This window comes from Cryptomeria japonica, chromosome 10 (genome assembly GCF_030272615.1).
Source record: "Cryptomeria japonica chromosome 10, Sugi_1.0, whole genome shotgun sequence".
Taxonomy (NCBI): domain Eukaryota; kingdom Viridiplantae; phylum Streptophyta; class Pinopsida; order Cupressales; family Cupressaceae; genus Cryptomeria; species Cryptomeria japonica.
This window is the reverse complement of record NC_081414.1, coordinates 910,315,779-910,387,867: the sequence shown is the minus strand read 5'-3', so window position 1 is coordinate 910,387,867 and position 72,089 is coordinate 910,315,779. Positions and strand designations below refer to the sequence as shown.

Sequence of the window (72,089 nt, the reverse complement as noted above, 5' to 3'; positions counted from 1 at the left end):
GAAGTTTAGTGGAAGAGTTTCATCTTAGTACTAGTAACAGTCCTACTTTATTATATGATCTAACCAAATCTTTTTTAATCTTACCAAATATTCTTATTTCTAGAAAACAAAACAAAAATATCATGGGGAATTTACTCAAGAAAATAATTTCTATAATCATAAAATTTCTCTATAGTTATGTTCACTAGATTATCAAGTGGAAGATATGCTATGATCAAGAAGAACTAGGCTAGAGTCCTATAAAATTACATGTAAAACCTCTATATAGTACTTATATTATTCAAATCTATATCAATTATTGGTCTTAAGGAGTTTCCATTGAGAGGGAGTGTGTGTCAATAAAACATTCCAATGGTTAAACTTTGGATGTAAGACCCAATAGGCATACATAAGACCTTTAAGAATTATATGTAGACCTATGATAATGGTGCAATGCTTTGAGATCTATAATTCTTCCACTTGTGAAAGTAGTTTTTTATATAAGACCCATTAGAATTATGTAATGAACCAAGTGGGGCTGGTTTGAGGAGTTTGGGCTCTAATAATTTTTTTATGAGATTTCACGAAAATATTATTTTTTATAAACATAGAGAATATAAATTATGATCATATAACTTTTATGTAGTCTAGAATACATGACATTGTTTTTTATGATATATTTGTGACCCTATTTATCTTTGTCAAACAAGAACTATGATATTGGAGCACCTTTTTTTATTTATAGAAATTGATAGGTTATTATCTCTATTAATATATAAGGGGGATTGTTAAAACATAATGTTATTAGGGGTTTATAACATTTATATACTATTCTAATATAAGGTTATAAAACCTTATGCATGTTATATTCTTTATAAATTATATACCTAAAGTAATTTATAATCATATAAACTATTAGATTATTAATTAAATTTATAAATGGTAGTTTTAAAAAGGTGTGACTAACCCTCTTGAAGTATTTTGCCACCCCTTCACCTATATTTTAAGATCTTCTCTCCCATTGAGAAAAATAATAATTTGGAGATTAACAGTGAATTGTATCATCATGCACACAAGGTATTATTGGCTATGTGGAAGTGAGAAGTGTTATACCCTAATTTTATCTATATTTTCATAGAAAATTATGTAAGTGTTTTGTAATGGAATGATGCTTTATAGGTTTTTTAACTCAAAAATACTTTCCCATGTATATAAGGTGTAATGTGTTATCTCTGCATAACCTATAATTCTCATTTTACTTATTTTATATTTTATTTGTTATAACTAGTGACCTATTACCCTAATTCTAATGGTTTTCATAGCCGAATCCTTACAAAACTCTATAATATATTGTTATATAAGATTCCTTTATCAATCACATTCTTTTATTATGTTAAATATTGGCTTGTTCCTACTAGTCGTCATCTTTTAAGTTGTCTTTGTTTTTTCTTGATCTTATTGATGATCAACTCCATTGCTACATTCCTTTACATTATAACCTCACCTGACTGGCATTTCTTTCACTCCATGTATTATGATATGTCATTATATATAATTTTGAATATATGGTGAATCCTCATTGCATTGCTCACCTCACATTGTGAAGTCTTACCCTCAAAGCATTACTCACTTTGCAGTTAATGATGTTGAGTCATTTGTCTTATGTCTTAGATGTAGCCCTACCTTTCAACTATTGATGCCAAAGGTCTCATGTATATATTGGGTTATGGTTATGTAATATCTTAAGTTTAAACTTTAATATCCTTATATTTTCCCCAATGTAAAGTCAAGAGGAAATATCATTATTCATATAAGTTTGATTGACAACCTCCTTCCCTGTTATAACTCTTATCCCAAGTATACACAACAATAAATAAATGGATAAGATCTTAATGTATCCTTATTAATAAGTCTTAATTGAAGGGAGACTTTAGCTTGAAGTTAATAATGAAAAACACAAATGTGATTAGTAAGTAAACCAACCTCTTGAAAGTGATGGTTGACTTTAAAGATGTCATTGTTATGTAGAAGGGTGATTGATGACTTAATCAATCTCTAGAAATTGATGGTTGGCTTTAAAGATGGCAATTTTATTTAGAGGGGTGATTGGTGACCTAATCAATATCTAGAAAGTGATGATTGACTTCAATTATGTTTTAACATAGAGGAGGGTGGTTAAAAATTATCATATTGACCCCTAGATGAAAAAATATTGATTGACATTCACTATGAGATTAAATGGAATCAAAGATAGATATGTGAAAAGAGAGTGATATTACTCACTCAAGATGATAGGGGATTAGGTTCTCAACCCCCTATCAAGTGCTCAACCAAGCGAATTTCACTATATTGAACTCAGTGATGAGTGGATTCTTTTGGATGTAAAATGTCAAGGACAACCATGTTTGCAATGGTGGATATATGGGTGAAATATTTAGCGGTGAGAATATTCATAGTGAAATTTGTTGAAAGTTTATTTGAGTAATGACCTTATGATTTATTTTTGACATGTTGATAGAATCCATGAGTCATATTTAAAACACTTTAAAATAATACCAAAAGCTCACTCTATGAAATTTAACATGACGTCTATGAATAGAAAGCTTCATTCGTATATAATCTACTTTTTAATAGTAATATTTGAGTTTTCTTATTACATGAGAATACTAATAAAAAATGGTGAAAGTGTATACTTTCAACCTTTTTTGTAGGTAATAAATCACACCTACACTTATCTAACCAAATAAATCAACATAATCCAAACCTTAGTTGAATTAGAAGTTGAGAATGAACTAATCAAGATGGATTAGTTGAGATAAATACAAGAATTTTTTTTTTTGATATCATGAGATAACCTAGTGACCCATCCAAACCTTGCTTCAATATTACATTTCTTTTTGTCAAGTTTTGTGGTATGGATGGTGATGTAGGAGCATCCCCGGTCGATGAGAAATCCTGCATCAACAAAAAATATATTTGCTTTTCAGTTGTTTTTGTTTTGTGTTGTAGTGTTTGTGCTACTTCCAGAATTCTCTAGATGTTGTTCCTTTTTCATTGCAGATCAGATTCTTGGCTTCCAGATGTGCTCTTATTCATTATTCTAGATTCTCAGTTCTTTTGGATATTTTCTCGCAAGTTGTCGCTTCCGGATTACCCATTTCTTGGTTTTTGGAGCAGTTTTAAGCTTAACGACTAGTTGGAGATTTCTTCTCTTGTGGAGTGATTTCGTGGCTTGTGGATCTAATTGGCACCTTTCTCGATGTTCTTAGGCCCTTGGTCAACTTCCCTTGGTGGTCCACACTTCATTATTGTCTTTGGCGGATAAGATCTTCACGTTTTTTGGGTCCGGCCTATTTTACACATTTCATTTTCCTGTCTTGGGGAATGTAATATTTTGTGGGCGACCCGAATGTGTTCCAGATGCTATATATATATATATATATATATATATATATATATAGTTGTATTTGATCCTTTGGTAGATAAGGGGAGATAGATGATGATTTGTAATTTGAACTCCTCTGGAGGTTCGGATGGATCATTTTCTAGAATGTAAGTTGTAATAAGGCCAGTAAGCCTGTATGTTTGCCTGCATGTTGTTGGCTTGATTATAATGAATCTATGATATTGTGGATGTCTAATTGTGCACTTTCTACCTTTTCTGTTGTTCTTTCGTTGTGTTACTCTTGTTGCATGATCCAGATTGTTCTCTTTGAGGGCCCTCTGGAACATGACTACATCAGAGGGGGCAAGTTGAGGTCATAATACCTCGATGGATGATTGAGCAAGCTCAAACAACCCAACCAGTGAGAGTTGAACTTTAGACCTACATGGGAAGAACCCAAAGCCTTGGCACAACTTACAAACCCTTTGAGTTAGAATTGAGAGAGAGATTAGGGCTTACCTTGAAATCATGAGAAGTCGATTGATTGTTATGATCTTATGAGAAAGTGATAGAAACTAGATAAGTTATTAAAAACTTGTGACACGTGAGACTTACAAGTTCAAGGATCTAGGATAGGACTATACTTGTGATTCAATCTAATTCACACAATTATGTCTTAATAAAATGATAGATAGTATTGATCTTATAATTCGATCTAATTGACATAAACATATATTAATGAAACAATTTTATCTTACATAAAGATATTTTCAATGCTTATAGAAAATACTCACCTAAATAGTATAAATAAATAGAAAATTATATTTAATTCTAAAAAAAACTAATAGAAAGCTACCTAGCATTTGACTAAAACTAAAAAATTAAATTATTATTAAAACTAATCATATATAAATTCTTCTTATCTTAATAATGAATGTAATTTGAAAAAATATACTTAATATTTCAAATAAAGGAAGATAGTCTTCAAGCCAGATGGGCACAATTCTACTCAAGTTATCAAGTTCATAGTTCTTTGTTGAAGTATTGTTCTCTTATAATTTGACTTTAATTGGATCTCACTTTCATCTGAGCATTCATAATCAACATTGTAAGCTTTTCACATGCTTGTTAAATCAAAGTTAAAGGCTAGCCATTTCTTTTGACTACAAAGCATTGAATTGAACATTGTTTTTTTGTGGACTTTAATTTGCAGTCTAAAAGAAATCATTTATCATGGCAATATCATTTATCATGGCAATAGATTCCTTGGTGTTTTGTCTTTATACATGCCCTCACACAAGGTGCAACCTCTCTAGGCGGTGGACTAAATTGATGTTGACAATATAAAATAATAATTAAAAAAAAAAGAGAAGTTTCAGGATTAAAGAATGCTTTAATCGTATAATTTAGTTATATGTAAGAAGCTTCCAATAATTAATATCGTGTCACACTTTTTTGTGCAGTAAAAGACGGCAGCTGTGATTTTTTAATTTGAAAAGCATCTCGATTTTGTAGCTTAGTGCCGCCCACTTTAATGACCGGTATATTGCCTTTGGAGGCAACCAACCATAAAATAGTATCATTAACTTCATGTCGGTGTGAGGGCACTTTGGCCAAAAGATTGCTGTTAAACCTTTTTTTTTCCTTTTTTCTTTTTTCTTTTTTCTTTTCGCTATTTGATATTGAGCATAATTCCGATTTCATTTATTTTTGATGTCGGAGCTTTCCATCCAGGAAAACTTAATCTCTAGTGGACTCATTAAGAACCTTTCAACTTCACCAGCAGACGAAAGACCCACTAACACGGTCCATTGACAACAACTGATAAACTTTCACTCCTAATATTAATTACAATGTCTTTTCATGGTCTATTGTCAATTTATTTTTGTTTTATAGTCAATAATAAAACTAGAAAAGCTCAAGGAAGTCAAATAATGAGAAAATTGGAATTCTATGAGATGCTTTTGATTGGATCATGAAACTTCTTGTCATTAGAGAACGATTATGGAATTTTATTGGCAAAGCTATTATTTTGCTTCTATAATAATTTGCTACTTTTTTGTGCAAAACTACCTTGATGGTTGAGAAACTACTGCCATCTAAAATTGATACTTTTTCATAGAAGACAAATACATAGTTGTTCCTCAAATTTGTTATTAGCTGAAGCTTGCATTGAGATGTTCCATATTGCATTGAACATACTCCAACATCTAAGTATTTGAATGTATCTCTTCTTCCTTCATCAAAGGTGTTTTCTTGGGTTATAGCTTGTTGCCATAAAGTTTAATTGATCTATTTATAGATCACACCTCCCAAATACGAAAGCTTATACACTCCAAAATTTATGAAGACTTAGAGTAAAAGGGATGCTCCTAAGTGGAGCCATGATTGTAATTTCACCTTGTACCTTGCACCTTGCACCTTGCCAACCAATAATTAGAAAAGTTCTATCTTCAATTATCTTAAAGATTTATTAATTTCGAAGAGATTGAACTTGAAGGAGCTTTATCAATAGTCTTTCTCTCCACCCCAAAGAGACATCATGATGCTTCTACTCAACATCCTCCCCATATGGTGGATCAAGACCTTTAGTTACTCGTTTCCTTTGTAAGTAAAAAGCATGAGGCTTCATTTGTTTCTATTTGAACAATACTATTCCCTTGGGTAGTAAACAACTTTCATGTCATACATGTGGAGGCTTCCAAACACAACACACACACACACACACACATTTAATGTCACAACATTTGCAACCACTTTATCAATAAACTTGGGGCTAATAGAAAAAAATGATCTACTTTGCCCACTTACAAATAAATTAACAACTTCCTTAATCTAACCAAAACCATAAGGCCTAGGACATAATAAGTGTATAGACCAAGTTTTTCAACCAAAACTTGAGATCTAAGGTTAGCTTGCGAATATAATAACATAAATTGCATACCTCCTCTACACACTTAATATTTCCATAGTACACCCTTGTCCCAATCAACTAAATAATTACATCATCTAGTCAAATCCCCTTCACCTAACATACTCTATTTAATTAAATAATTTTACTATTAAATTAGTTCCTTTCCATCTCACATAATCAAATCATTTTATAATTCAGTTACACCTATTTTCCACCTCACATGACAAATATAAATATTATTATTATTTCATTATGGCTATATTCTCTCCATCAAATTCTAAGAATAAAAGGGGTTTAAAATTAATTTTTCTTCCACATTCTTCATTGGTAATGTCAAAATAGGCACCTTTTTTTAAGACAAGAGCATCCATACTCCAACCATCATTGGAGAAAATCAAATTTACAATTTGGTTTATTGGTAATGTTGTTACTTTGTGTTAAATTCTTTTATATGATCTATTTGAGGTTTTTCTTTAATTTGAAATAAGAGCTTTCATTTCCATTTGTTTTCCTTTTGGATATTCAAAGTGATGCTTGCATCTTTAGTGACTCTATTAGGAAATGGTTCTTGTTGATAGTGGTTTTAGCACAACCAAATCTAAGTAAATGATATATCATTTACTCTTCTTGAAAAGAAGGAAATTCTTCTCCAAGGTTCTTTTCTAGTCAAGTCTTGAGTGTGTTGGATAGAAAATTGGCCTATGTGATCCGTTTAATGAGGGGAAATTATTAGTAAATCAAATTTTAGACACAAATAATCTATTAGGGTTTAGGTAGACTGGAGAAATAAATAATATTAATTATAATGCATAATAAAAGCAAAAAAATGCATAATAATACAAAAATTTAATGTGGTTCACTCAATGTGGATTATGTCCACAGAGAAACAACTATCCACTTTCTTTTATTATCCCGTGAAGAGCAAATCACAATCTGATGATTTTCACATTCCACAAACACTTATTTATCAAGCCTTTTTGGTGGTTTACAAAAGTCAGTTTACATACCAAAATAACAATTAACTCTTTTATTAAATAATGAGGGTAAACATGACTGAAGAAGTCCCCAAAATTTAACTCGGACAACATGATCATTTGCCACATACCAACATAATCAATCAAGATTTTCAGATCTATTAATACATAATTTATTTCAAGGCTTAAAAAATGTAGAAATGAAATATTTTCAAACTTTTGCTAAAGCATTATTACAAATATGAAAATACCTTTTTGATGTAGCTTTCGAATCTAGATCTATTTTGGTTTGTTTATAAAAAAAATCAAAAGATAATAAGGTTTAGAAGAGAAAAAATTTAAATGAAAGACAATCAATGTTAAATTTTACTTCATTTATTAGATCTAAATGGTAAGGTAGATCCATAAACCAACATTATAATGATTAGTATTTCACACAACCATACACAACATTAATGCAAGCATCTAAGGAATATAATATAATATTTTTTCAAGTTGCATACAAATCATACCACCATATTTCATGGGCAGATATAAGACACAAACTTTATGAATAGCATAGTGAAATATAGATCTCACCAACTTACTCAATTTAGATAAATAACACAAAGCATATTGTCACCAATCAATTGCAAACAATAGACATGATCCATTGATTGATTTCCAAAAAAAAAGAATTATAAAAGCCATTAGGGTTCAAACACTAAAAAATGTATATGTTTGTTGCAATATAGGATATATGTGCCTAAAAGAGTAGATCAAAAAGATATATAAATAACCACCTTAACACCCCTCTTTTTCCCTCTGAGAAGTTAGGTGGTCTAACTGATTACAGTGATAGCATGCTTGAATTTGCTAACTTCGTTAGAAAAAATGAGTTATTTGATCTAGACCTTCAAGGGAATCCTTTCACCTGGTCTAACAATAGAAAAGACTCTAATATGATTCAGGTCAGGTTGGATAGGTTTCTGATCTCTGCTAAGTGGGACCTTGGCAACAATTCCTCGCTCTTGTGTCTCCCTCGCACTATCTCTGACCATTCCTCGATCCTCCTTTCCTGGGTTGATAGGCTAGTCTCGGGCCCCATACCCTTTAGGTATGAGATTATGTGGCACTCTCACCCGGACTTCAAACAGTGTATACAAAATTGGTGGAACTCCCTTGTTCAAGGTTCTGCTATGTTTAAAATCTCTAAAAAGTTGGAGATAATCAAAAGGGAGGTCAGAGCCTCGAATAAATCTTCCTTTGGTGATATCTTTAAGAGAAAGAAGGAGGTTGAAACCAATTTGGACCGCCTCTAGAGAACCGTTGCAGAGGGGATCACCTCAATAGATATACACAAAGAGGAGGAATGTTGGAGACAAAAATGGAAAGAAATCATGAGCCTTGAAGAGATCTATTGGAAGCAAAGATCCAGAATCCAGTGGTTAACTGAGGGGGATAGGAATGCCTCCTTCTTTCACAAGTCTGCTTCAAAGCACAAAAGGAGAAACACTATCCATTCCATTTTCAATGACAAAAATGAAGAATTGGTGGGGAATAATGAGATTGGACAATGGGATTCTCTTTTCTTTACTAATGCTTACACTAATGATAGGGTGAGCGAACCTACTGAGGTTAGTGATAAGCTTCTCAATCTTATCCCTCAAGTCTTGAATGATGCTGACAATGAGTTGTTGATGTGCGAAGTGTATGAAGATGAAGTTAAAGAGGCAGTTTTTGCGATGGATGCCTTTAAGGCCCCTGGACCTGACGGCTTCCCTTCGGCTTTATTTCAGGTGTTCTGGGAAACTGTGAAGTATGACTTAATCAATGCTACCAGGGACTTCATTCGCATTGGGAACCTTCTGAAGAAATTGAATAACACTTTCATTGCTTTGGTTCCCAAAGTTCTTGACCCTAAGTTTATAACTATTTATCGCCCTATCAGCCTGTGCAATTCGGTGTACAAGATCTTCTCTAAAGTTGTTGTCAACAGAATTAACCCCTTCTTGATAGATGTATTAGCCCCTCTCGGAGGGGTTTTGTTTCAGGCAAGCAAATCCTTGATGTGTTCATAACTACCCATGAGGTCACCCACTCCATGGAGAAGAGTCGCAACCCAGGTATGGATATTAAACTTAACATCTCAAAGGCTTATGATAAAGTTAACTAGAATTTCTTGTTTGTTGTTCTATCCAAGATGGGATTTCGGGGAAGATTCCTCAATGTTATCAAGGTGGCGGTGGAAAGTGTTCATTACTCGGTGATTGTCAACGACACCCCTTGGAGATTCTTCAAGGCTGGGAAGGGCCTAAGGTAGGGGGACCCTCTCTCACCTTATTTGTTTATTATGGTGGCAGAAGTTTTGAGCAGGAACTTCTCCCACTTAATCACGAATCGAAGAATCTCGAAGGTGAAAGCGGCTTCCACCCTTCCTCCGATGGTTATGCAGCAATTTGTTGATGACACCTTCCTATTTGGCCAGTCGTCTGTTATAGAATCTAAAGAATGGAAACACTTGTTAGAGGATTACGCCTTGGCCTCAGGACAACTTATCAATTATAATAAGAGCAAATTTTATTTTTTCAACACGGATAGGAATCTCCAAGGTAAAAGTATGCAAATTATTGGATGTTGTGTTGCTAATCTTCTTGATTCCTACTTGGGTCTTCCCCTCACAATTAAGGAGGTCACCCCCCAATTCTGGAATCTATCTTAGAAAGAATGCAGAAGAAACTTGTTGGCTGGACTGGAAAATCCCTGAGTAGTGCTAGTAAACTCTAGCTTCTGTCGGCCTCTCTTCAAGGTGTCCCAGTCTATTTTCTATCACTACTTAAGATCTCTATTGCTATGGCTGAGAAACTTGAGAAAATCCAAGAAGTTTTATGTGGACGGTGATGGAGGAAAATTATAGACTCAGCCTAGTCAATTGGGAGGCAATGTGCAAATCTAAGTACATGGGAGGCCTAGGGATCAGAAAAATATCGGACCTGAACAAGGCTTTGTTGACTAAAATTGGATGGAATCTTGTGAAGGACAAAGCTAGCTGGTCCAAGATTATGCGGGCTAATTATTTCAATCAAACCCTCTTCTCTTCCCTTCTATCTTCTCATGAGCTCCCTCCTGGATCAAAGATATGGAACAACATTGTCAAAAATCGGAAGCTGCTTAAGGGAGGTCTAAAATGGCAAGTGGGCAATGGTGAGAAAATTAGATTCTGGGAGGACAATTGGATTAGCGATAGACCCCTAGCCTCTTCCCGCTTCAGTTGCCTCATGGGAACCCTCAAGGACTTGCTTGGTCCTCTTGTGATGAATTACATATCCCCCTCTCGTTGTTGGTCGAGGCTTGCTGATGCTCTAGGAGATAATACTTAGTGGGGCCATTTGGTGGGGGAGTTACAAGCTCTTCTTGAGGAGGTTACGATTCCCCGATTCCCTCATGTTGATAAGCTTGTTTGGGCTATGAATCCCTTCAGGTCTTTCAGTGTTAAGTCGGCCTATAATCTCATGTTCACTCCTGTGAACGACTGCTACAACTGGAGAGAAGTTTGGAATTCTCAGCTTATCCCTAAAATAAACTTTTTCTGGTGGATGGCTCTGCATGGGAAGATCCTAACTATTGATAACCTTAAACAGAGAGGCTTCCTATTAGCCAATCGGTGTGTTCAGTGTAATTGTGTTGAGGAAAGCATAAATCATCTATTTATCCATTTCCCCTTCACTTCTATGGTCTGGCACAAAGTCTTACATAAATTCAACATTGTGTGGACCTTCTTGGAAGACTTGCAGTAGTTTATCAGCAACTGGAAGTGCCCCTCTGCTCACCCTCTGATTAGACAGTTTTGGAAACTCATCCCTCGTCATATTTGTTGGCAGATCTGGAAGGAAAGGAACAACCGGATCTTCCAAGAACTAATAACTTTGTTCACATAGTGGTTGGCATAATAGAAAAGATCCTCAGGGAGAACTCTTTGGTCTACAAATGGAAAAAACCATAATTTGTCCCTCTGGTGATGGATTGCAATTGGATTAGGACATGGAACCTGCCTGACGACTTCCTCTGATATGACAACTCTAAAAGGATGGAGAGGCTCAACACTAGATGGTAGGCCCTGTCCCCCTCATGGCTCAAACTTAACTTTGATGGTCTATGATTGTTTGGCTTGAGGAATTTCAAATTCAACATATTTAGAGAGGGGGAAATTTAGTGGCAGAGTCTCTAGCTATGGCGGGCCTTGAGATGAAAGGTATGAGGTGTTGGAGACACCTAGAATCGCTTTCTGATAGATAGAAATCCCTCATAAGGAGAGATCAAAATTTCATTACTAACCAATTATTTGCTATGTCCTATTTTACAGGTGGACGTTTTGGCCCTTCTACGATGTCAAGATGCGAGAGGGAAATTCAAATTTGAATTGGGTGGGCTATGTCAAGGTGGCTATCGGTGGTCCCCATTTTATCCACCACTCTAATCTAGCAATGACGTGTCCGACCACCTATAATCGTGTTACTGAAGGATTGCAGCTTTGACTTTAATCATTAACTTGATAGACCATAGCAAGTACAACCCTTATTGATATAACTAGAACTTAAGATTTCTCCATAATAAAGATCTTTGCAAGTTGGCGGACGAGTTAAGAGGTGTCCTTTCGCATGCTTATAAGAGCTTGCAGACGCATGCCTTGGGAAATAGCATAAAAGATAATTATTGCATCTTTCACCACACTTTGGCTAAAATTTCGTCCATCATTCTTACCTTTCACTCAGGTTTCTCCCTCTGCAAAACCATTACCAATTTTGCATTGCTTACCAACTTCACTCTGGAGGAAGCTGATATGGGAGGAGATTTAGTCCAAGTTGAGCCGGACATTGTTGATGATTGCTTCCGCAATGACCCATGCGTTTGGATGTATGTTAAGGAAGGGGGAATTATCTTGTTCATGGAAGCCATGACTGGGTTTGACGAAAACCTCTCCATGCAGTTTATTAGCAGTTGGAAAGACAAGAGAGTTATTATGGGGGATATTTCATTTGAAATTAATGAAGACGTCATTGCCCAGGCTACGGGTCTTTCTACTGAGGGAAGGAAGTGGAAGAAAACTAGCAGGGTCATAGATGAGACCAGTATGAACAGATTCTACAAAAAGGGTGAGGAGCCAGTTAAGTTGCATCGGGGTTTCAACAGAGAATGGCTACCTTATCCGTGGGACCAGGTGTGTAAAATTATCATGAAATATTTTACCCTTGAGGGAAGATATGGAGTTTTCTATTATTACCACTTCTTGTTGCTCAATCATTTTCACAACCATGATACTATTTCCTTTCCGTTCTTTTTACTTCATGCTTTGGAATCCACTGTTAAAGAGGTTCGTCATTGCATGAGTCAAGAGAAAAATTTCACCATCCTTCACCAGGGTTTAATGTTTCGGCTCTACAATTTCCATAGGGCCATGTGCCCGCCTAAACCCAACTTTGTCCAACCCGCTCCCTCCTCCCAAGGCCCCCTATTGGTTCTAAAAAAGGAAATAAAAAGACCTCAAAAAATCCTAATAGCCATGTCAATCTTTGGACCACGCCCCTCTCATTTCCCCTAAAATTGGGGAGAAAAACAAATTTAATCCTTCCACTACCAAAGCTACCTCCAAGAAACCCAAGAAAGAACCTAAAATCCTGTTAGTTGAGTCTGATGCAGAGGATGGTGTGACCCCTCGGAGGTCCAATAGATTTGCTGGAAAACTCTGTATGAAACAAATTGTTGTGAGGAAGAACTATGCCAAAGACGGTGAGGAAGATTATGAGAAGGAAGAAAGTAATAAGGTTGAGGATGATATGGAGGCCACGAAGGGCTCAGAGTCTTCTAAGTTGGATACCAATGCCCCTAACTCTGAGACCGTAAAGGAAGATAATAAAAACACCTCCCCTTCTTCTGCCACTTCTGCCCCCCCCCCCCCCCCCCCCGCATAATCAGATCTCTAAGGAGGATGGGAGGAAGTCTGAGAACGGTCAGACTATTGTTGAAGGTGGAGAGAAGGAGGAGGTGGTGCATTGTGAGGGGTGTAAAGCTATCTTCGAGGACCTGAGCGGTGTGAAGAAGAAGCTGGACTATCTGGATTCCCATGTCAACAAAATTGCGAAATTTGCCATTAAAGTCATGCACTCCTCGGCCACTTCAATGTGCCTGTTGCACCAGGAAAAAGTGAACCAGGGTGGGCTGGAAGGTGACACCACAAAGAAATTGTTTGAATTCCTTGTTGAAGATTGGACCAAGCGGTTGCTCTCCCAGCACATGGGAGATGGAAATAATGATTAATGGATGCTTCTTTCCTTTTTTGTTATAGTTTTAGTTTCTGGATTGGTTGGATCCCTGTTAAGTTTAATTTCTTTATTAGCCATATGAGGCTTGTTAAGACTCTTTTTACTTTCTTTAGTTATTATAGTTTGAACAATATGCTTATCTCTAAGGTTAGATGGTTTAAAGTTAGTTTCTTTTTAATTATTTGTTATTTAAGTTGCTATATGGATGAGATTGTTATCAATCTTGGGTTATTCTATAGCTGTAGGTGGTATATGTTTTTGATGATTAAGATAGGGATTGGTTGGATGTCGTTTGGCAGTTGTGTGTGTGCTGGTTGCTCTCTCTAAGCTTGCTGTGTATTTCGGGTCAGCCCCCTTGTTCTGGCTGCTTTATTATCAAAAGCATCCTATAATTGTGGGTTTGAAAATAGTTTAACTAGAGCCAACATTAAATGACCCAATCTAAAATAAGACTAGCTACTAGTTACAAGTTGAGCGGGAGAATTCAAGGCAACTTTCTAAAATATCAACTCTAGAGTTGATTTATTACATCTTTAAAATAATAAATAAATGAAAAATTAAAATGAACACCTATCTACTAAGCTCACTCTAAGTGGAAGGAATTAACAACTTCATTTAGCTCATTTGTATTGACCTTGTAATATTTTAGTTTTATTCTATGAGAAAAGTTCCATTTCTCCATCTTCTCTTGTAATTCTTTAAACTCATCTAACTTTTCTTAAACTTTTGAATGGCAACTTTGATCTTCATCATTCTATCAATTTCTTCTTTAGATGTTGGTTGATGAAGTGAATATGTGAACTCCTTAATTACCTTGATGGCCGGTTGTACAAATGAGGTGGTGTCCCAAAAACTTATTAGAGATATTTTTATTGAATTTCTCTATTTTACTATGTTGTGGTTTCATCCTTATCTTTATAACAAGGATTTCTTCATTGTATATTATACTAGTTTTATTTTTTATTTAACAAAATGCCTAGCTTCATATCATTTCTATTGTCTCACTCTTGTTTGGAAGGATTTTTTGGTTAGAAGTGATCCTTAAGCTATGTGGGGTTGATCAAAAACTCCTACAAGGAATCTTTGTAATTATCATTCCTCTTTTAAGAGATTTTTGGCCAATATCTTTCAAATAATACATCCTAGTGCTAAACAGAAATCACAATTATGCTCAAAAGGCCCAAAAACACATAAAGACATATAAGGCATGATTGGGTTTGATACAAGAAAATTTTGGAGCTCTTTTATTTATTTATTTTGAGGGGGCGGAGATTGGTTTACAAAATTTGAGGAAAAATTATTTAAAATTGCCATATTATATTGGCTAACATTGTTGTATCAAGAAATCCCTTAGAGAATGTTCTTTCCATCCTTTGCTTGTGCCATGCCTACAACATTCCAATTGATTTATTTTCAAAAAAATGTTTTAAAAAATTAAAGAAATTAGTAGTTGTCAATGCAAAGTTGACATCATCAACTACCAAGCCCTACTCATAACCACTTTGTCATATGGGTGACCAATGCCCAAACTATGCAATTGCTTTTTTAAAAGCTTTGAAAAAATAGTTTTACAGAAAAATCCATTATTTGGGCATACAAAATCAAATTTTCATAAATAAATAAATAGGCATCAAAAAGTTGATTTTGAGCACCATGTAACCATTCATTTGTATTTTTCTTGATTTTTCTTTAGGCACATGTGTTTCCAATCTGAAGTCACTATTTTTGTTGACTTGTACTTTAAATATTTTATAAAACATGGAACCATTTTTTTATTTTGAATATTTTAATTTCTTGTGTTTTGATTTATAATTTGTATACAGGGAGTATATCATTGTAAAATCATGGCTTTTTCATTCATCCATTCATAATCAACTTGAGAAAAGGGAATTATAAGTTTTTGCAAGATGGTATCTTGAAACATTTCCTTTAGCTTCATCTCTTGCCACATCTTTATGGACTTGCCTCTTAACCAAAAAAACATAATTAGAAGCAAGCATGATATATTAAGAATAATTATGTCCTTAGATTGATTGTTTGCAAGATTGCTTATGACATTGTGTTCTATAACACACATTGAATGCCCATGTACTCTTTGGACCAAAATTTGGGAGATCTTTGGAGACCCACATCTCTCTCCATTCCTGGGTGACCCTTTTATGGACAATTTTCTACCCCTTGATGATATCTTGAAACATCTCATGTGGATTCATCTCTTGCCACATATTTATGGACTTTACCTTGAATCAAGTGCATACAATTGGAAGCAAGCAAGTGATATCAACAATGATTATGTCCTTGGTTTGGTTACTTGCAAGATTTATTTTGACAATATGTGTTTTATCTCATATATTAAGTGTTCATGTACTCTTTGGACTACAATTTGGGAGATATTTGGAGATCGACATCTCTCTCCATTCCTATGATACTTTTATGGAAAATTTTCTACACCTTGATAATTGTGATAATCTATCATGTGATGATGATATGAAAGAGTAGATTGGTTATTTGGAAGGTCTTGATAATTGTGACAATGTTAAGGCTTTGCCTAATTCTCCTTCTCCTATAAATATAGTAATTGATTATTTGACTTCTATAACTTGTAATTGGATTAAGAGGTTTCATTGTCTTTATGTTTGAGTCAACATCTTAAGATGGATTCTGGCATTCCAACATTGTCATATACATCTTTAAGTGTTCATATTCAAGCATCTTATGTGGATTCATAATCTTGGGATGCCATATATAGTTAGATGGCATACATTAAGATCAAGTCTCCATCTCTTTTTGTTTTGAGTCATTTTTCACAATAGGTACATCGTAGTCATCTAGATTCGATACATTGGGATGAGTACTTTAAAAATAGTGCAAGCTTGTTTTGTGAGTCCCAACTTATAAATTTGACAGAAGCACGCGACGACAACCATCTCCTCTTTGAACCATCATTGTTGTCACACCATCTCCATCTTTGGATCTTTTTCTTCATTCATTTGCACATTATCTTGGTTTGTCACCTCTTTCATTTATTGGGCTCATACTTGATTTGATTGTGACATACTTTCACATAGTCATGACAATATTTGAGCATAGATCAAAGTCATCATCATACATCATGGTATTTATTTCATCATAGAAAGATATTCCACATCTATATGACTTTATTTCTTTCCAAGGGGAGGAATGTTGTTCGATGTTCATTCATCTCCATCATCATCCTTTGTTGAGCATCCACCATCATTGTAGGAGATCACACATTGTGGGTAGGCTACAAAATTTGTATCTCTCCAATATGGTGATATCTATTGTACTTTGGTGATAGAAGTAGTGCTTGAGGGTCATATTGAGTCCTTTCCTTCTTTCACTAGTACATGTTTGTTTAAGACTTTCTCTTTCGAAAATGGGTTTTTTTCTATAATTTTTTTTCACTTTACTAGTTTCACTCTACATTTAATGAATTCTTTACCTTCATAGCATTTTCCTTGCTTCTCTCTTGTATGGACGGTTGTTTTGGTTGCAATTGATCCTTGGGTTAATGTGGGGGTTGATTAACGACTTTCACACAATAGAACCTAGTAGCCACTAATTTGATTGGTGGGAAACCAAAATATCTCACTTTAAGTAAGATTTTCTTGTTCTTGACAGGTCATGACTAAATTAAGGTTCATCCATGCTTTCATGATCTAGTGATGCAACTTATGCCTTATCTAAATAAAGCTAGAAAAGATCATGTAGAGGGTCGTGAGAGTATGTTTCCATCATGTACATGTGTATGCTCAATGAACTTGGAGGGGTATAACAATGTTATTTTTTGTTGAGCGTGCATGGATGTTATCTACTTATAGGAGGTGTTGACAGGAAAATGGACAACAGATAGACATTTGGAGATCTTGTCGCATCTTACCACATCAACCTACAGAGCATTAGAATTGGAACGATGTATGTAGGCTAGAAATACTTTGTAAGGGTCACATCTCATTTTGTAGATATAAGTATATAGAAAGATGCATTCATTGGTAGAAAGAGATAAGTAAGGTGAAATTAAGGAGAATACAAGGTAGATATAGGGAATATATATAGAAAGGCCATAAAAGGAATGTAATGATATGAATGGAGTTATAAGGATATGTATGATGTACTAAATGAATATAAATAATACAAATTCTTTTGAGTCTTAATATATTATATTGTGTATGTTCTTATGCTAGTTATTAGTTAGTCCCTTGCCTGGATCTAATTCACTCTTCTCTTAATAAGATTGAGTTTGGAGTACAAGGACTACAACACTAGAAAATCACTAGGACTCAGAACTCTAGTTTGTGTCCCTCAAATTTCTTGCTAACAAGAGGTCTTGTAGGTCCTCAAAAATTAGAAAACAATTCCCTCATGATGAGTTACTTGAAGTCATGTCTATTGTGTTTCCTCAATATTGGGAACTCGACAATCCGATTGATTTTCGTTAGAGGATAATGACTTTTATAAACCATTTTTGCAAATTTGTAGAAATTAATGGACAAACTATAGAAGAAATTTTAAATGAAATAATTCTTAGAGAGCAATCATCCCGTTTTGCATTAACTATGAGGCATCATTTTGAAGAATCGAAAAAAGCAGAGAACCCTTTGGAAGAGAGATCGGTAACAAAGGTTTGGACAAAAATAGGTTAGAGCATACAATTGGTTGATTCATTATCAGAGTTTCTCAAACTTGTTGATTTATGTCAAAACACGATATTGGGCTCGGTGGAGGATGAGAGAGTTTTCAGTGCTTTGGGGTTCTTAAAAAATAAAATAAGAAACAAACTAGGCAATCATAGAGAATCATAGCACCGTGGATATGGTTGTTAGGTCATTGAATCTATTTGTTTATTTCTCTTTAAATTGTCTTATAGTTAAGACCTTAGGAAACACCCCCCAACCAACCCCTTGGCCTAGAAAATGCTTGAAGAGAAAATAAGCTTACCCACTCACTTGCACTAGCCCATTCATGTCACAATATGACTATAACTCCTATTCATTACACTTTGCTGACATTCCATGACCTTAAATTTTGATGTTATTCATTGAAATTTGTTAGAATACATTTTTGAGAGCCAATAACACCCACACAAAATAACATAAAAACTAAAAATGAAAGAATGAAATATACATTTTTTTCATATTCAATGATATAAATGATTTCTTATCATTTGGAATTAACTATTTGTAATCGAGGAAGAGGATTCCATCATTAGCTAAATAAGTTATTTTTATATATTTCAATATTTGACATAAAAAGAACAAAGATATACTTATATCTACATAATAGTTAAAAAAATCTACAATTAAGAAATATTCAAATATTATTTTATAGGCACAAGAAGTAAATATTCAAATATTATTTTATAGGCACAAGAAGTAAATATTCAAATATTATTAGTCCTTGCTGTTAGGCAATACTATTGTAATGAGTTTTTTTGTTTTTCCAGTTAACTAGTTATTAAAAAAATTAATTTGAACCAATCACAAACAAATTTTAACTTTTGATTTTTTCAATCTTTTATTTACAAAAGTCTAATTGTACAATTTTTAACATTATAAATTACAAAAATTATTTTTATGTACACTTATTGGCTAAATACAATTTAGCTGTTATAAGTGGATCTTTAGGAAATCCAAAATAATTAGTTTTAGTGACAACTATATAGCCAGAAATATATGTAAATTTTGTATCCTTAAGCTTTAAAAATTAAACTTTATTTATTTTTGTGAGGCATTTTATAATAATTACATAAGTAAAACAAATGTTATGTTATAATAAAATAAATTGATTTGTTATTTTTAGTTATGGTTTTCTTTTATTGAATTAATATGTTTAAAAATAATTATACTTTTATACATATTTTATTATATTTAAATTACAATGAATTTAAAAAATTATTACTATTTTTATTTAATTAATTTGACTTAATAAAATTATTATCTATCAAGACTATTGTTATTTATTATTAATTTTAATTTTTCTTAATATTTAATTTTTTTTATATAGTTTTTGTGGAGGGAAGCTGTGTAGCATGTGGCAGCTCGCATCTGTGCTTAATTTCTTTCATGTTTTTCGCCCTGTTCTGGAAATCGGAGTGAAATTTTCAGCGGAGGATTTGGAGGCAGCTCTCATCACCCCAAATGCCATGCTCTCAAACATTCATATTTCACTCTTGAAGGATCAATATTTTGGTAGTTCATGATTAGTAGAAGCTACGAATTACAATATCAATGAAATTTTGAGGGTTTCTCTTTCGTCGAGCCTCTGTGATTTCATGTCACACTCAGCAAATTTGAATAGAGACATTCAAAAATAGATACATTTTTGGAAAGAGCGGGGCTTTTGATAAATATATTTGAGCGGAAATTGTAAGCGGTGTTGCTGGAAACATCTAGTGGGAAGCCTGAAATCTGGGAGAGCACATTGACAATGCATCAGCAGCCATTGCAACCGCTCCTCTAACCATCACAAGCGTGCAGAAATCAGAGATGGGGGTTTGATCATTAGGGTTTAGCTACGCCCAACAATAGCAATTTCATTTCCAGGCGTCAAAATTCACTGAGCATTAGACAAGCCACCAGTCACACCTGGGATGCCAGGATTTAGGTCATCTGCAGAAGAGTTCACACGACAGGGCATTTGAATCACTGCATTGAAGCGCTAACAACACATTCAGAAGCCGGATTTTTCATTCTCTCCCTTGATCAGTTGCTACAGACCCACGATCAGCTGCTTAGTCACTATGAACCTATAAGTTGGGTTCAGAACATTAAACCTTCTGCTACCCTAGTAATAATAGAGATAAGATTGCAATTTCTTGCTCGGTATGGGCGAAACTGGGGTTATTGGCGAGTGGGCTGATGTGGGCTGGGATGATCCGCCGCATGTCCCACAGCTGGTCTTCATGAAGGGCAAATGGGTAGATATGGCAGCGCAAAATTGGTTGAGGGCAGACTTAAGAAATTTCAGACCGGTCTCCAAGTATTTTCGGGGTTTTTTCAGAGGTCCAAGCAGTGGAAATTGGCGGAGTATGGATAGATCTGGTGAAAGGCATCAACGATTTTTGGATCGTAGGCATTTTGGTCAAGGCCCACGGCAAAAGTTTATCCCAAATCATTTAAAGGGGCTTCTGAGTAAATGATCTACAGAGTTGGGAGGAAAACCATCCTATGCGAAAGTTGTGAAGTTTTCATCTATAAATGAGGCAATTAGGGTTTCTCGATTGAATGTTGGTGAAAAGATGATGGACAAACAATCTAACAGTAACCCGCTTGAGTTATCTTCGTCACATCAAAGAGGGGATAAGGTAAGGGAATCTTCGACATCAGGAAAAGACGATAAGGTAAGTGAAAATCAAACCGGCTCTGATTTAGGATGTGGGTCTTCACAGGTATGGGCTCCTGTTCCATGCATTGATTTACTTGATTCTGTTGTGGATTTGAAAGCTCGTTGTTTGCATACACATGCTATTTCTGGGGAAATATGGGGGGATGCAACTAGTTTATCTAAATTTCATCATAAATTGTAGAAAAAGTGGTCTGATATGCGTTATTTTCAATTACTCTTTGCAAATGCATTTATTATTGTTTTCAACTCTTCTTCTGTTAGGGATGAAGTTTTAAAATCTTCACATTACTGGTTTGGTAAAAATTTAGTGTTTGTTTCGGCTTGGAAACCATTTTTGTCCCTGCTTGGTCAAGCTTTAAATTAGTTCCTTTCTGGTTTGGCTTGCCCAAATTACCATTTCAATTTATGGACCCAGAGGTTTTGGAACAAATTGGTAATACTTGTGGTTCTTTCTTATCATCAAGATTTGATTTTGTGGAGGGGGAGGTTTTGGTAAAAATCTGTGTCCTGACTAACCCTAATAATGTTTGCCCTCGGACCTGTATCATTAAATCTCATGAGGGTATCTGGAAACAACCAATTAATAAGTTGGAGAAAGACTTTGGTAAAACTTCCTTGCAATTGGATGCTCCTTTTCTTATGGATTTTTTGAAATCCTCTGTTCTAGATAAGGCAGAACATTGCTTGTGTAGTAACGATAATCCATTTCTGGATAAACTATTAGTTAATGGTTCCACTGGGAAACATTCCGCTACTTTTGAGGTTAACCAGGCTATGAGGGATGTTGGGAAGCGAGAGGTCTATGTTGTGTCTCACGATCCAGAGTCTGTAGGGTTATTTACAAGTAAGGATAAGACAATAGCACACAAGAATATTGTGGTTTCAGGGGACAACAATGTGGATGATTTGCTTCCAAATCTCGCTACCTCGAATTCCTTGGATAAGTCACTAAATGATGGTGCTGGGAATCCTGTCTGTCCTGTGAAGTCAAAAGAATACTTAGAAAGTTATCAGGGGATTGGTTAGATTTTTGCGAAGAATGATGGGGTTGTCTCGGAGTCTAATGTTGGGGTTTCTTCTCTAGGGTTTCCTGATGATGCTATCCTTGCTCAACAAGTCAAAGAATTGGTGTCTAATTCTTCACAGCATGTTGATGTGGATGTGGATAATAACGCTGCCTTAAGAAATAATATTCAGTTGGGGGACATTCCTGTTATTGTGCCAGATGAAAATTTGGTTCACCAAGTAAATGATCTTTTTAAAGATCATGAGCATCAGATGGATGAGGACATTACGAATAGGGTTATATGTTCCATTGAGAATGACTTGGGGGGAATTAAATCGACCCTTCCTATTTCTGCATTTGCTAACCCTTTTGAGGTTTTGGCCTCATTAGAAGTGGGCATCATAGATAATTTAGTCATGACTTCTCCTAAGTCAAGTAAGAGTTTACCAATTGTTCAAACTACTCTATTTAGGGCTTCATCTATGGTCTCTCTTGGCAGGGGTAGGCCTCCAAAGAATCGAAAGACTCAATTGGAAATTGATGTTGGGATTCAGCAGACTTTGTCTCTTTCTCCTAGTGTTGGGAAAGGGAAGCATTCGGTTTCTCTTGGTGACGCTATGAAAGGAAGTGGTACTCTTAAGGGTAAGAGGAGTAAGAGGTCTATTATCAGTCCTCCTGTACGTAGGTCGGGGGCTGTGAAGTGTAATCTTCAAAGTAGTTTTGGAGAAGGGAAGTCTTCTCCGTCTAAAGGAAAGAGGGGAGCCTCAGTCTCCCCTCGAGAGAAATGAAAATTATATCTTGGAATGTAAGGGGATTAAATGCCCCTAACAAGAGGTGCTTAATTAAGTCTCAGATGGAATTAGTTAAGTGTGATATTTTTATGTTGCAAGAGACAAAATTGTCAAAGGAGTCTGCTGATTTAGTTTTTTCTTCTTGGAGAAAGTGGGAATTCCTCTCCTCTCTAGCTTGTGGTGCGTTAGGGGGTTTGGCATTGCTTTGGAATAACTATAACATTGAGGTTGAGTTAGTTGCTTCTATTGTAAACTGGATGTTGGCCTTAGTTAAAAGCAAGCTTTCGAAGGTTAAGTTTTGGCTTTTTAATATTTATGCTCCTTCTGGTATTCAAAGGAAGACTAAATTATGGGGAGATCTTAAGAGAATTTCCTCCCCTTTAAGGCATGGTCCCTTTATAATTTTTGGGGGGGATTTTAATGCTATCACTGACCTAGGAGAAAAGAAAGGAGGTATTCTTCCTAATAAAACAATTATGGAAGACTTTGGGATGTTCATTAAGGACATGGGTCTTTTTGATTGTCAATTTCAGAATGGGATTTTCACATGGACAAATATGCGAAGAGATTTTTCTTAGATTGCGGAAAGGTTAGACCGGTTTTTGTTATCAGATGTTTGGATTGATTCAGAGTTCGAATTTTTTTCCTCTATTCTTCCAGTTTCGGGGTCAGATCATTTTCCAATTTCCCTATCAATTTTGGAAGATAAAGCTCCTTTTAAGTCACCCTTTAAATTTGAACCTATGTGGTTTAGAGATTCTTCCTTTTTGCCTTTGCTCAAAAAATGGTGGAGTTCTGCTCCTTATTGCTCTGGATCCTGAATGTTTCAGATTGCTAAGAAGTTGAGATTTTTGAAATTTAATATTAGAGAATGGAATATCTTGCATTTTAAGAACATCTTTCAAGAAAAATAGAGGATTCAAGATATGATTGAATGTCTTAATTCACATGTGATTCAACATGGTATGGTGCCTCTTGTTTTTGATGAACTAAAATTTCTAAAAGTAGAGCTTGAAGAAGTTTTATCCAGAGAAGAAATCTATTGGAGACAGAAATCGAGGGAGTTCTGGCTTTCAGATGGTGATAGAAATACAAAAAAAATTCACTCTTCAACAAAAATTAAGAGAAGTAAAAATAGGATATCTTGTATTGAGTGTCCAAATGGCAGACTTTTAACAGAACCCGAGGATATTGCTTCAGAGGCAGTTAGGTGTTTTAAGTCACTATTGTCTTCGGAGCATGGAGATCTTCATAATAACATTTCTTCTAATATTCCTTCTTTGGTATCTTCGGAAGATAATAAAATGTTGATGTCTCCTTTTTCTTTGGATGAAGTTAAGAATGTTGTTTTTGCAGTGAACCCTGATAAGGCTCTAGGACCGGATGGCTTTACTCCTTTATTTTTTCAGAAATGCTGGGATTTTGTGGGAAATGATGTTTTATTGGCCCTTGAGGAAGCTAGAAGGAATAGGTCTGTTTTGAAAGAGCTTAATAATACAATGATTGCAATTATTCCTAAAAAAGAGGTTACCAAGACATTTGCTGATTTTCGCCCTATTGCTTTATGTAATACTTTGTACAAGATTTTTACCAAGGCTATTTCTTTAAGGTTGGCTAAAATTTTACCTAAGATCATTTCTTTAGAACAAGGTGGTTTTTTTCCAGGAAGGGAGACAACAGAGGGAGCTATAGTGGCACATGAGGTTTTGCATTCTATTTCTACTCAGAGAATCCTGGCCACGATCCTCAAATTAGATATGATGAAAGCATATGATAGAGTAGAATGGAGGGTGTTGTGTGTTGTTCTACTTAAATTGGGCTTTTCCAAGGCATGGGTCAAATGGATTCGTGCTTGTATTTCTTCGGCAAGGTTCTCGGTTCTAATTAATGGCTCCCCTTGTGGTTTTTTCTCCTCTTCTAGGGGTTTGAGGCAAGGGGATCCCATGTCTCCTTTCCTGTTCATTCTTCTAGCTGAAACGTTCAGTTGGGCTATAAGAGCCGCTAAGTTGGGAGGGCTTTGGAAGGGAATTAGGATTCAGAATGTTCCACAAAGCATTTCACATTGCTTGTTTGCAGATGATACCTTGTTATTTGGTCAGGCCTCTTTGGGTGAGGCAAGAGTGATAAAGGGGATAATACAGAATTATGCATCCTTTTCTGGTCAGAGAATCAATGTTGATAAGTCAAAGATTTTTTTCCTTCATGCTTCACAATTGGTTCAGGATAGATTGAAGATTTTTTGGGGATTTGCATCTGGAAATCTTCCTTGTTCTTATCTTGGTATACCTTTCTTCATTAAGCAGGATAGAGTTGAGTGTTGGGATAAGATCATTTCGGTTATCTCTAGAAGGATCCTATCTTGGAATCATAGATGGTTATCTTTGGTTGGTAAAATTGTTCTTATTAAGTTTGTCCTAAATGTTGTTCCTATTTATCTCATGTCTATTTCGCAGTCTCCGAAAGCGGCTCTTGTTAGTTTGCAAGATACTCTTAGGTCCTTCCTTTGGAGTAATAATAAAGATGGTAAGATGAAACTCCCTTTGGTAGCATGGGATAAAGTTTGTTTGCCTAAAAACCTTGGGGGCATAGGCATTAGGAGTCTGGAAAGTCAGAATTTAGCCTTAGGTGCTAAGTTGGTTTGGAAATTGTATGAGAGACCATTCTCCTTTTGGGCACAAATTATGTTTGCTAAATATTTAAATAACGGACCAAGAGAATATGTTTTTCAAGTTTCTAATTTACCGTCTGGTTCAGCTATTTGGAATTTCCTATGTAAATGTAGGTCAGTGATTTTGCCTCATCTCTCATGGATTGTTCATAATGGTAGAAAGGTCAGGTTTTGGGAGGAAGTTTGGAATGGACATCCCCCTCTGGTGAACTCAAGGGATTGGTCTCCTTTAATTTCCACTCTTTCTTCCCTTTGGGGTGTCTTTGTGGCTGATTATTTTAAAATCGAGTATAGTGGGAATCTTAAGGTGACAAAATGGAAATCAATTGAGTTTTTAGATATTGTTCAAAATGTGAAATTGGAATATGAAAAGATGTTGGCGGAGAGAGTAATAATTCTTTCTGATGCTGATGATGAGCTTATCTGGACAAGGAATATCTCTAGTAAGTACACAGTTAAGGATGGCTATAATTCTCTCTTGATTGCTAAAGATTTATCTACTTGGCCATACAAGCTGTTTTGGCATATGGCTTGCCTCCCAAAGGCTGGTGCTTTTGCTTGGTTAGCAGTGCAGGACAGGGTCCTTACAGAAATGAGGTTGGACAGGTTGGGTATTACTACAGTATTTTCTTGTGTCTTTTGTAATAAAAATTTAGAATCCTCTGCATACTTATTTCTTCACTGTGATTTTGCCTATGCTTGCTGGCAGTGGTTGTTTGAAAAGCTTAATCTTTCCTTTGTTATTGGTAAGGATCTCCTTTCCCACTTTAGAGCCTGGCCTCTCCTGTTTGCCTCATCTTTCTATGCATGTCTTTGGATTATTTCTCCATCTATTGTGATTTGGAATATTTGGTTAGAGCGTAATAATAGGATTTTTAAACAAACAAGTTCTTCCTTGGCTGAGGTTTTATTGAGGATTGAATCTTCCATCTTTGAAGTTGCTTTGTCTTTTATCTATAAGAATTTGGAAACCCTTACCTCTTTTTCTCATTGGGATGGTAGGGTAACTCGAGTTTGGAGAATGTTATCAGTCTTACCTTCTCATGGATCTATTTTAAATAAGACTAATGCTATTAGTAAGAGAAATTTTGCTTGTTGGAAACCTCCTCCGCAAGGGCACTTTAAATTGAATTTTGATGGTGCTTCTCATGGGAACCCTGGCTTGGTAGGGGCAGGTATGGTAATTTATGATCATAAGGTAAGATTTATTCAGGCTCGTTGTCATACGATTGGTTTCAAGTCTAACAATTGTGCAGAATTCTTTGCTTTGTCTTTTGGTTTGGATATGGCTATATCTTTGGAAATTAAGGACTTGATAATTGAGGGTGATTCTATTGTTATTATTCAAAGTGTCATGAAAAAGAAATCGAATTGTTGGCAATTACAATATATATTTGATCATATTTTGCAAAAATTAGACTTTTTTTATTCCTTCTTGATTTCCCACTGTTATAGGGAAGTGAATAAGATTGCAGATTTTTTGGCTAATTTAGCCATTGACAGTGATGCTAATATGCGGGAGGTAAGTGTGGATGAGATCTCTTCCTCGGTTTTAGAATTTTTGAAGTAAAGAAGGGCATAGTTGTTGTCTTCATTGACCTCCTTATTTGGTGTGGCTTTTCTTTGGTGTGGGTTCTGCTATGCTTGATCATAATGTTTATTTTGATAGGGTGTCTGATTATGGTTTCATTTCTGCTATGTGGTATCATTCTAACTAGTGGTTGGAGAATTGTGTGTCATAGACGAGGGTGGTTTAGACTGGTGTTTTTGGGCAGCAATGGATATGTATCCTTCAGTGATCATACTTTAATCTTCCTTCTATATGCTTCTATTGGTAGCTTCCTTTATATCTAATGTGGCTTATGTAATTGGGATGGGTTTTTTTGATGTACTATGCCAATGGGCATTTGGTATTGGGTAAAATAGGCTTGTGTTATTTATGCAATACTAAAGGGTTTTCTTATTGGTTCTTTCCCTTTAGTGCTTTTTGAACCAGACACTTTAAAAAAACTTTCAAAATTTAATATAGTTCAATGGTTCTATCCACTTTTATCAAAAAAAAAAAAAAAAAATTTATATAATTTTGTCTACACATTTTTGTTTATTATATTTTAGTTTTTAAAGTAGATTTAAATCTAAAACTATTTCAATTATTTAACTTTATTTTGTGAAATTAAAAATTTATTAGGATTTCTTTAATTTATATTATTTTTTCTAGTAAAATTTTAATTATTATAAAATAATTATGTTTAATTTTTTTATATTAATTATTATAATTTTTAAAATATAATCAGTATTAAAATTAAATCATAATTATTATTAAAACTATACTAAAAACAAGGCAAGTACTAGCCACTATGTGTTACTTGTTTTATAGGCACAACAAGTATGTTGTTTTATGAAATTATATATAATAGTTTTCCTTCCTCCTTCCATTCCTCTTTCTTTATCCTTAGCTTAATGTTCCAGATCTTGACATTAGGAAGGATGTATTACTACAGGGCAATGGAAAAACAAAATTAAAGTTGGTTGGATCAGATAGGATAACAGACATCCCAAGTCATATTTGTGTGTATGTATGTATGTATGTGTATATATATATATATATATATATACTTCTAATGGAAATTATTTTTATATTTAAAAATGTATTTGGGAAAGGGAAAAGTTGTTTTCAGATGGTAGAGTTTTCCATTCTTCAGATACAACATTGAGAAATAAATAGACACTGCAATGGAAGTAGCATACAATTTTGGAAAAACTACGTCCACATTTGAACTTAAATTTACAATATAGTTAAAAGAGAGAATAGATGAACTTTAAAGCTTAAGCAACCAGCACATTATAAGCAACCAGCACATTATAGTCAACATGTCAGTTGTTTATGTTGAGAAACTGACACATAAACAGCTAGTGAGTTGACTATTATGTGCTAGGTGTTTACATGCCACAGGTGGACTTCTGTTGCTGAGGAGAGTTTCACAGATATTGGGTGGTGTGTGGACTCCTATTTGAAATCCCTTAAATAAAATCATTCTATGAATTTCTCCATTGAAGATGAAGCCTGCCAAGATACTGGCATTGTGGATTCTCAAATGGACAGGCTTTCCCAGAAATGGCGGTACACCCCACATGCACTAGGGAATCTCTAGTAAAAGTAGAAATCCACAATTCATTTAAAACACTTAAATCAATTGATAATTTTAGAAAGAAACTCCTGAATCATGACATAACAGAGGACTTAAATTCTTAGTCAGAATCACCTTGTAAAATGCAATTCCGACCAAAGTGTGCATTTGGGGCCTGGTCCTGCCAAAAATGTAAACCTTCGATTGATGACAGATAAATACAATTCCACTCCGGGAGTAGTTGTTTTGAATGGAGATAAACTCTCTTTAAAAAATGCAGCATTAAAAGAGTTATGATTAGACAAAGGATATCTGAATTGGTACGCCAAGATATAGATGTTCTATTTGCATTTAAGATCCAATTCATTTCTCCTGACAAAGCTCAGATGTTTGACATAGCAAACTGTCTGTGGTAATTTTTATCATTTGTTTAATTGGCATCAATATCAATGCGTGAGAAAAAAATACTCTAGTGTGTATAGGTGAAATGATGTAACCATGTCAAAAAACACAGCAAATTATAGGATTGCATTCAAAATTACAAAATTTCGTTTGTGTTGTCTTCCAAATACAACCATTTTGTGTTCTAGTCAAACAACCAATTCCCTTTGTATAATTTGCATTAAACTTCACGAATTGAACACTTTTGTGAAGATTAACTCTTTCGTTTTTCATATCAACCCCCCATTGTTTCACCACCTATTTCTTAGCTTTGCATTGTGCATCAAGCCTCTTGGTCCCCTCACATAATAACAAAATTTTCAAGTGAATGTTATCCCACTTTATTCTTTTCAATACTCCTGGTTTTTCAGACCTTTCAAATAATTTTTATTTATAAATTGCCAATTGGGTTTGGAAAAGGGTGAAGGGGCACATATGTCGAAAATAAAACTATTATTTTCTGTTAATTGACAATCTGCATCCAGAATCCTATGCTTATAATAAAAATATGCTGCCAACTTACCTGATGAAAAAGAAAACATACAAATGCCAAAAATGTGCAAAATGGGCTTACAACTTCAAAGGCTTGTACATTGTGAAATGTATATGATACCAAACACACAAAGGCATGTATACCACAATTCTACAAGCTTAGTCCATGGAGATAAATATGTGAAAAAAATCTACTGTAGATGTTGTGCAACTTACCAGCCACCTATCATACTCCAAAGTCCAAACCTGGTACCAACACACACATTACTTTCAATAAAAACCAATTTATGACAGCAATTAACAATAAATGATACATTCTATAAGAATACATGATATATTATATCTATTAATTTAACAATTCAGAAGATTTAATGGTTTACTAACCTTGCCAGTGCATTTCTTGATTTTTATTTGAGGGTTAGAATGTGAAGTGGAATAGTCAACAATGACCCCACAGGGACTACAGAGGAAGAACATGTAAATGGTTGTTTTGTGTTAATGCGTGTTTGGGTGAGCGACTTGTGGAAACATCATCTTGCCATGAAATCAATCAAGTAGAAAAAGGATAATTGCTCATATCAGGTGTCTGGATAGTCAAAGCTGCAATTTCATTCAAACTCCATATCCTTGCAATTGCTATGAAGCGTGAGAAGTAACTAATTCTTATTCCAAAATTATTCCCATTTGTAGGCCTTACTAATGGCTAAATCAAGTGGATGTATCTAGTTGGAGATTACCGCACATGTTCTGGAAAGTCCAATAAATAATTTATTTAACTAGAATAAATAAGTTCAAGTACTTGTTATATCAACTGGTTGTTGATCTATTATTGTCCACTAACCTTCTGTATTTATCTTCTTGAAACACAAATACCATAGCACGCAGCTCATTGTAATGATGCATTCTTATTTAGAACAGGTCATAATTTGTATATCAATTGCAAACATAATATGGAAATAAATATCGTCAGAAGGCTCTGTTAATGGGATTTGGACTTATTCTTACTTCTGTGTACAGTTGAAGTTGCATGTGTTTGGAGAAAAGATAGTTTACATTTACAGTCAAAGTTGTGGATATTTGAAAGACAGAAACAACTCCTCAGATGGACCTAATTTAGGGTTTGAATGAGCTTTTAGAAATGTGTAGGTACTGTCAATAACTCCTACAAGATTAGAAGTTTTCTTAAAATGCCTAGTAGGAGTCTACTTTAAAAGTTTACAGTTCAATATAGTTTAAAGACAATAAATTGGTCTTTAAAAGAAAGCTTGACATATTTAAAAAAGGTTAATTCAAAACTATACGCTGCCTATCAGGAGATACCCTGTATACAATAAATTCTTTCAGAGACCAAGTCATTCAATATGAGCAATTATCTGCATATATATAAACTATCCACTATAACAACAACTCAGATGGACCTAATTTAGGGTTTGAAGGAGCTTTTAGAAATGTGTAGGTACTTTCAATAACTCCAACAAGATTAGAAGTTTTCTTAAAATGCCTAGTAGAACGCTATTTTAAAAACTTCCAGTTCAATATACTTAGTAAAGACAATAAATCAGTCTTTAAAAGAATGCTTGGCATATTTCAAAAAGGTTATTTCAAAACTATACACTGCCTATTAGAGATCACCCTGTATACAATAAATTCTTTCAGAGACCAAGTCACTCAGTATGAGCAATTATCTGTATATATAAAAATTATATGCTGTAACAACTCAGATGGACCTTATTTACGGTTTGAATGAGCTTTTACAAACGTGTAGATATTGCCAATAACTCCAACAAGATTAGAAATTCACTTAAAATGCCTAGTATAACGCTACTTTAAAAATTTAGAGTTCAATATGGTTACCAAAGACAATAAATCGGTCTTTAAAAGAAAGCTTGACATATTTAAAAAAGGTTATTTCAAAACTATACGCTGCCTATTAGGAGATATCATGTATACAATAAATTCTTTCAGAGACCAAGTCATTCAGTATGAGCAATTATCTGTATATATATAAATTGCATAGGAACATTTTTGTACATTGAATATCAATGCTACACTTTTCTTGAGGGGCAATGTTAATCAAGCCGAACCAAGCAATGCAGACATGTTAGCTGTATATTATGACATCTTTCATCCGCAAGGCAATGAACTTTATACTTCAATAATAGATTAATTATATTGGAAGAAAACCAAACAGCTGAAACTATATTCAAATATCATAAAAAATCTCAATGTCTATGATTTAAAGCCTCACTGACATAAATCAACTTCACACCAGCACAAAATATTTTCAAAGAAATGCAGTACATATTATCTACTAATCACGAACATTTGTTTCCCCTCCTCGCTGATAACAGTATGTGAAAGTTTTAACCTAACAGCTTCCACCTCAACAACTTCTTTTTCCTCTTTTGTCAACCACGAAGACAGATGCAGAGCTACAGTTTCTTCCTTGTTACCAGTGACGTTGCATCTCAAAGACATATCACCATTGGGACAAACAATCTTATCTAGTTTTGATTCAAAAGATTCTGCAAAGCTAAGTAAGATATCTTTAAGAGCATCACACCAAATAGGCTGAGCTACCTTGAGAAATTCATGCATTGCTGAATCTGGAATAGGTACTTTTCCCAAATCAGTTTCATCAGGACCACCTCTTCCATGAAAATCAGACCCTCCAATCTTCAGTAAGCCATAAGCATCAGCTAATTCACTGAATCCTAATTCATACAATGCACCAGAGTAAGAAATCGCCAACAGAATTGATATAAACTAAATCACCAAATGCAGAAGATTGGATTTTCGATGCACTACAGGGTTTAATCCCTTAGAAGAACTTACCATTATTAGTTTAATTAATTATATAATTGAAGGAGAACTGTATACTTAGTATAATTTAAAATGTGATTATTTGTTTGTAAAATAGACACTAAATTACAAAAGGCAAAAATGTAGTGACCTTTATTGCCGCTGAAGTTCAATGAGTAAGTTGGGCAACCAAGTTGACTTCAAAAACAAAGAACTAAAATGAAAATAATAAAAGTTTCCATTGATGGAATCCCTTACCAGCTGATTTTCCATCACTTCTATAAACTTCAATGCCATGAAGGCCAGCCTCTTTAAGGCTTCTGACTACAGAAACGGGGTTCTTCAAAGCCCATGGATGGGCAAGGGCAGCCACTCCTCCTGTCCGGCATATTATTTTTATTGCCGTTTCAGCAAGAATCTCACTACCCCTGCAAAATAAATACTTTTAGCAAGATTAATTCAACTATTTATTGGACATTGAAAATTCAATTTGCAATCAGGAACTTGTATCATCGATATATTCCCAAAAACCAACGAGGAATTAGATGTCGCATACATAGCATAAGCAGGTCCATCATCATATAGGTATTTGCTAAATGCCTTCTTTATATTATCTACATATCTGGCCTCAACCATTGCCCTAGCCACATGCAGTCTTCCTGGAGCTACGCCGTCTCCAGCTATGCGAGCAACATGTTCCCATTTTAGGGGCATTTTCAGAGCTTTAAGCTTCAGTAACATGGTTTCTGCCCTGTGGTAGCGGCCCTCTCTTATATTGGCTAAGCATTCTTCTATCTCTGAAAAATTTGCTGGTCCACAGCTACCGTAATAAGCTAATATATGTACAGGTTCTCCTTTTCCAGAATCAGTCCTGTTAGACAATAAAAAATTTAGACAAAATAACATCTCAAGCTAAAAAGATTTTAGCCTCAAAGCAGATTTTTTACTTGTAGATTCAATGCCCTGGCTTAATTTATATTAAAGATTTTTTTTTTAAAGTACAAACAGTTCAAAATTTTTGTCCCAGTGCTTTCCTTTCTACCAGAGTAACCAAGACAGGTGAACAAGAAAATTGGTTCAAGCACCTGATTCATAGAAAGAGCTCAATTGTATACACCAAGTGACCAGATAATCTAATGGTTTATATGATCGAATATGATAGCACTCTCATACAAAGAGTTCATTGCTCACAATGACTTTTCTTGTTGGTTGCAAGGATTTAATTACGCTTATGGTACTCTGTGTATGTAAAACTGACATGGTGAAGTAAGGGAAAGAAATCAAAAGAAGCTTCAACTAATATGGTAATCCTGGGACATTTGCCTAGAAATAGACAAGTAAGAAATTGGCTAACCTTGGTGGAACAATTGCACTGATTTCAACACCTGGAATTACTCTGATACCATATTTACGGGCAGCTTCCAAGGCAGCTGGTACCCCTGCCATAGTGTCATGGTCTGTCAGGGCAAGCACTCTCACCTGTTCTGCGCATACTCTAAACCATTCATGAGAGATTCAAAAGTTTATTCACAGACTAAATACTGTTAGAAAAATTCGTAGAGAAATAACATTTTTTTGTCAGTTTGCCATATATATGACATATGTTCCCTAACCTTAGAAATACACCATCTAAATAGAATTTGTCATCTTAAAAAAAAGTAGGCCTCATGTATAAAACTGGGTTTAAACTGGTGGATGAGGAGGAGACATTGCCGCAGCCACAACTCCCACTTAGGTGCCTACAACACCTTGATTGCACAACTAAAATCTAAACCAATACTGCCTGGCATAAACTGTCAATGTTACAAAAATATGCACAAATGTCGGTTGACTAAAAAAGTTGTGAGTTCACTCTCCTCATGTCTTTCCCTTCCCTCAACCTTACCTCCAACCTACTCCATCTCCTTTTGGCAGTCTTGATTAGCTATTGTAAATTACTTTTTCAAACCTGGTGGCTTACTTTTGTATCCATGCGCATACATGTAATTTGTTTCAATTTACCTCTACAACAAACAAGGTCAAGAACAAATGAGAGCTATTCCGAAACGCCTGACATAAATGAACAATGTCATATATATTATATGCATATGTAAGCCAAGAGATTGCCAGCATACGCATAATATGAACCTTGAGATGACCAACTTCTTCAGTTTCTGCCAAACATAACTTTAATATTAAAGAACTAATGAAATGGTAATAGAGATCCTAAATTGCAGACCATCACTACAGAGACGAGCTAGAATGTCTCAAATGCTCAACAGAATCATTTCTCATATCCAATGGAAGCTGTAATCCTGGACAGAGTCACATGGTTTTGGCTCCAAAACAACTTGGCAAGGCAAACACTAGCATTAATCTTTAATTGACATAAGGCTAGCCAATAACTTGACAATTTAATATCCATAAAAGTTCAACACCTTCCATGCATCAGACAGACAAGGTCTCCAGCATGATAATGGGGATTATGTTGCTTTTAGGTAAAGCTTATCCTTTCTTCTCCACAAATATAAGAACAAAATGGAACTCTGAGCCAATACCACTCAGGTAGTGCAAACACTCTTGGAAGGTATGCAGAGGCATATCTATGTGCTTTTACCATTTGCAAGGCTGAGTTGATTTCTGCTATCATCTGGTCCAATACTTAGGTCACAAGGATTGTTTGGCTTTCAAGACATGGTGCATACTCTCTAGTGGGGAATTTTTTTGCAGTTGAGTTTTCAATCCGGGCCACCTAATAGTTGTAGTTTATCGTTTAAAGCCCAAGCCTTGCCAGCTCAAAGGTAATCACAGATTGAAAAGGTCAAGTGTTAAATTTTGGCTAGAAATTTTACCTGTTATATCACCTCCAACAGCCTAGGCAGAATGTTAAGGCCCTATTTTACTCACAAGCAGTTACAAGGTCAAAACAGAAGGAGATACAATACACACTAACACAAACACATATTTGCCCAAATGCAGACATATATGCAATAAAGGTTAAGATAACCACCTCACATAACAGTTACGTATACACACTATCACAAACACATATTTGCCCAAATGCAGACATATATGCAATAAAGGTTAAGATGACCACCTCACATAACAGTTACGTGTTTAGTTCTATAAGGATTCAGCGGTTTAGTTTTACCACCATAGGCATAAATAACCAGCTAAATAGAATCGTTTAGGATTTTGTTTCAGTAGGGCTTGAATGGTTAAGTTCATCAGACAAGTATCTACTAACCAGATTAGGCACATGACAGGTTTTCTCTCATATGTATTGCATAGACCATTTTCTAGTTTTCTCTTTGTTGGAGCACTCAAGACACGCGCCTTCATGGATACCATAAACATGCAATAGTTAGATAAACTATGTCAATCTCATTTATTAGTGACATATTTTTATATTGGAATTTGAAAGCCTCCGAAACTGTGAGGAGAAACTTCCAAAATAAAGCTATCCTAATAATATGGAAGAAACAGAAGGTTGTAGAAAAACTCAATTGAAAACATGCACGCACACAAAGACTTTTCTTTAATTAAAAAAACTAGTCTCTAAATACATAAAACCTTAAAAGAGGCCCCAATCGACATCCATAAAGTACCAACATAATTTTTAATGAGTAAAATAACTTAGGTATGTTGAAACTTACCCCATTCCTGTGTGCTCTATCCACAACAGCCGAAGGCGACAAGTACCCATCACTGCAAGTGCTGTGTGAATGCAGCTCAAATATGACAGGAGCCTCTGTACATTTTAGACTCTTAGGCACGAAATCATTATTGATGGCCTCCTCAGAGTCAGTCTTATAAAACCATTCCTGCAGATATTTTGTTGCGGCAGAATGGTCTATACTCTTTCTCTTCTTCTTCCCACTCTTTTTCTTCTTTCCATGCCCCATTATTTCTCTTCTGGGGCGACTATTTGTGCTTCACCGATCAGAGATATGGGTGTTGTCTATGGGAGGATTTTGCCTAATTCACTGATCAGAGATGCCTATGGGAGATAGGTATGAAGGGAATTTTTCGAACTTATTGAATAGACACCTATGAGAGTTTCGTATGAAGGAATTCTTTTTGACTTCACTAATCAGAGAAATTGCTGCTGTCGTGCCTGAGATGAATAGTTGATCCTATCATAAGAAGAAAAAACGTATTGTTTTAGGTCTTCTCCGTATTTACTGGGTATGTGTGGACATGGAGGACTGCAACTAAAAGGTACAACTCTGTGAACTTCATCTGTTTTCAGTAAATATCTGAATTGTAACAATCAGCCTCGATAAAAAAGGAAGGCAGGTCATCCGTCAGAGGCTTTCAGTCCCCAGCGAGTGCAATGGAACATAACGCTTCGTAGAATGCGCTGCAGACCTGCCATGTATAGTTCCAGACTAAGACATGAAACATTCAAAACTGGTTTTCTGGAAATATTTAATTGGGAGACCTGATTAAAAGAAGGACGTCTTGGATCAGATTTTTTTCTTAAATGTTGTCAAGATAATAAAAATGATAGATGAGATGGAATGTAGGTTACTTTCAAGAGGGGAAAACTCAAGAAAGATTATGAGGGAAGAAATTAGGATTGATAATAATAGAAGGCTATTATTTGATATAGTTTGTGTATTAGTTATTATTACGAGTACTTTGTAAATTTAGTGGTTTAATAATTTATTTGTTATTTTATTTTTTATTAATGATATTACAATTTATGTCAAGTCTGTATATTTTTTTATAATTTAGTTTCAATTTCTAAGTTATAATTGTTTTTTAAAATTTTGGATTATTTTAATACATAAGATTGTCTTTATATAGAACTACCTTATAAAAATTAAGAGAAAATTAATTAAATAGCATATATATATATCTTTTTTTATATTAAATATAGAGAATAAACTTTTACAAAAAGAGTAGTAGCAAGAGATTTCTGAGGACAAGCCTCAACAACTTCAAACCTGACCTAAGAAAGACCACTTAGTGAATACTAACAGCCATGCATGTGTTCATATTGAACATACTATGTATCCTAGTCTTATACAAAATTTGCATATACATCTTCATATAAATAAGGCAACGAACAACCACAAATAGATATAGACAAAAAACCACAAATAGATATAGACAAAAATCTACAAAAAGTAGGCCAAATCATAGGCTCAAGGCTCCTAAGAGTGATCATGGCAAGGCTCCATCCAAGCAATCCATCCTAGTGGGTCTAGTAGGGTTCCTGGCTTGCCAAACCTCGGCTTTGAGTTTCTCTAAAGCAACAGCAAAAGCTATTTGATCCATTGCAATCCGTTTCCATTCAAATCCGTTCTCCAACTCATATATGAACATGGTGGCATGATCGTCTTGGAGGAACCACATGAACTTATTCTTCTCAATCCTCATGATAACAAAGACCTGCACAACAATAAAATAGATGATGAGTCCACGAAATGACATAGTACCTTGGAATTTGTCTTAATTTCTAATTTTCCAAATGTACCACAGGATTTCAGTAGAAAGAATGTGCCAAAATAAGTTAGAATCTTTTGTTAATCCATGAAAGCAACTAGTAAGAATTTCCATGATTGTAATCTGGTTAGGAATCGTAAAACCAAACGATTACCATATCTCTTTAGCAATAGTACATTTGAAAAATATGTGCCTAACAGATTCAGGCACTCTACAAATGTTGCATATGTCACCATTGGAATGATCTTTTCTGAAAGGGAGCTTGTCAATAAGCAACAACCACCTAAAACATTTTTTCTTAGGTGCAATAAGACTATTCCATAGATTAGTGAAAATATTCTGCCACTGTTTTAAGGAAAAATCTGCATACCACAGTGCATTAGTATGATTGATAATAGATATATCATAGGAAAGAGTATTATAGATAATGGTAGATTTCACATTAGATATACAAATATCATTATTTCATTTAAATGAAGTGAACCTGTTAACATCCACATTGCGTTAGGTAATTGAAGAGCAACACAAGCTTTGTTAACCATATTATAAGTTCTTCTTTGAGAAGAAGGAAGATCATATTTAGAGCTAAGAGCTTCCCAACTCATAAGCTTATCTTTATCCATAATATCATTAAAACAACAGATACCTTTATTCGCCCAAGCCTTGGCCGAGCAGCCTTGTGTAAGCGCAAGCGGTTTGGAGGAGTGAAACAAGTTCCACCATATAGATCTCTCCCCATGAATGAGGTCATTGCTACTGGCCCTATTATTGGTGATGAATTGCCTAACAATTTCCTAGGACCTCCATATAGACTTAAATACACACGAACCCTGCACTGAGACTGGGAACCCCCCAGCAACTAGGTCACAAAAGGGTAAAGACTTCCAAGATTTCGCCCCCTTAGGAAAAACCCTCTTAATATTGTTCCTAACCAATATTTTCCATGGTTCATTGCCTTCAAGAGCCTGAAAGATCCATTTAGTAGCTATTGAAATCCCTTGGAGTTTCAGATCCTTCAGCCCAAGTCTTCCCATCTTTTCCTTAGAATGACACCAGGCCCATTTAACTGAATGTTTCTTGTTATTGCCTCTACCATCATACCACAAAAATTTCCTAATAACCTTCTGGATCTCAAGGATATGATAATTGCAAAACATCCAGATAGATGAATAGTAGATGTTATATGATGAAAGTATCTTTCTGGCACACTTGCACTCTCCCAGCCAGCGATAAATATATATTGTTCCATTTATGTAGCTTCTTGTCAATTTTGTTTCTTACCCACATCCACATGTCCTTTAAAGAAGGGGAAATAGAGAATGGGATCCCTAAATATCTGACAATCTTATTGGGACCCCCCACTAAAATCAAAATTGTTGAAGCCAGTCTGACGAGTCCTCTCTCCACCCAAGCAAGGCGGACTTAGGCTGAGAAATTTTGGCCCTTGAAATATCCTCTAGAAACTTCATCTTTCTAACCAGGGCCTCCATGTTTTGTTTAGTGAGTTCAATTTATAATGCAGTGTCATCTGCAAATTGTATATTAACCAAATCATACCCATCATGAAGCACAACACCTTTAACCCTAGGAGATATAGTGCAATCTCTCAAAATGTAGAATAACGCATCAAAGGCAATAACAAATAAAGTTGGGGCGAGGGGGCAACCCTGCTTGATGGACCTCCCAAGTTTAATGACTTGATTGAGAGAGTCGTTTACCTCAACTTGCGCAGAGGCATCCTTGAGCAGAACCCTCACATAATGACATAACTTATTAGGGAACCCAAAAGCTTTTGACATCATCAAGACAAACTCCCACTCCACTCTATCATAGGCTTTCTCGAAGTCTAGAAGGAACATAGTAGTATTCTGCCCGGAAACATTAGCCAACTCCATCGCTTCCCAACTAGTAATTAGATTTTCTAAAATGTACCTTCCCTTAATGAACCCAGTATACGCAGGGTAGACTAGGTTCATTAAGGAAAGTTACATTTTGGAAAATCTAGCATATGTCTTTAACTATATATATATATATAGAAATCCTTCCTCGGGGACCTATTTTACAATATGTCTTGAAAGGATTGCTTGCAAATCAACATTTTCCCTCCATAATTGAAGTATGTTACAATTATGGGTATTTACTTGATCATCATTTCTTGCAAGTTCATATATTGTGTCTCATGTTGTTAGATCTTCAAATAATTTTGATCTATCTAGATGCAATGGTCAATGCATTGTACTTACAAAGAAAAGGTAATTTGTTAGTTTCTACAAACATTTTAATTATTTCTTTATACAATATTTGAGTCTATAAATAGCTTACCATTTATCTCGAAAGCAAACACCTTTGAGATACAACCTTGAGAAGTTCTGTAGATGTAGGATTCAAATGGTATCAACAAAACAACCTCCAATATTTTAGAAGTCGTCTCTTCAATTTGGAGGTGAACAAAGGGAGAGGAAGAAACTAAAATGCATGAAATAACTAATCTATAGCAATTTTCCAGAACATTATAATGATTTGTCCATCATAAAGCATAATATAACTTTAGCCTCACAAACATCTACAAAAAATTGAAAGAGTAGCGACATGATCCAAAGATCTAAATGTAAATTATATAACCAAAACAATAAAAGCTAATTAACAATAGCTTGAGCTCATAATATCACAATAAAAAACACAAAGCACCAATTTAGTTTATTAATCATAGATAAATACATCATAGAGCCCATTTGTGCACAATATCATGTATTTAGCATTTTCTCCTTTTTCAAAATAATATGCCAAGGTTTGAGAAATATAGGGAAAACAACTATTGTTCCTTCTTAGATATTTTTTAATAACAAATGATGAATCCTTAAAATATGCCCTTCTGGGATTAAATAAAATAACCCTTCTTCTTCTTGAAATTGTGAGAATAGAAAGGATTCTCCCACTTCTTCTCTTGCAAGCATCACCATCATGGCAATAGTTGAAATGACCTAACTAGGAAATCATATCAACTCCTCCTTGGGTAGTGGTGATGCCATATGGATGTCCCTCAAATTTCTGTTGAAACTGTCAACTAAGTCGATCATAAATCCACCAATAGCAGGATTTTATGCGTGGGTTCATCCTTGTTCTTTAGAGTATGCATAGGCTTGTCGTGTGTTAGCTTCCCTTTTCGCTTCGCAACAGGCCCGCCTAAATTTTGGCCAACAAATCATAAACTACACAATTCTTTGAAGACCTCCTCGGTTGTGTTGGCTTGACACTTGGAGTGTTATAACTTACGGCACATTGAAAAGAAAAATGCACTTCTTGTTCCTTTTGGTGGCACTCAGAACTACCATGTGACACCGGTACATTGCATCGGGGACTCAAGTTTTGAAACTAAATAGGAGTTGCACAGGGGTGACATGTGGCAATTTCCGTACAAACTTAGCTTTTTAATACTAAAGGAAAAATTGGAAAAAGGGAGGAAACTCTCAAAAGAGGCTCACTCAAGGCTTGAAAACATGAGGTAAAGCGTGAAGGTTGAAACTCCTTCAAAGGCAATTAATGGAGCATTATTTCTATCAATGCCTTGAACCAAAACTTCCTACACCATATTGTTCATGGTATACTTGCTCTACAACTCTTGGCGACTCACGGGGAACCTCTCCCTACAAAGGTGAGTGCCCAGAACTTTGTTCCACATCTAAATTTTTTTATAAAAAGAGAAGCTTATTGAATTATAGCTCCTTAAGTATGGATTGCAAGGATGTCCATTATGTTTCAAACGTTTATGTTTTATGTTGCAAGGCTTCAAAGACTTTGTCCAAATCAATTACCTCTTTAAAAGAGGAGTTGTAACTAAGGCTCAACACAACAACCTTCATGCGATACTATAGTTGGGCCAGCAACTGCAAAATCCTTTCCACCTTCAAAACGCTTGGAAATTGACCTAGGTTTTGGAATGTTGTCTAATCTTGTTGTTTTCCCTCTATCAGTTGCTTCATTTGGTCCTCTGATTGGACTATATTATCTATGAGGAAAGGAGAAGGGAATCCCACTTGGACAAGTTTCTCAATGTGTCCTTTCATTTCTTTCATTTCTTCATCTAAGTCATTTAGACATGTCGCTTTATTACAGCTAAGCAAATAATTGATTTATCCACTATCATTGTGCATAAATAATCCTTACACATAGTATATAGTTTATGAACTAGTAGTTGTGAGTCTGCAACCTTTGGAGCAACAAATGAGAGAATCTATTCAATAGTAGTGCTCACATCTACACTTAACTTTTGTGAATCTGCAATGAATCCAAGTGCAGGATTTAAGCGGGTGGCTATGTCTTTGATCCTCTCCCAATGTAAAATATATAATTGTTGGATCACAGGGAGGATATTGGTCTATTGAGGGCAACAGGATAAGTCATCCTTTAACTATTGGAGTTGTTGGTTTTTCACTTGTCTGTTGGCATTTTTGATGTTTATGTTGTGATTGTTATTGATGGACACACATTTGTATTGAGATCCCCTTTATATGTATGAGCTCATGCTCAACCGGTATTTGTTCCAACTGGTATGTTGTATTCTAGTCTTTAGACTAGTGGTGATTTTGCAGAATGTGTTTCCCGGTCTGAAGCGGCATGTCGACCCCAAGCGGTTCGCAGATCACAAGCAGTACGAGGAAGCAAAGCGGCACAACACATTCTTACCAATCTTCATTTTTGCCAAACCGGCAATCGGCATCTTGTATGAACCGGTAACACTCTATGATGAGTTACCAACTGGCATTTTGTGATGAGTTACCAATCCACCGATTGTTTGACGGTGCCGACACATTGACGGTGATTCTTGTGTCGTGTTACTGAGTATGTCGAGATTCACTGAACCTAGGAAATTGTAATGTAATCCTATTAGACCGACTTGAAATCAGATTCCTTTAAAAGGACATCATGTCTAGGTTTTTTAAGTTGTTGAAGAAGTTGCGAATAGGGTTTATGTTGAGCTAGGGTTTAAGGTGGAAGTGGAGAGCGATCTTATCAGAGAAGATCGAGTTGTAACTGAGAGAGATAGAGGAGACTGAAGTAATGCTAGAATGCATTAACTGTGAGCAATACTGGATCTAACCAAGCAATTTGTGCTAGTAGATAGATCAAACACTTGTTGATTACTCACATCTTTGACAAGTTTGTAGCCCTTAACTGGGTAGGCCTCAAAGCCTTTGTAAAATCCTCTAACAAGGTGGTTCACACATGTGAATCTAAAATCCTCTAACAAGGTAGTCTTTAATCGGACTTATCTCCTAACAGAGATTGAGATTCCTAACAGGATCTGTTCTGGTGAAGAACATTTTAAGACCTTAACCGGTCTGGTTTCTATTTTGCAGATAGTGACTTGTGAGTTCCATCTCACTGTGGTTTTTCCTAGTTGGGTTTCCACGTCAAATATCTTGTGTTATGGTTGTATTGCTTTTGTGGGTGAATGTTTTATTCGCATTTTGGTTTGTATCTGTGATAATCGGTTTGCTTGTCAAACTGCTTTATCGGTTTATCTTTAGACTGTGTAAGTGTTTTAGTGCAAAGATTTTTGGCATACTAATTCACCCCCCCCCCACTCTTAGTATTCATCAATTGGTATCAGAGCCAACCTTTCTATAAGTTTAACCACTTGGAAAGAGATATGGGGGAATACACATTGAGGGAACTTACTCAACGGCTCACTAAGTCTGAGCAAGCCTATGATGATCTTATGGTCAAATACAAGGCATCTCAAGCAAAAAGAAGAGAACATGCAAAGAGGCTGATGGAAATATCTGAAAGTAGTTCTGAAGATGAAGCTAACATGGAAGCTATGATTGCTAAAGTGAATAAGCTGAATGATTCAAACTCCAATTTGAGAAAGGAGTTGGAAGGACTGACTATTCGGTTTAGCCAAGAGCTTAAGAACCGGAGAAAAGATGAAGATCAGGTAAAAGACAAAGATCATGAGATCTCCAAGTTGAAACATGAGATTAGTGCACTAACTGCTCGCCTTGATGAGAGTAGAATGGAAAAAGAAGACATGCAAGGAGAACTGAACATTGCCATCTCTGAAAATGCAAGTCTTATGGAGACAAACACTGCTATTTCCAAAGAACTCTTTGAGTCAAAGGAAATACTTGCTAAGTTTGGCAAAAGTACAGTAAGGCTAGAGAAAAAGCTTGAGTCATCTAGACTGGCAAAGAATACCAATGGTCTTGGTTTTTCTGGACATGAGGAAGGAGAATCCTCAGGAACAAATGCAGAAGCATCAAAGAAGCAACCGACACTCAAAGGAAAAGGTAAGCAAAAATTCAAACCTGTTTGCTTTAACTGTCTTAAAGAAGGACACACTGCCAATGTATGTAGGAGCAAAGCCTACAATAATTTTCCTTATTTTATCAACAATGTACCTAGATCCAATAAGTTCAATGGTCATTGTTATGCATGCAACAAGTTTGGGCATAGAGCATTTGAATGCAGGTTTGTAATGGATAACACTGGAAGATATCCTCAGAGGATCAAAGGAACTAGTCCTGAATCTTTCATGAACCGGAACCACAACCAGTTTAATGTCTTCAATCATCAGTCAAGAAGCGGTCAAGCGGCAACTGGATGGAGAGAAAGTTGTATGATCTGTCATGGTCATGGTCACACTGCTGCAACATGCAGAAGGAAGAATGGAAACACGTACAATGGACCTTGGAGAGCACCTGGACTTGTTTGCTATCACTGCAACAAACCGGGTCACATTGCAAGATTCTACAGAAGCAGAAAAAGTACATCTAATGATATATCGATCACTCAGGAAGGAGAAATAGAGGTTGAAAAAGTTCAAGAAGACATGAAGAAAATATGGAAGAAGAAACTAGTATTATTGGAGGAGGAATCGGTTTCTGCACCTAGTGTGGAAATTATCAGAACCGTCAAACTAAGCCTCAAAGGCTTAGGGGGGGCAAATGACAAAATGCTTTCGAACCCCCGGTTAACACCGGTAAAAGACCTTAACCGGTATGCTACACCTGTCACTTGGCAGAAGATCGGAAATGGTAAAGAGGCAAATTAGGGTTTACGCCCTAATATAGGAGCATTAATGATGGTAGGTGAGAGACATGTATAAATGCAATTTTCAAATCATTTCTCACTATCTATTTTTCGAGCGAAGAAAAGTTTTCAAGTGCAGAGCGAAGAAAAGGCGATTTTGAGCTTAGATTTTGAGAAACCGGAGAGCTTTGAAAGAGATTCAAATATAGTTTGCAAGCGCTAGTGGAGAACTCAAAGCGGTGATTTGGCATCTGATGGAGAGCGAAGTAAAGCAGAATCAGGAAGCCCTAAATTCGTGTTTGAAAGGTATTTTTCGTGTTCTTGAAATATTCTTCAATGGCTTCCGCATCTCATACCAATTCAAGCATATCCATTGAGTCAGAAAATTTCATTTAGAGGAAGTCCAAGTATAATGCTTTGTCACAAGTTCCAGCTGGAGTCATAGTCGAAGAAGGAATTTCAGACTATATTGATTGTAAGATAGAAGACCTAGGGTCCTTAGCCATTCATACTCAATTAGGTCTATTTTGCGGAAAGGACAAAAGGATCAAATCGGAGTTCAGTATCCTAGAGAAGAAGAAACTCCATAATGCGGTGTATTTTCTAGAAGATTTCACAGAGGATCATATCATAATCATCTTGAGCAGAGTCCATGGTGACAAGATGTACCTGGAGAGAACGCATGATATCACGCCTGAGGCAATTCATGCAGTCACCGGTTTCTGCAACACAGAGGAAGTGCCAGCCCTGAGAACGGTAAGCAAAACGGAAATGACCAAGCTCACCGGTTCGACAAGTGATTCACGAGGTATGACAGTTAATCCTATCGAGGATGAACTGGTAAAATACGCCTGCATGGTGATAGGCTACAGAACATTGGCAGCTAGCAGGATTAATTCTGTATTTGCTGCAGCGGTAAATGCCGCTTATCGGATGATTGTAGAGGATAAATCATTTGACTTATGCACCGGTATGCAAAGGCAACTCCTGTTAAATCTCAAGGCAATCAAAAAGGACAATTCACTGAGATTTAAGTTTGGACAACTACTGGTAGGGTTGTTTTTCTATTTCCAAGGCTACTTTCTGGGTGTAGGAGATGTCCAGTGGTCCCCTGACCAACTGGTAACCAAGCAGATAAAGGAAAGTGTGCAAGCCATTGGAACTAGCTACCCTGAGATTCTGAATAAATACTTTGATGAGTTCAGAAGAAAGATGAGTCAGAGGATGTGAATCTCAGGTGACATAGTGAAGAAGTATGAAGATGACATCTGTTTCACTATTCAGGTGGACAAATGTCTAATGGAGGCTGTTGAGCCTAGAATGGAGGAAGTGGAGCCTATGGGCTATGAGGTCATGTTTGACATGCTGGAAGGGTATGCTTCAACCCTTATTGCCTCGCCTCTTGATCCAAAGGCGAAGCGAACCGAAACCTACTTGGAGCGGATCGCACCGATTGAAGAACCATCGGTGAAAAAGGGAAAAGAACCAGCAGCCAAGAAAGCTAAGGCAGTGCCTGTGGCATCAACACCAGTTACCACTGAGACTCCAAGAGTGACCAAGCAGTCACTAGCAAAGAAGAAACCGGAGGTAACACCGGCAAAAGTCTTCAAAAGAAAGAGGAAGACTAAGGCAAATGAACCAGACTCTGAAGAAACTGAGTCTGATGAATAGCCAAAGAAGGCTAGACAGACCAAGAAGGTCAAGAAGAATGAACCGGCAACATCCGCATTGGTAAATATAGATATCTCCTCTTACAAACCTTTGACACATTGTCAAAGAATAGTAAAGAATATTAGGAGAAAGTTACTTCATGATTTAATTGATTATTATGATGATTTCAATAGTGAAGAAAAAGATGAAGTACTGCAGGAAATCATTCTTTATTTATGCAAAAATGACCAGTCACCATCAGAGATTAAATCTCAGACACCAGATTCATTGTTTAAAGCATTGGATAACAAATGGTGCATTGCCATTGAAAAGGAACAAGAGATTAGGGAGAAAGTTTTTGCACATTACTTCCCCGAACTCTTAAATTCAGAATTATTTGATGTATTAGATCAAAATAAAGGTCTCTTCTTCACAAGGAGAAGAAGACTCTGGTTGTTGGAAGGGAGAGTTGATGATGCAGAAAAGGATACACATCAACACATGGCCCATGCTATCAGCTCACACAAAGCTTGAATGGCCAACCTCCAAGCAGAAAAGGAACCGGTTATTTCCAAACTGGATGAAGTTTTTGATGGGGAAGGAAACCTGGTGGAGGAACCAATCGACACCATAGATGTCGATGCCCTGGATATAGAAGATGTCACTCAAGACATACCTTATGAGGGAACTGAATAGGGGCAATAGGCCGATTAGGGTGGTGAACAAGCTGTGGACACACAACAAGTGGCAAAAGAACAGGAAGAGAAAAGAAGAAGAAGGAAGAAGAAGAAAAGAGGAAGAAGGAAGAGGAAGAAAAGAAGAAGAAAGACGAGGAGAAGAGGAAGAAGGAAGAGGATGAAAAGAAGAAGGAAGAGGAAGAAAAGAAGAAAAAGGAAGAGCAAGAGAATAAAAAGAGGGAAGAAGAAGAAAAGGAAGAGCAGAAGAGGAGAGCAGAGGAGAAGAAAAAGGCAGAAGAAGACAAGGAAGAAGAGAAGAGAAGAGAAGCGGAAAAGAAGAAAGTTGAAGAAGCCAAGGAACGTGAAGTGGCAAGAAGCTCTCAGGTGGAGACTCCGAAGGCAATCGGAAGTCAACCCTCAGCGGTTGATCTTTCTATTCCTATCGATCTCCAATCTGCAAGCGAGTCGGAGCTTCTGCAGAGCATCAAGGTTGCTCAAGAGCGCCTTGAGATCATTCGTAGGAAAAAGGAACAAGACATCATTCAGGCAGCTGTAGACACACTTACCGGTTTAATCCCCGGTACTAATCTTCCTGACACTGATTCATCACTAGCACAACTCAAACTTCTGTGTACTGTAGTGGATGATCAGGTGCAGAGCCTAGAAGAAGCAGCTGAGGCCAATGTAAAGAAAGAGCACCAAAAGGCTCTTAATGTTGCTCTGGTGAAGAAATTGAATGAGCTTAGGACTGAACTATCAAAGGATCAAAAGGACATAAGGAGTGCTTTGGATGAGGGAAACTTGCTACTCAGCAAAATCTGTCAACCTCATCTGTTCTGTGATGATGTGCTAGCCAAGAAGCAACAGCTTCAAACGGACTTATAGTCCTACTTAAGCACATTCAAGACTCCTTACGACTCCTTTGCAACATATGGGCAAACCGTTCACTGGTTCCAGATCCAGTCAGCCAAGATAAAGCAAGAGATCAGCACAAGGTCTAGGGATTTGCAGGAACTTCAACTGGTATTACTTCCATGACTGCAAATTCTCCAGAAATGCTATCTGAACCTGGATGCCCTGATAGTCACTCAAGATATGAGCACAATAGATGCCATGGAGGAACAGGTATCACAAATGCAGACCGAGAAGGAAGTGGCGACCTCCCTACTTGAGTTCTGGTCTCTCTCCATGAAACAATTTGTGCAGGACTACAAAGCGGTTTTTGACAAGTATTATTCATTATTGTCATAAACTCTTTTATATAAATATGGAAACAGGTTTTTGTAGTGGTACTTTGCCATTGTTGGCAAAGGGGGAGAAGTATATGGTTTTAAAATTTTGATGGTCTTAAATTTTTTTGAAATTTTGATATATCAGGGGGAGAAGTATATCAGAGGGAGAAGAATCTGTTTTTGAAATTTTGATATATGCTGTGATATATGCTATATGCTCTGATGATTATGCTCTAAATGCAAAATTGCTATACACTTTGTTGATTAAGGGATAGTGTATATGCTTAGGGGGAGCAATTTTGTTAATGGCAAGTTTTTGTTGTAAAACACTTAGATGTCAAAATTTTATTTTCCTAAGTGTTGCCATCAATGCCAAAGGGGGAGATTGTTGGCATTTTTTATGTTTATATTGTGATTGTCATTGATGGACACACACTTGTATTGAGATCCCCTTTATATGTATGAGCTCATGCTCAACCGGTATTTGTTCCAACCGGTATGTTGTATTCTAGTCTTTAGACTAGTGGTGATTTTGCAGAATGTGTTTCCCGGTCTGAAGCGGCATGTCGACCCCAAGCGGTTCGTAGATCACAAGCGGTACGAGGAAGAAAAGTGGCACAACACATTCTTACCAGTCTTCATTTTTGCCAAACCGGCAACCGGCATCTTGTATGAACTGGTAACACTCTGTGATGAGTTACCAACCGGCATTTTGTGATGAGTTACTAATCCACCGATTGTTTGACGGTGCCGACACATTGACGGTGATTCCTGTGTCATGTTACTGAGTATGTCTAGATTCACTGAACCTAGGAAATTGTAATGTAATCCTATTGGACTGACATGAAATCAGATTCCTTTAAAAGGACATCATGTCTAGGTTTTTTAAGTTGTTGAAGAAGTTGCGAATAGGGTTTATGTTGAGCTAGGGTTTAAGGTGGAAGTGGAGAGCGATCTTATCAGAGAAGATCGAGTTGTAATTGAGAGAGATAGAGGAGACTGAAGTAATGCTGGAATGCATTAGCTGTGAGCAATACTGGATCTAACCAAGCAATTTGTGCTAGTAGATAGATCAAACGCTTGTTGATTACTCACATCTTTGACAAGTTTGTAGCCCTTAACCGGGTAGGCCTCAAAGCCTTTGTAAAATCCTCTAACAAGGTGGTTCACACATGTGAATCTAAAATCCTCTAACAAGGTAGTCTTTAATCGGACTTATCTCCTAACAGAGATTGAGATTCCTAACAGGATCTGTTCTGGTGAAGAACATTGTAAGACCTTAACCGGTCTGGTTTCTATTCTACAGATAGTGACTTGTGAGTTCCATCTCACCGTGGTTTTTCCTAGTTGGGTTTCCACGTCAAATATCTTGTGTTATGGTTGTATTGCTTTTGTGGGTGAATATTTTATTCGCATTTTGGTTTGTATCTGTGATAACCGGTTTGATTGTCAGACTGCTTTACCGATTTATCTTTAGACTGTGTAAGTGTTTTAGTGCAAAGATTTTTGGCATACTAATTCACCCCCCCCCTCTTAGTATTCATCAATTTCTTGTTAGAGCTATTGTTGTGTGCTCATAAAATTAAAGATATTTTGTTGTACCTGTGCCATCTTTCTGACTCTCTCCTTCTTTGTAATGACATTCTCAGCCCAAGCCTCATCTAACTCCTTTTGGAGCCTAGCCTTTTCATCTTGCTCTACATGGAAAGCCACTTTTGTGACCCCTTCTTGTAATTCTTTGTTTAGCTAGGAGATCACAATATCCTTGGACTTTTTTCACTCGTTAATCTATCAATCATAGCCTCAAATTTGATGACTTGTTGCTCCTTTTTCCCTACATGTCTACTAACTTTGAGGAAGTTAGTGGTGACCACCTTTTGTGTTTTCTCCATTGATTCTACTTTATCCTGGGGGCAAGCTTGGCCAAGGTTCGGACCAATGGCATAGACTGAATAATCTTTTGGTTGCATCTATCCTTCAACTTTGTTTAAAATTTTGGCTTCTTTGCCATGTGACTTTATAAATTTGCATTACTTGTGCTAGTGGGGTTCCTTCTAGTCTCTCTCCCATATTTTTCTTTGTAGAGGCCTCTTTATGTATTTTTCTTGTTTCAAGAAGAAAAGGTGGCTTCTCATGTGCATCATCCTAGAGATTATCAAATTATTCATATGTCAAAATGACATCATATTCTAATTCATTCTTTCTTGGTGGTATATCCATAAATCCATGATCTTCTTCACATCCTAGTCTTCCTTCTCTAGCTAACTATGTAGCTTCTTTGACAGTTTTATGGATGGATCAAAATTTTGTTTAGGCATATAAAAGGAAGGTCATGGGATGCCTTCATCCCTCTGGAACTCTTGAAAAATAAATATATAGATAGCTCATCCTTGTTTGGAGATATTCGCTCCTCCCAAAATAGGCACAACTCATGGATGAATATACACTTGTGTATATATGTGTGTATACATGTATATATGTGTGTGTGTGTGTGTGTGTGTGTGTGTGTGTGTATTGAATGTTGGAAATTTGAGTTGTGGTGTTGTGTTATCATTGATTTCAACTTGTCTTAAGTTGTCAAAGATGTTGAATTAAGGATGATATAGTGCAATTTCCAATATGCAGGAAAGACTATGTATGTGCTTTGGTACTATTGAATTATCTAGTGCAGATGCTAATTTATTTCTGGATTAAAAGTTGTATAATAGAAGTCTCTATATGTAGGAAACAGTATTAAATATCTCAGTGAGAGATGTAATACCCTAAAAATGGTCACCTAAACCATGGGCCCCTAATCTCGACTACATCACCAAGGTCCTAACCAAAGGCAAATTAAATCAATCATGAGCACCTAATTAGTTAATCATCAGTCATCAATGTCACATGGCAAATAAATCATTCTATATTAATTAAATAATCATTTAATTAATTAATCATTCCAAGTAAATCATTTTAATCAATTATCCTATTTATTTAATTAAATATCTTAGGATATTTAATTAATAAATCAATTTGCCATTAAATCATTAGAAATGAATTAATTTGAAAAAATAACTAAAATTGAGAAAAGAAATTAAAATGGAATTAAATTGAAAATTCTCATAAAAGAAATTAAATGAATGAAATATAAAAATTGAATAAAATATGAAATAAATCAGTTTTTTCTGATTTTATCTTAAAATTAGTTAAATTTCCTTTAAAGCTGAGAAAAGCAGTCAATCACATCAATTCACCTGGATTGTGCTTCCTCTTGGAGAATCTTTGTCGTTCATCATTGATCGATCTTGACCATTGGTCTCTCTTTGTATTTTCTATAAATTCAAGCTCTCATCTCTTATTCAAAAAAAAAAACCCTGGAGATTATTGTTATTATGTTGTTTTTGCTCTAGGTCTATTGAGAATATTGCATTAGCTTAATCATATTGCTTGAATCATGTTAGCTTAATCTTGCATATCTTGCATCCATTTAGCTCAATTTCATACTCATATAGATTAAATCCTTTGTTTAGGTGTCGTCTAATCACTGGTGTTGCATAAAGAAATCTAAGAGAAAAACTAAACTCACATCTACTAGAAGGCAATAGGTCGCTTTGTAATAGTTTCATTATTCATTGATTATTGATTTGCTAACCAAGCATCTAATGATGTAATTGAAGTGTTGTGTATTCAAATACAAATACACCTATGCCAACAATGATAATGTGATCAACATGATTGAATCTTCCCAATCTAAATATTGCAATGTGATCATAGTTAAAGATAAGCAAAATAAAACGTAAACTGCAAATGTCGTAACTCGCTCTCAAAAGAGGTTCACTCTCAAAGGAGCTAGCTCTTCCTCCCCTTATCAAACATCAACAAATCCGTTGATAGAGTCGAACCTACCAACTTATTCAAACAAACAACCAGATACAATCACGGCTAAATCCAAACAATTGGCTTCATCATCATCTTCTGGTTATAGCATTGTTGAATAATTAAAACGAACTACCGCTCAAATCTCCATTCTTGAACTACTTAAAATCTCTTCTGCTCATAGAGAGATTCTGGACAAAGCTTTGCTTGCTACTAACGTCCCTAAAGACTTAGATTTGGGTCAGTTTCAATCTATGGTGGGTCACTTGACTTCACCTTACCACCTATCCTTTTCTAAAGAAGATGACAATTCACTGAATCATATGCATAACCAGCCATTGCATATTGAAGCTATGATCCATAAGCACCGAGTCAAGTGTGTTTTTATAGATGGAGGCGTTGGGTTGAATATTTGTACCTACAATTTACTAAGGCAGTTGGGATTTTCTGATAATGTTATTGATCCAACAAAGAAAATAACAATCAAAGCTTATGATGAAGAAGAAAGAACCTCTAAGGGTCTGGTACTATTACCGATCATGGTGGGACTTGTAGAACAAGATGTTATTTGTTAGGTGCTTGATCTTCCTCTCTCCTACAACATCTTCCTGGGTAGACCATGGATTCACGAAATGCAAGCAGTGTCGTCTATTTACCATTACTATTTGAAATTTCCCTATACTGGAGTTGAAGTCAATGTTCTTGCTGATACAACCTACACTTTTAATGCTTTAAAGCAGTGTGTTGATACCCTTGTTCCTTATAACAGAGCAACCTCTACAGCTAAAAGTTGAGAAAATTTGATGAAAGATAGAAAAGAAATTGAAAATCACAGGTACTAGTATGGATGGATACAAGATAGAACCTGTAATCTCCTCGATGTTTTTCCCACCATCACCAAGATAGTCTGGAAAACCATTAGAGGCTATGAAGCCACAAACTTCAAATACAAACACCATCTATGATGGTATTTTTGTACAATTTTCTACTTCCCTTGTAGATGAAATAGAAGAGGCGACTGTTCTCTAATGGATTTTCAAAGAAGATAATAAAAATAGAGAAGGACAACACAGTGATATTTCTCTTGAACAATATGGTCTAGGCTATAAGATGATTCAATGCATGGGATATTCAGCTAGCGGTCCTTTGGGAAAGTGCCAAGAAGGAATCATTGAACCTATCAAGTTACAAACTAAGTCTACAAATGATAAAACTGGACTCGGCTACCATCTAGAAGAGTCATCAAATAAAAAACACACTTCTCATCAACAACCTAAGTGGAGGAAAAGATACTACATCCAACATCACAAAAAGTAAATACTTAGCAAATTCAGGATGAGTATGAGAAAGAACAAGAAGAATTGGCAGTCAAGAGAGAAGAAGCAACTTGTAATCAAGTTCCAACTGTATCAACAAGAACACTACAAGAATTAGATTTTCCAGAAGACATGAGAGAAGAGGTGGAAGGAATTAAAAACATGTTTGCACCACTAAACATTCATGTCACATATACTGGGAGAATGCAATTAGAGGATTCAGAAACAGACTCGAATGAGTATGAATGGGGTTCAGAGCCTCTCTCGGATACATCTACTAAAGAAACTACCGAAAAACCTAATGATATCATAGATGAAGTACAAGAAATAATACGCTTGAAGCTATAAAAGGAAATAGAGAAAATCATACTGAAAAGACAAGAAGATTATGAACAATAGTTGAAAGAAGGAAAAGCACAGGAAAATTCGTCACCTACTATATCTCCCTCTAATGAGATAGAGAAAATCAGATATGGGACTATAAATGAAGAACTGGAGGCTAGAGAAGCAGGACCGGTCATCAGCCCAGAGGAAGCTGAATGGGAAAGATGACAGAGACTAACAGAGTCATCAAGGATATGTCAACTACAAGTGATCATTGAACCAAATCATGAAGGAACTTGTAGCATAAAAGATGTTGATATTGATACTATACATGCTTTCACTAAGCCACTTGAAGAGGAGTCAGAGGCTTCATCTTCTGACTTTGATCACTATGAAATAAGAACTATTTATAATATTACATATTCAACACCAAACTATGACTACTTCGTCATGAATGTCGAAACTCTGTCTAAAAATCCTAATGCTGTTGAACCATAATATGTAGTCTAGTCTGAAGTAGAGGAAGGTGCTAGTGGTAGGTTTGTTGGGTTAGGTCTCCTAAATACTAACATAAACTTTGATAATCGTGTTTTAACTCTTCTTGGTCTCGAGACACTTACGCAAGGTAGTCTTCTAGAACTCAACTTGTCATTCTAAGGTTGTGATGACAATACTGTGAATTCCCTTGAACCCGTTGAATCTTTATCCCTGGTACATCTTGAGCTTATTGACTGTACTATCCAAGATCAACCCTTAAATATCCCTACCTTTGCCAACGACTATACATTATCATATTATCTTAATGTAGTTGAACAAATGGGCTCTTCCACCAGTGAAAAAAGTGAGAACATGACAACAAAACATGTCAAGTATCTTAGTCTCAAAAATAAAAAATAAAAAAAGTGTTCTGATGGCGAAAACCACATTGTGGCAGTGTTAGAATAAAAAATAGTAAAAATAAAGGACGTACCTAACGGTGAAAACCTCTCTGAGGTACTTGAAGGTGAGATACTTGGTATTTTGCTTGATCACTTTTAAGAGTGATCATCAGTGTTGATTAAACCTACATAACCAATAAACATTAGAACAAAAGAAGCTCAGCATACCATACATGTAGCTCAATCCTTATCAGTAGAAGAACTGAAAGAATTTGTGGATTTCTTCATGGAAAAAAAGATCAATTTTGTATGGACATATGTTAATATGTCGGGTTTGGATCCCGACCTCATAATGCATCATCTTTCTAGCACTCTCGGAGTTAAACTTGTCAAGCAAAAACTCCGAAAAATGCATCCTCATGTGGCATTACTTGTTAAGGCTGAGTTAGAAAAATTACTAAAAGCTGGATTCATCAAAGCAATTGATTATGCTGAATGGATATCTAATATTGTACTTGTTTCCAAACTTGGCAAATGAATACGTGTTTGCATAGATTTCAGAGATTTAAACAAAGCATGTCCAAAAGATGATTTTCCACTGCCCAATATAGACATGATAGTGGACATGACTACTAGTTATGAAATGTAGTCTCTGATGGATGGTTTTTCTGGATACAATTAGATCAAAATTTCACCTAAGGATCAAGAGAAAACAACATTCACCTATGCATGGGGAACTTTCTGTTGGAATGTGATGCCCTTCGGCTTAAAGAATGCAGGCGCCACTTATCAAAGAGTTGTAAAAACAATTTTTCATGATATGATGCACAAAAACATGGAGGACTATATCAATGATACTCTACTCAAATCTATGAAAAGATCAACACATCTCTCAGAATTGGGTCCAATCTTAGATAGGATGGCAAAATTTAAACTTAGATGAAATCCCAAGAAATGTGCATTTGGAGTCACGTCTGGCAAGCTCCTAGGATACATTGTTTCAGTGAAAGGAATTGAAGTGGACCCAGAAAAAGTTAAAGCTATCATGGACATGCCACCTCCAAAGATTGTCAGTCAAATGAGGACTCTACAAGTGTGGCTCCAATCAATAAGACGTTTCATCTCTCAACTCGCAGATAAACCTCAACCATTCACAAAAGCTTTACGGAAAGGAGTTACCTACAACTGGGATGAAGACTATGAATAACATCTAAAGCAAATCAAGAAATATATTTCTAATCCACCTATCTTAATGCCACCAATTCAAAACAAACCCTTGATACTCTACATATCAGCTACATATACATCACTGGGGGCACTTTTGGCTCAACTGGATGAGAATAAAAAGGAAAGAGCTATATATTATATCAACCGAACGTTGGTGTCCTATGAGATGAACTATACTATTATTGAGAAAGCTTGGTTGGCATTGGTCTTTGCATCACATAAATTAAGACATTACATGCTAGCATATTCTATCAAACTGGTGGCTAAGATAGATCCACTCAAATATCTTCTCAGCAAGGCAACACTTACAAGGAGATTGGCTAAGTGGGTTATGATACATAATTTGACATTGAATATATAAAACACAAAGTTATCAAAGGACAAGTTATTGCAGATTAACTTGTTGGTGCTAGATCCTTGAAGATAATCAACCTTTGCACATAGAATTTCGGGATGAATCCATAATGTTCCTTACTCAGCGATCCTGGAAAATGTTCTTTGATGGATCTTTTACTCAACAAGGTTCTGGTGCTAGAATTCTTTTTATTACTCCTCAAAGATACTCAATCCTAAAGGTGTATACGATCCTCTTTCCTTGTACAAACAATATTGTAGAATATGAAGCCTTGGTAAATGGAATCAAGCTAGCTATTGGATGGAAATTTGTTGAGTTATACATCTATGGTGACTCTCAGCTAATAATCAACCAGATCAATGATATATATCAAACTCAGGATGAAAAATTGTGGTGCAGGTGCACCAAGGCAAACAAATTCTAATTTGAAGACCTTTGAGACCAAGGAGGAGTGTCCAACATCAAACAAATTAAATAAAATCAATTATGAGATCCTAGAGCCAATAATGGCTTTTGAAACAAAAAAAATGCAAAAAGTTGTCAAATTGTCCTGAAAATTGTAAAATATTGTTAAATGTTGGATATTGGGTCAAAACACCCAAAAATGGATTTAGGAGGGTTTAGTTTCATTTGAAATACAATAAGGGATGAAAATAATTTTGTTTTTAATGTTTTTATCAAAGTTGTAATGCATTTTCCAAAGTGCAAATTCAAATTTTCAAATTCCAATAGTTAGGAAGAATTATGAGGGAAAAGCAAGTTTTAATTATTTTAGTGTTAAATAAAATTTGTAACCAACCATATGGTGGTTGAAAAAATGTGGAGAGGCTATTTAAAGCCATATACATGCTTTGTAAGACAGATTGAATGCCTGGAGTGTACGGACTGTTTTGGAAAACCAATAAAAACTCAGTTTGGAAGCATTTTTTTTCTTCTGATTTTTATGCTTGAGTGAGGGTTTTATTTGGTATAATTCATATGATACATTTTTAGTGTATTTATTTCAACATTGAATACCTCTGTGAATGATTTGAAGTCACTACTAGATTATAAAATTGGTTTATTGTTGACTGTCCTAGAATTTTGTCACCTTTTCCTTAATAGTTTTGACAAATTTTAATATTATGGTCATTCCATGAATGATATGACTCTGATTCTCATGGAGTGGCTATAAAATGACATGTATTATATTTCCTAACAACTAAATGTGCAGATAACAGGGTTTAAGGGAGGTGATCACCATTGTTTGCTTGGAAAGCCTAGTGAAGAGGCTAGGTAGGGTGAGGGTTAGAGAGATCTACCCATTGGAGGGGTATATTTTATGATTTTTATAGTTTTATGTTGGCTATATAAAGTTGAAACAATAGCCAATTGATTCCAGAAGTGTGTGGAAGTGTGAGATTGGAGAAACCCTTGATTTTAGGGCTTTTTTATGAAAATTTGGGGCTTTTGGGGTTAGAGGCCTCACAAACTGAAATTGATTATGGATTACTTCATTATTTATCATGTAATAAGACTATTTTGAGGTTATAAGTACCCAACAGTAATATTTATTGTAGTTGCTTTGTTAATCCACCATTCTAGTTGCTTGAAAATGAAGGACAATCTTAAAACAACAGATACGTTCCAAAACAACTTGCTAAAGGATCTGAGTATGTTATAGAAAATCCAAAAGGGTATCCAAATATCTATTTTATTTGTCTTGTGTTTTGAAATTTTTTGGAGTTATCATCAAATTCCTCTCGCTGCTACACTAGTTGGGATTCTAGGCCTAGAAGGAGCAATTTTGGAGTTTGAGCATTTGGGTATTCTAAAACCAGTTGAATCCTTTAATATCAGACCTAAGAACATATTCTAAGTCATAATTTTCCTTAGGTGAAGTCTTGATCCATATTTGGTCCATTTGAGCCATTTAGGGTGTTTGTAGGCTTAAGGGGATCTATCATTTCCTACCTTGTATTTCCCTTATATTTTACAAAGTCATATATACCTATTTGGGAATTGTCTTATACCACCATACCTCTACCAATTCTACATCAGATTGATTCCCTACAAATAGAATGGTTGGTGACTTTAAGAAATACTTTACCTTTGTATCATTTCAGTAGATTCCCAGATCAACAAACAGAGCAGTCGATGCTATGGCTACATTGGCATCTATACCATAGCTATAGGATTTTGAGTATCACTATGAATTCTTGGTGGAAGAGATTCTTCATCGTTCTTATGATTCCCCTAAGTCCCATATGGTGTGTTCTATCATTGGACATGACTCATCTCGCTATAGTCATATCTATTCTTACTTACATGACCAAATTATCCCTGATAACCTTACATGCAATGAGAAAAGAAACCTGATCTAAAACACTTCACGATATGTCATCATTGCTAACGATTTGTATAGGTGAGGTTTGGATAGTACTTTGCTTAGGTGTCTAGAACCTGAAGAGTCCCAACATGCATTATCTGAAGTCCATGAAGGTATTTGTGGATCTCACTCAAACGATCCAGCTTTAGCTCATAAATTGCTAAGGGTTGGCTACTATTGGTCAGATATGGAAAATGATGCTATAAAATTTTCTAAAACTTGTGAGAAATGTCAACTACATGGGCACCTCATACATGCTCCAGCAAGAGAGCTAATACCTTTTATCACACATTGGCCTTTTCAGCAATGGACATTTGATCTCATCGGCCAAATCTATCCTGCATCCTCTAATGGACACAAGTTTATCATAACTAAAACTGAATACTTCACCAAGTGGGTTGAAGTGGCTCCCCTAATCAAAGCAACTAGCAAATAGGTAGCTATGTTCATTCTTAACTATATCATCTGCAGGTATGGAATACCTTCTTCGATTGTGACTGACAATGGAGGGAAGTTCAAAAACAAGGATCTAGATGAGCTTTGCGAAAAGTTCAAAATCAAACAACATTGGTCTTCTATATATTACCCTCAAGGTAATGGCTAGGTTGAAGCATCTAATAAAAATCTGCTGACTATTTTACATAGAACAGTCACCAAATTTGGAAAGGATTGGCATTTGCAGCTCAATCCGACACTGTGGGCTTATCGAACAAGCATCATAACACCTACGTGACCTACACATTTTTCTTTGGTATATGGGGTTGAAGTAGTCTTGCCTATAGAGGTGGAAATCCCTTCTTTGAGAGTTTCTCTGCAAGGTCTTGTCACTGATGAAGATCACAAAATATCTAGATTGCAAGAACTTGAATTGCTAGATGAACGTCGACAAGTGGCATTTGATCATCTGAGAGCTTATTAGAAGAGAATGTCTAGAGGTTATAACAAGAAAGTTCAACACATAGAATTTCAAGTTAGTGACCTTGTTTTAAGATAAAATCCTAAAAATCAATAGTTTCGAGAACAAAAGGGGAAGTTTGAACCCAACTGGTTGGGTCCCTACATCGTTACTACAACCTTTGGCTATGGTGCTTATCAATTCTCAACATCAGAAGGAGAACAACTTCATGAACCAATTAACACCATCCACTTGAAGAAATTCTACACCTAGCATTCTCTGCTCCAACAATCTGTACAACTAAAAAGTCCTAAAGAAATTCTAAAAATCAGAAAAAGTCCTGAAGAAATTCTAAAAAACAGAAAAAGTCCCGAAGAAATTCTAAAAATCAGAAAAAGTCCTGAAGAAATCCTAAAAATCAGAAAAAGTCTCGAAAAAAAGGAAAAAAAAAGAGAGAAAAGAGAAAACAGCAAAAAAATCAAAATATAACAGAAAAATGCTTTGGTGAAAACTTGGTAAACATGCACCTTGGTAGTAAAAAAAGAAAAGAAAGAATCTTTGCCAAAGAGGTGAAAACCTGGTAAACAGATGCCTCTTGTACTGTAGTGCTCCATCTATCAACACAAATTTGACATTTCCTACTTTATTTCCCTCTTTTCTGCATCTTCAATTTAGCTTGTATATATTCTTCAATCGCTTTTGTGATACCTTGGTTCTTCTTGGAACTCTCATTGATTGAAACTGATCAACTTCCTAGTCTTAGGGTAATCAATTGATCAGTTTAAATGTCCTAAGCAGTTCAAACAGGTCATCTTTCTGTCGGTAGTACCAGACCATCCAATCTGAGTCAGTCACCTATCTCCTATCCACTACAGAGTTTTACCACTGAATAATACACAAAGCAAGAACACTGAAAATAATCACTGAAAACTGTTTGAGATTTGATTGAAATTTTCTTTGTATGATGTCTTTTTAACTTGGTTTTCAATTATTATTCCCTCTGAGTAACTTGAGGAAGTCTATCTTGACTAAGAGGAGCAAGGATTGGGGGCATGATACTTTTCTTTTTTTTATGCTTGTAGAAATGATTCTGATGATTTGAAAACATCTCATAAGTTGGGTGTCTATGATAAGTGCCTTCACATCAAGGTGAACTTGCCACACATACCTCGACTCTATTTATTTGTATGCTACAGGGAGGTTGGAATCATTTCCTTGTCTATTTTGGGTAGATTTCTTTATCATGCAATCTAGACACATGCTTAATCTATCCTAGGATATGAACGATACAAGGGTCATTGTGGACAAGATAATCAATATTGCATATGACAAGGAAAGAACTCTTCTTTGTCTAGTGTGTTTGTATGCAGGCAACATTAGGTTCATCCTGGCTCTTTATGCCTTGATGCTTATGTTCGCTTGTTATATTAAAAAGGATGTGACATTCAGGTCATCCTGGCTCTTCGTGCTTTGGTGCTTATTTTTATTCCTACATTTCCGCTCAGTGATGATAAAATGCAAATTAAACTCTAGTGACTCAATTTTAGGTTGCATTCATTCTTAATTTTGTGTGTTACAAGTGATTTCAGCATAATACAATTTATCTCTTTGTTCTTTGAATAAGAGATTGACTTCAAAATAATCATCATTTCTTCACCAAGTGGTCAACTGACTTTATCGACATGATTGAGTTCTTGAGCAACGAAATCTAAAATCTTACATGAGATGTTAGCTGCATTCATGAGCATATCATATATAGATCCATAAGCTCATTCAACATTCATTTGCATTTATATTATTACATGGAAATGAAAAAATAATATATACATTTACATCATTAGCTCATCATTTTTATCATTTATTGCATATGAAAAAGAAAAAAAAGCATCCATATTCATCTGCATTACATACTGAAAAGAAATGAATTCATTTAGAACATCACGTAGAAAAATGCATATAACTCAAAGACAAGAACAATGAGATCAAATCATGTGTCGTATATATCTCATCAAAAATATCAATGTCAAATGGGTACAAATGATATAAACTATCATAAATAATGTCTATCGGGGCAAGAATCGCATAAACTACAAAAATGGGGTATACAACATAACACAGAGCCTATAAAAATCTAGCTCTAGCCCTCTCCCTCATCGCCTGGTGGAGGAGGTGCCTGCAGAACATCAAAATATCGAAGTGCCAGTGCTCCCTTTGATCTAGCCATATACTATGAGTAAGGAGCCACATATTTGTTTGTTGACACTGCTACACTATATGTTGCCACATAATAAGCTTCTCGGCTAGACTGATGCAGAACCTCGCATCGGGAGGCAGCTAACTCTCCTTGTAATCTCAACACCTCTTTATCACACTCTGTAACTTGGGTCTTTGTGACTGCCAGCTGTGTCTAGAGAGTCCTCACCTTCCCTCTCAGTGTACATATCATATTCATTGGCGTCTAGCCCAATGGTATCTCCTCCTCTCCTCCCTTAGCTGGATCATCCCTCCACTGTCGCACCTATAGAGGGACAACTTTCTCTCCCATCTCCCCCTCATTGCTAATACCACCTCTAGCCCCTGAATCTCAAGCTCCACCTCCCTCACCTTCGATTGCACCTAATTAACCACCCTCTCCCATCCTCTATTGCTGACCAATCACTGGTGCCCTATTGCTACTCGCACCAGGATCACCTCATGTCTGCCTAGGTGGATCTACTCTTTGTCCCTATACCTTAGCCAGTCCCTATGCCTGAGTTGGTATGTCCTCTCCACCCTCATTAATTTGAGGCGCTCGCTCTCCTAGATCTATAAACCGTAGGAATGGATGTCTCAAGGACTCATCCCTGTACTCTAGGGTCACCCCGCATCATCAATATCCTCTAAATAATCCTAGCATTGTTTATGGAGGTTTATCAACTTTTGTACTACTAGGGCATAAGATAACTTTGTCCCCCATACCTTCCTCTCCTCATCCCCAAACCGAGCATAAGTAGTAAACTCCTGTGAAATGGCCTACACTCGCTCCTACTACCTCATTACCTGGCTAACAACAAATCGCTCAATAATTGTCTGCGATCTCCTAGTGAGTGGGTGTGTCATAAACATGAATCTCCATTCATGCCTCTAGTCATACCACTCCTCTAAACCCCTGTAAGGCCTCTAGACAACTACAATCAAGTCATCCAACTGGTGTCTCCAGAAACCTGTCTTCCCCAAGTTGGGTTGTGTCAAATAACCTAAATATCGGCAAATGATGGGCTGATGTGGCTCTCTTGAATCATTGACAACTGGCCTGCACACTAAGATATGCTCCCATTCCCATATTTGTAGTATAGGATCCCCAACAGCTATGCTCTTTGCATCTTGATATGTGATCTCGTGCATCTCATGGTACATATGTGCTAAAAAGAAAGATCCCCAACCTAATCTCCTCAATTGAGCAACTAACATCTCCAATATCCTCCCCTAGCCACACAAGAATCCCTATTGTCCTTTGTCGAGAATAACAAAACATCCTATCAGTCCAGCGAGCACACAAGCTTCAGGAAATCTCCCTCCATATATGCTCATCATGTCATCCCATGAAATGGATCACACAATAAGACTGTCATCCTGAAATACCCTGCGTAATGTTGTAATCCCCACCTAAGGAGAAGAATCATAGTCCACTCTGCCACCTGAAAAGGGAATCCTCAGAATCCTATATACGTCCTTGGGAGTAATCGTCATCTCCCTGGTAGACAGGTGAAATGTGTTGTGCTCTGAATGGAATCTCTTAACTAATGCACTCAACAATCCATGATTCACACAAATATTTGACATCTGCAACAAGTATCCAAAACCACATGCATCAATATGATCCCTCTGAGCATTTGAGAGCTACTGAACTAATCTCATGGTAGGCGGATGGGTACATTGAAACTGTATGTTCGACAAGCTAACTTGCAAAATTAAATGAAAATGCATCAGTACGCAATACAAATTGAGTTAGAAAGCTATCAAAAGTGCCCATGAATCCAACTAATCAATCACAAAAATAAAAATTTCAAGTTTCGATGCTAAAAAATGCTCACTATTTTTGAAATGAGTAAACAAAGAGGGGCAACAACTCGTATGAGTAACTATTTCATGTAGTACGAGTAACCTATCCAATACAAGTAACTAAACATTGTAGAATGACTAAACAGACCTTGATGAAATGTCTCGTACGAGTCAAGGGCACATACCGAAAGACAAAACAAATGACTTTATACGAGTAAACACTATTTAACAGATACTTGTACGACAAACCCTACTTGGCAGTACGACAAAACAACAAGACACGACCTAAAACGAAATTTAAAACTAGAAATTCATGCAAAACTTTACAAATTCGGAAATTTAACAAGCTCAAGATTGATCACTTACCGTAGGGGGATAGTTCCCAGGTCGATTATGCCATCTTTGCAGCTTGAATCAGTGGGTATGCTAGGGAATTGCCATTTTTCTCCAGAGAAGGTTTTTGAGTTCTTAAGCTTTGAGAAGTGAAAATGAAATGAAAATGACCCTTTTCACCCCTTATATAGAAAACCCTAATTTTTAATTTGCTCCGATGGATGTGAAAATTATACCCTTGACTAAATCAACCATCCTAAGTCCATTTTTAGGATCAAGATTGAAATCTGAGATCATTTGTCTAGTTAAAATCTCACAACGTTGACCACTTGGTACTTTCGTCTTTCGATCACTTTTTCTCATCATTTTTCGCTCAAATCAATTTTGATTTCAACTTAAATTTCCAATACATCTTCGTGCTTAGATTATCATCGTTAAATTTTTTTATCCTTTCAATTGCCTAAAATCATTGTGACCTCACCGTCTTTCGATTTCACTCCCGAGGGGGCATAATCATTACATCATCATCATCAACGATTGCATCATCAAAAGTCAAGTTTTTTTTTTCAAATCTTCATTGAAAGTTGAGCAGAAAATATTTTTAATCAAAGATTAATCAAACAAAACCTTATTGTTCTTCAAAATCGAATCAATCTCTAGGGGCATATCAGTTTTATCGCATCAAATCAAGCTGATATTGTCTTCGTCTAAATCACGCTTGATTCATCGCTTTAAATCAAGCTGGACATTTTCTTTGCTCAATTGGTTCTAGTTCAATCAAGTTCGAAATCGGTTTCATCTCTTCACTCAATCTAGTTCAATCAAGTTCTAGATCAATACTCGTTTCTTGATCCATCAAGTTCAAGATTCGTATCTCTCTCTTTATCGGTCCTAGTTCAATCAAGTTCGGGATCAGTGTCGCTTTAATCAATCTGTCTAGTTTCATCGCTTCAAATCAAGCTGAACATCTTGCTCTTCATCGGTTTGTGATCCATCAAGTTAAAAACTGATAATCTGTTTGACATTAAAATTTCTTTTAATCAATGTGCTGCTCGCACATCAATTCAAAGAGGGGCAAATGTAATACCCTAAAAATGGTCACCTAAGCCATGGGCCCCTAATCTTGACTACACCACCAAGGTCCTAACCAAAGGTAAATTAAATCAATCATGAGCACCTAATTAATTAATTCTCAGCCATCAATGTCACGTGGCAAATAAATCATTCTATATTAATTAAATAATAATTTAATTAATTAATCATTCCAAGTAAATATTTTAATCAATTATCCTATTTATTTATTTAAATATCCTAGCATATTTAATTAATAAATCAATTTGCCATTAAATCATTAAAAAGGAATTAATTTGAAAAAAGAATTAAAATTGAGAAAAGAAATCAAAATGGAATTAAATTGAAAAATCTCAAAAAACCAATTAAATGAATTAAATATCAAAATTGAATAAAATATGAAATAAATCAGTTTTTCTGATTTTATCTTAAAATTAATTAAATTTTCTTTACAGCTAAGAAAAGCAGCCAATCACATCAATTCACCTAGATTGTGCTTCCTCTTGGAGAATCTCTGTCATTCATCATTGATCGATCTTGACCATTGGTCTCTCTCTGGATTTTCTATAAATCTAGGCTCTCATCTCTCATTAAAAAAAAAAAACCTTGCAGATTATTGTTATTATGTTGTTTTTGCTCTAGGTCTATTGAGAATATTACATTAGCTTAATCATATTTCTTGAATTATGTTAGCTTAATTTTGCATATCTTGCATCCATTTAGCTCAATTTCATATTCATATAGATTAAATCCTTTGTTTAGGTGTCATCTAATCACTGGTGTTGCATAAAGAAATATGAGAGCAAAACTAAACTCACATCTACTAGAAGGCAATAAGTCACTTTGTAATGGTTTCATTATTCATTGATTATTGATTTACTAACCATGCATCTAATGACTTAATTGAAGTGTTGTGTATTCAGATACAGATACAAATCCACTTTTCACACAAACAAAAGAATGTCTTGTAATCCTCCGACATGTGAAGATTATATGTTATGGTTCTACATATGATGTTTATGCTCTGTGTACATTGTACTATCTATTTTTTAGGTCCTCGATAGCTCAGTTGGTAGAGTTGTAGTTATTTTTGCTTCTGGCAGTAAGACTATCTGTCAAAATAGGTTTGGAGTATGCCTAGTGGCTTCTAGATTTGTGGATTTATGTGTTGTGGTTTGGAGAACTTTTTCGTATGATCTATGCAGTGTTCCAATTCAATTTTCAAGTGGCAACTTGATTGGCACGCAAAGTTATGATGTTTAGTGTTAGCTATTCTAGTCTCTGGCTGACTGTGGTGTTGCATTCACTTGGATCATATTCTTTTGATTTGAATATCCCTTGAAGGTTGAGTTTGGATGTTGATATGGGGCTCACCATGGCATGTGTAGATTTGCATTGAGTTTCATGCACTGGAGAATGTTTTTAGGCTGACTAGTTGGCATGCTTCATTGTTCATTGACACGTTTCATTTGATGCCAACCTTGGAGGATGTGTTAGTGAGTGTAGTTTTGATGCAGGAGCATCCCCAGTCGATGGGCAATCTTGCATCAACCAAAAATATTTCCTTTTAGTTTTGTTCTTTGTGTAGTTTTTTGTGTTCTTACCGGTTGGCACCGATAGTTGCTTATTCTTTGTGGTAGATCTTTTTTTGGTTTCCTAGCGGTTTCATGTGGTTGATTCTATATTTCTAGTTGATTTGGGTTCTTTTCCAGTCAGTTATCAGTTTCTATTGGTTGTTTCTAGGTTCCTAGGGCAGTTCTTATGCTTACCGGTTGGTTTTCCTTCATTACCATCAAGATTCTTGGTGTGTGGATTCATTTTGGGTCTTGTCCGATGTTCTTTGGCATGTGGCCGACCTTCCTACTGAACTGTATCACTTGGTTATTATTCTCTAGAAAGATTTATCTAATTCTTAGGGCCAACCCAATTACACGTTTCATTTTCCTGCATTGGTGAATGTAATCTTATGAGGTCAACTCAGATGTGTTCTGATGGGTATAAATATGATGTTAGGTAATCATTTTTAGGGGCAGAGGAAGTAGAACTTAGAATAAGGATTGAGATTCACATGTTGTGATCTAGTTGATTCTTAGAGTCCCAGTTGGATAGTATCTGGCATGAAGCCTGCATCTAACTAGTTAATTACCAGATGTTCTTTGATGATAATATAATGATTGCCAGAAGTTCTATGGCTTTAATATGATTTATTTATGTAAATTTGTTATGTTTTCTTGTTGCTTTCATTGTGTCTCCCTTGTTTCATAATCCAGTTGATTCTTTTGAGGAATTTTACCGGTTATGGTTGCATCAAGTTTGTTGGAATAATTTGGAAATGTAGTATTATAATGTTTTTGGGTACTCTGTATCTCTTGGAGTGGACTACATTTGATATTTTAGGTTTGGGTGGCTAAATTTATATAATAATGTATATTCTATCTATTGTCGACCTAGTTAAGGGTTTTGATGATTAAGCTTGTGTACATAAAGGAGTGTGAAAGTATTAGTGAGGGTTTGGAATAGGTGTGAATTGATTTTCCGAAGGTGTGAAAGAACTACAAGTAGATTTGGGATTGGAGATGCGTGAAATAGTGTTGTGAAGAGCTTTGATCTCAACATGATATAGTTTAAAGATTGTATTGTAGAATCATAAGAGCTTTCAATGATATTGATAGCTTGAAACAATGGTTCAAGATCAATTTCATGATCAAGAGATCTTGTTCATTCTAATTCAGCTATTCATTTATCTGTCGGAAGATAGTGAGTCTCTTGGTAGTTTTCTGTATCATGCCCTTAAATAGTGAGTTTTAGTCTTGCAAATATTTTGTATCTTACCCTAAGGTTGTGCGCCTTAGTTCTGCAAGTCCACTTAGAATTAGCATGTTCTAGAGACATCATTGTAACAAATTATATTTATATTGTGTTTGATTCTCACCATGGTTTTTCCTTGATTAGGGTTTCCATGTAAATCTAGTGTTCATGTGTTTATTGTGCTTCATACTTTCATAATTTGTTATTGTTGAGATTATATGCTTGTGTTTTAAGGTTTGAAGATTAGTATTTAAGTGTTCGAAGGTTTGAACGAATTCACCCCTTCTCTTAGTATTGTGGTGTGTTCAATAATTGGTATCAGAGCAAGGTTCTTATTTTGAAGCTTAAGAGGAAGATCCAAGATGACACATGACTATACATTCAAGGATTTAAAGTTTTATGGCACAATTAATGCTTATTGGAGATAAATAATGGAGTGTCATTTGGCTACTATGTTGAATAAGATTTGGGAAAGCATTAATAAAGGTTATACTACTCCACAAAATGGTCCTACAACTCCATATAAAAATCAAAGCATATTAGAGTAATGCAAAGGCTATTGTTGCCATTGTCACTTGTTGTAATGATGCAATGTTCAACAAAAATATAGAGGCTAAGTCATGTAAAGAAATTTGAGACAAGTTGAAGAATGTATTTGAAGGAGATGAGAAGACAAGGCAAGCCAATATTACAAATCTATTGCACAAGTTCAAGAATGTGAGAATGTCTGATGATGAAAACAATGAAGGCTACATTCATCAAGCAAATGAAATAGTAAATTCTCTTAGAAGTGTTGTTGGATCAATAGAAGAAATTGAATTTGTAAGGAAGATAATGGAAACATTACCCAAAAGCTATAAACCAAAGAAGTACGCCATTGAGGAAAGTCATGACAAAATAAATACACTGTGAATCGACTGCTTAGGTTAATTGTTGCCTTTGAGATTGCAGAACTAGATGACATCAATAAGGAAAGAAAGGGGGCAACATTCAAAGCCACAAGGAAGCTCGAAGAAGAACCAAAAGAGAATGAAGAATTCAAGGATGAGATTGAAGAAAAATTTGTAAGAAGATTGAGAAGAGGAACTTGCAAGTATAGAGGTAAGTTATGCCTAAATTGGTTTAGTTGTGGAGGAATATGACATTATGCTTCTAGATGTATGTATAAGGAAGATTATGGTGGAAGATATAATGATGATAAAAAAGGAAAGGAAAACTACAGAGGGATTAACATGGATATCAGAATAGATGACAGATACAAGTAGAAGAGGATTTTTCATTCAATGAAGGTCTACTCATCTGAAGAAGAAGATGACTTGAGTGAAGAATACGTGTTCCTAACTTTAGAAGGAAAGAATGATGGACAGTCTGGAAATTCAGAAGAAAAATCTTTTGTACATGCTAAAGTGGAATAAAAGGCACGAATCATCGATTCTGAATGTTCAAATCATATGGCTAGTGATAGAGACAAGTTTATTAACCTTGAAAAATATGATGGTGGATTAGTCAAGTTTGCAGGAGAGGAAGTTGCACCTATTTGTGGAAAAGGAAGCATCTCTATTGATGGTAACCATAAAACTGATAATGTTTATTATGTTAAAATTTTGAGGAATAACCTATTATGTGTGAGTCAAATGTGTAGAAAAGGGCATAAGGTCATATTTCATGGGACTGGATGTAAAATTAGAAAGGGAAACTTTGAAAGATTAGTCGCAGAAGGTGCAAGAACTAATGAAAATTTTTACTATGTAAAGGAAAGTAATTTAGATATTTGTTTATTTGCACAAGTTTGTAATTAGACCGAGGATGTAGATATGACTATGGATGCTCTTTCTATTGTAATAAATCTGAATATCAAGTGGAAGATAAAAGTTGGGAAAAGATGGTAGAAGAAGAACTAAATCGGACAAAGGAAAGTAGCACAACAAATCAAGTGCCTAACCTCATTGGCAAGAACCTAGCAGAAGACAACCGAGAGTTGAAACAAAATGAAGTTGGTAGACAAGAGGTCATTAATGAAGCAAGGAACCCTAGTTAAAATGTTTCCCCTTAGATCCAGAACAAATATGTGTCCAATAGGTTTCATACTCAAATTAGGTACTCATCAAATTTCAATGTGTAGCGTCCTAAAATTGTACTTGTTGACAACTGTTTTGACACACCCGCCAACAATCAGGTAGCCAATGTGAACACTCACCACCTCTCTTGAAAAGCAATAAGTTTAGGAAAACTAACTACTCCAAGGTCTCTATAGTCGGGTCACGACGGTGATGGGAAGCCCAATGGTGGATGTGGTTGTACCTGTTAAGGGGGCCTGCTGGCTGAAACTAAATCCCATTGATCGTTAATGGCTTAACTTCCTCTTTTTTTTTTGTATTTTATGATTTAAGATTCTTCTAGAAAATAAAATTGTGAAGGATAAAGGAAACAAGAAAACAACAATGAAACCAATTCAATAGCAACTTAACAAATTACTCAATTAGGTCCCTGGAATCCAAAATTATCAGATATTATCCAAATTAGCATTCATCAATTTCATAGACTTATGGAAATAAAATCACCAATAATATTGTCTACCACAATAATTCTCATACACTACTTACGTGTGCAATATAATTCATAAAGCAATAAATAAAAGATCAAACCACATTGCTAATTCCAAATAATAGACATTACCAGATTACACAGAACAATTTTGCAGAATATAAATGTAGATCAGGAAATCTACAAGCTGCTTCTTGTATTTATTTCAAAGAATAAAGAATAACTGAAGTTTATCATATCCTGAAAGAATATCCTAAAAGCTTCTAAGTGGGCCACAAATAATCAATTTGGGGACCCTCTAAATGGAACCTCTAATTGGACCTCAAATCATCAATTCGTGGACCCTTACAAATGAATCAAAATTCCCAATTTATAGAGTTTTATACCCTACTTTCTAGGAAATAAACCTAATCTAAATTAAGAACTCAAAACTAGGAGTCGCAGTTAACTTGCAAGTTTCTGCCTCTAGACTCTAGTTAACTACTACAAAATAGAGGTTCAATGAGCACTACGAAGAGCATGTTGTGTGAGCTAGACTTTCGTAATCATGCATAATTTTTCTCAAAACTAGAACATGAGTTGGTGTTGCAGCTGAAGTACAAAATTGGAAGTCATGCAAAAGGTCTTGCTATCTTTAGCAGCTATGTGTTCATCTTTCACTTCTTAATATAGGATTTATAATTATTAATAATGCATGCAACTTCTTCAACATGAGGATCAACCACATGCTTGATTCTGAACTTGAACTTCTTCAAAAATTCCTCTGCATGCTTCTTTTTCTTCTCTAATTCCCCTATCGTTTCTACCACTTCTTGACATTGGGTAATTAGGTAAGTGTATCTATCCATAAATTCTATGTTGAAATGAGCTGGGGGTCCTAGATTCTAAGCCTCAAGTGCATCCCATTGAGTTAATACCTGCTTTTCCTCCATGATCCCTATACTGGTTAACCCCAGCCCAAAGGCTCTGAGCAAATGTTTTACAAAATTATCATATTTCAAAATTTCCCTAAGGAGAGGGACTCATATTTCTGCCACATCCTTCACATACTACTAAAGCATTTCAATCTTCAGTTCTAAAATGTATACGAAAGACTGCAAGTTCTTACAGCTATCTCCTCCTAAGAGGTCCTCCTCCATTATTACCTCTTCTTCTAAATGCAAAACTTTATTCAAAATTCAGAATTGTTTATCAAAAATATTAAGTTTTCATTCCCATTGCGTAGAACAAGAAGCTAATGTTCCACCTGCTTGCACTACCTCCTGGTATACATTCATGGTATCCTACAAAAATAATCTAATCTTGGCAACATTTATTTGAGCCCATGATTTGGCTACAATGGCTACCTATCTTACCTTCATTAATGCTTTTACCTCTCCCTCTAGGAGTGATGAGGTTGATGGTAGATTATCATTCCTGCAAGCATCTAATGGCTTGCCCGTCTCTATCAACAACTATTTGTATTGCTCCAATTGTGCCTTTACCTCAGCATGAGAGGCATGTTCATTATCTATTCGTGCCCTGACGACACTGGTGACTAGTTCCAAAGTATCCAACTCCCCCCACTTTGTTTGCTTGCCCAATTTTACTTAAGATACTTGGTATTTTGGGGAGGCTTAACCCTCTGTGTGAAGTGGAACTACCACATCCACAACCACTTCACCAGAACCTGTTCTTGACAAATGATGTACAACCTTAGGTTTCTTGACCTTTCTTCTTTTCGAAAGTGAATTTGAGCCACTTTGGTAAATTTTTATCCTTGTCACCTTTATGTGACACTATGTCAATAGTTATAATATGGACATC

The 72,089-nt window shown here is 35.7% G+C and overlaps 1 protein-coding gene across 4 annotated transcripts; it reads right to left on the bottom strand.

The window, feature by feature from the left end:
- Nucleotides 1–31,425: 31,425 nt before the first annotated feature.
- Nucleotides 31,426–36,781, bottom strand: LOC131050524 (uncharacterized). 4 transcript variants are annotated; one of them, XM_057984731.2, is made up of 5 exons: nucleotides 35,880–36,780; nucleotides 33,599–33,739; nucleotides 32,801–33,115; nucleotides 32,503–32,672; nucleotides 31,426–32,156 (listed from the first exon to the last, which is right to left on the bottom strand). In XM_057984731.2, exons 1-5 carry the CDS (start codon nucleotides 35,927–35,929, stop codon nucleotides 31,747–31,749), a joined length of 1,086 nt encoding a protein of 361 aa, XP_057840714.1. In that variant the 5' UTR covers nucleotides 35,930–36,780; the 3' UTR covers nucleotides 31,426–31,746. The 4 variants fall into 4 exon arrangements, with proteins under 4 accessions (XP_057840714.1, XP_057840709.2, XP_057840718.1 ...); XM_057984726.2 differs by having other exon boundaries at nucleotides 33,599–33,723; nucleotides 35,880–36,779; XM_057984735.2 differs by having other exon boundaries at nucleotides 33,599–33,728; nucleotides 35,880–36,019.
- Between the last annotated feature and the right edge of the window lie 35,308 nt (nucleotides 36,782–72,089).

Coding starts and splice junctions, on each gene's coding strand:
- LOC131050524 (XM_057984726.2), bottom strand. CDS start 36,128: ATGGGGCATGGAAAGAAGAAAAAGAGTGGGAAGAAGAAGAGAAAGAGT. Junction 33,724..35,879: donor ATAGAGCACACAGGAATGGG/GTAAGTTTCAAC, acceptor TGCGCAGAACAG/GTGAGAGTGCTTGCCCTGAC. Junction 33,116..33,598: donor AGTGCAATTGTTCCACCAAG/GTTAGCCAATTT, acceptor ATTGTCTAACAG/GACTGATTCTGGAAAAGGAG.